The following is a 60,394-nucleotide window of genomic DNA, read 5'->3' on the forward strand; positions in this document are numbered from 1 at the left end:
CATCCCAATAGAATTCAGACACCTTGGGCTCATGTCGTCCCGCTGGCGGGGCCGGCATTTGGCCGTAATCAAAATCCTTTTATAGCATTTACATAGCAGCACATACAAATCAAGTAATGCCTCCTATTGGTCAGGTTTTTTCCACCCGGCCAACTGGCCACTTGTTGTGCAGTTAGAGTTAGTCATTGAGACTTGGGCCGCTGACAGCCGAGCCGATCTTAGCCGATCCAGTCGATCGTGGGAAAATGATCGATTTCATCAGGCCCGGAGAAGTGTCTCTCCCTCGACTGCAGCCATGGAGTACATGACATCGAACATGCCTGGCGAGCTGGCAAAACGCAATTGAAACGTGTTCATAAAGCAATTTTCGACTTTTTTCCACTCCTTACGGCACGAAGTGGGGTTTTTCTGGCCGCCGTTTGAGCTTTATGAAATGCATCTGACAGATTGTTGCCAATTTGGTAGTGGAGGCTTTTTGAATATTGATTTGATGACCGTGGAAAATGCCTTTTTTCTCTGCTTTTGATGGATCGTTAGCCGTAGATAAACACTAATAGTCATTTAATGATTGATTAGGTAAAGATGTTATGGAAAAACTGAGGGATTAGAAGGCAGATGCAGCTACTAAGTATGGAATTAATAGATATTTTATTAAATATTGTATTATTCTTGTTTTATCCTTGCGTTAGAATATATATAAATTATATTAAACAACTTTCACGTTTGTTGCAGTTAAATATGGAATATATTTCAAGACATCATCACTAAATTTAACATCAGTCTTTTATATGGATTATGAAGTAGATACAGCTATTTTCTTGAAAAGACAATAATTTAAATTAGATACCACCATTCTACAGATCATTTTGTAAAGAGTATTAATTTTGTTTTTAGGCCTTAATATGAAAAATTGAAAAATTAGCAACCTTCTCTATAAAACCAAAACTTGTACAAAATTTTCAGTAATCTAAGAAATAAAATGGTTTATAATAATAAATATTGAATTTTCACCACAAAAACGATTATGGAATTCCCATCAGTAAGTCATATCGAAATATGAAAAACAAACTTGCTCCACCCAAAAATTAATTTTATATAAGCACAGCCTTCTCAGCTCCTAAAAGTCAACCCGACCTTATTGGCAATGCTAATTTTTTGCAAACATTTTTTGATGAATTACTTTGCCACTTTTTAGTTGGGCAGGCCTTTAAAGGCATTTTCAGAGCTCCCTCACCTTGTAATGGAATTTGTGTCTAATTGCTTCGTTAATTTATTTCATACCACTTTAATTAATTCTCTTTATTAGATTAAGAAAAAATGAATGTCTATCTGAGAATATAATAATATTTTCTGTATAAATTCAGGAAACTCACTCAACCAAAAACGGATTAAGTGGATGGCGGGGAAGGCAGCAAAAAACGCCGGCCAAGAGGTGCAAAAACTTGACCAGGCCAACAACGATGGCTGGTGGGGAATTATTATGCAGCAGCAATTACTCGCCAATTGTCGTCGCAATGAGATTGTAGAGAACGGGAACAAAAGAAGAAAAAGCTGTTCGAAAAGGCGATAATCCAGTCGGGAACGATGGACGTGGACGGCGAGGATCGCCTCGGATCGGATCGCAATGATCAAACGCAATGCCTGGATCTGGGATCTTGGATCTTGGCCAGCTCAACGGTTTCTGGCCCGGCCGGTTATGACCAAATGCAGAGGATCAGCAGTCGCCCCCTGCGATTATTTTTATTATAATTGCGCGTTTATTGGCGTGAGGATATGTTGCCACTCGAATCCGTGGGGACACCACACAGTGCAGCCGCATCGACTGTGAGTGCTTCAAATTTCATAATCAAAAAATCAAACACCAATTTCAAATGTATATATATATTTCTCGATCTTTCACCATCGCAGACACTACTGCTAATGACGACGACACCTCGGACGGAACCACACTGGCCCCCTGATTCCATCCTATCTCTGGATACTGGACAATTCGAAAACATCCCACTAATTTTTCCATATATGTCCAAAGTGGTACACAAACGGCAAACGGCAAATCGGCTTTGATTTGTGTGGCAAACTTGGCGCTTGTTGTACAGCATTTTTGCGTCTCTTAAACGCAGCATTTTCCTCTGCATTTGTTGCTCTTTAGTTTATTGAGTTTATATGCCGTGGGGTTATAGACAAGTCAAAGTGTTATGCCGACAAGAATTGTCAAGAGGGTATTAAGAATGTATGTTGTAAATATATCACATCTTGCCAAAATCCTCTAGCTTAAACAGTCAATCCAATCAATGAGGTCAATACTTTTAATATTGTGTACGTTTTTTTTATAGGCAAAGTATTTAGATTTATAATTTATTGTAAAGCTTACAAGTTTAAAAAAAATAGTTTATTAAAGACATCAAATCGCTGAAAAGATACTAGCAAACAGCTGGGTTTCTCCTTTACATGTTTCAGTACTTTATTGCTTCTTAACTACTTCAAACTTCTTCAAAATTATAAAAGGCTGAACCAATTATAAGTTTTCAAATCCAAATTAAACACAAAGCCCCAAATTAAGTTACAATATTTATGTTATCTATATCAGACTTTCTATATTGTATCTTCTAATGGCTTATTTCCCACTTGTGATATCTATAATCTCGAGCAGAGCCTCACCTTCATTACCTCATCAATTATTTAAGGCAAATGCAATTTAATTAGGAAGTGCATTTATAATAGCTGAAGCCAAACTGTAAACTGCAATTATCCAACTGTTAAAGTAGATTTCAAATCAACTCATTGCCGTTGGCGCCAACAGATCCAACAAAGACGTTAAACTGTTGGAAATCTTCCTGAAATAATTAACTATTGAACTGAATAGCAATTGAAAATACAAAAAGTGTTTTACTGATGGAAATCTCGAGCAATTCCCAGACCTTACACCGTACACCTTATCACAACGAAGATATTTTTTATAGCGGAGGATACCCACTTGTTATGCTTGAGTTTACTTTAGCAATTATAGAAGGCGTGGTTAGGGGGTGGGCCTATGTTTAATGAAATATAATTGGTCAAACATTTATCAATAATCAAACTTTGTTATATTATATTTATCTACCGAGGGAACGCAATTTTTAAAAACAAAAAAATTAAAGTTGTACTTTAAAAAGGTATCTATAACTTAAGAGTTTCTGAACATGTCATCGGAAATCAAAATGTGCTAAGCTGAATCAGTGAAAATAGAATGCCCAGACTCATCTTTATTTAAAAAGGCAAAGAATCCCATATTAATATATTTATTAATTTATTTAATTAATGTATGCTCCATAAAGTTTTATTAATCCCAGATTATGGCCACACTAAAAATAACTTTTAAGGCTAGACATCTTTGCCTTCAGGCGCTATTTGCTTAAAAACAATTAAACAAAAGAAAAGCGTTAATAAAAAATTAAAATAACCAAGGGACTGCACGCCAATGGCTCATTTGTAATGCTCCAGAAGAATTCCGTGTGTCAGAAGAGAGGTGAAGTCGGCGTATGGTGGATACGTAATTACACGGCCTTTTGTTGTCTGCACTTTGCGTTTGCTGCGGGTGTTGTAACGCGACAATTAAAGTTATAAAACTTTCTGTTTCTCGGTTGCCCTTAGCATAATCGCACAATTTGTCAACGAGCCTGCCACAGACAACCTTTTTCATATCACATTTAATTGTTTTTCCCTGATTGTTCGCGCTTGGGTTTTTAATATAAATGCAAAGTTTGGGGTTAACCAGTGATGTTTAAATGCGTTAAAGAGAAAAATGTGCTTGGCATGCCGTGCTTACAAGTGTGAAGTGAAAAAAGGCTTGGGGGCTGCTCCATATGGATGAGATGCCATTAGGGAGGCACAGCTACCAAACTCTGTACTCGGCCAAAGGCGAGCCTATTGACTTAAGAGGCTAGGGAATATATTGGGTCATATTATTAACTTCGTTTGTTAAAATTTCGTTTACTTCCACCCACTATTAAAAATTTGTTATTACATTATGATAGTTATTATTTTATATTATTTGATTTATGTTTAATATCATCTGTGCATATTTTTTAATTATATTTTTTGATTTGGTGTATTGAATAAGTAAATATAAAATAATATTGTAAAGGTCTGAAAAATATGCTAAAAAGAATATTTTCTAAGAATTCACATGTTTGATATGTAATATAAAAACTACACTCAAAATTAAAAAAAACTTAACATTTAAATACTTATTTTAGTTATGTACACCAAGAATTTAAGACCCTAGAAATGTATGATGTGATCTACAATGTTAAATTTTATAACTATTATTAATTCTTTAGTTTTTACATTGAATAATATTGTGAAAAAGTTTAAAGGTTTAAAAGTTTAAGAATCATTAGATACGAAAATTTGTTTTTAAGCCATGCTATTGTTTGGCAACTAATGAATATTATTTAAAATAATTAATTTGTATGCATAAGACCAGTAGTAATTGCTATACTAAATATACCCAGTTAACTTCCCATTCCAACAAATATCAAAATCGCATCATCTGGAATATTTTATGCCTCTGTTTTACCAATTATAATCAGATTAAACAAGGCAAATGCATTTGGTATACAGCGAAAAAAAGAGAGAATCCCATAAACCAACCGAAATTATGGCAAATAAATATGGATGTAAGAGCGAGGAATGAGCGGGCTAAGAAGTTGATTTGCAACAACTTTCTATGACATTTAAATGGAATACATGAAATCGAGCAGTTTATGTTGAACAAAACTAACCATCGGGATTAGACCATAAAGCATGCTAGAGTGCTGGCGGTATCTGCCAGATATCTAGATACCCGCTCGCATCTAGACTGTGCGTGTCAGCGAGTGTGTAGTGTGTCTTTTTCGGATTCGCAGTCGGATTGGGATTGGCTTCATGGTGCAGTGGGCTTCTTGGGCCTGGACCATCAAACCAGAACGGCCGCCTATGAAGAATTCTGCCATAAATCATGGTCATAAAACTTAGCTGTAATCTGCGCAGAGAACAGCGAGTACTGCCAGTCTTGTTCTTCGCCTTTTTGCGGAAGCATTGCGGACTTTCAACTGAGCATAACTTTGATTGATAATGATGTGTCAATAATATGTGTTTGCAATTTTATGCTGTCTGAGTAATGTGAATGTAACATTGTGATGAAATGCCTCGGCTGAAGCAACATTAAAATGGTAATTTAAACATAGATTGGAGTTCCGGGAACCAAACCAACCATGATATGAGCCAGGGCTTAAGGACAGCCTATCATTTTGTAATGGTGGCTTATAGCGCAGACAATGGATGTGTATTAGACAAGTATTTAATCATTATACAAATTAGGATTTCTTGAATTTTTTAAAATTCTTTTTTAATTTACTTACATGATTTCAAAGATCACTGAAAAAACCTTCCATATCACTGTGATAAGAAAAAAAATTGTTTCAAGGAATATAAAAAAATCTTACAAATATTAAAACTTGAAAAAAATCGTTTTAGAATATAAAAACTTATTTCTTAGTGCACATTAATGAACACATTTACGAAATTATTTTTTCTTTACTCTTTCACAATTTAGGTGTTACAAATTTAAGTATAGTTATATACGAAAGTTTATAATATTGAAGACTTTTAAAGCAGGTACTGTAACAGTTATAGCTCTTAAAATTTAAGTCTTCTGATAACACTTATCATCCTGACGTTTATTTATTAGGCAGAAAAATTTTTTATGGAAAGGCCTTTTACTTTATCTGGCTCAAATAACTAATTTGAAAAGAATTTTATATATTTTACAGAGAATAACTGTTATGCTAAGACTTTTGAAAAAGAAGTAAAAAATAAAAGCAGTCCAATAATTTTATTAATTTGAAAGGTCTCTAGGAGATTTTAAATTGTGAGCTTACAAATTAAAGTCTTTTATAAATATCTCGCTAAGTAAACCAAGGAATTAAATCAAAATTTGTTTGTGTTTAATTTCTTTGAAGAAGATTGCTTTAAAGATTATAAATTCGATCGTAAATCTCTTAGTATAAGTTTCAGAGCACAAATGCGAATATGGTTATCCTCTTCTTCATCCAAACGTTCCATTTGTTGGTTGTTTGTTAACCTTTTAGTAAAGCTAGAATGCGACTGGCCTTGTATTTTGTATTGAAAATATAAATCACAAAGTAAAAGTCAGTAACTGCTTTTTATATTAAGTCTTTTGAAAATATCAGTCAGGACTTTTATAATAAAATTCTTTCGATAACTTTTGCTCTCTTACAAGTAAAATAAGTCCCAAAAATTGCTGTTATTCTGTGTGAGTTATATAACAGCCTTTGAACAGGTGTTACTTGTTGTAAATATATAAAGATCCCACGATAAAGGTTTTTTGCATGAATCAATTGAGTGCGTCAAAATAAACAATTCTGCGTTTTTATTTTCATAATATTTCATTTACAAGGACTTTTCGGTCCCTTGTTCAAAAGTATACGTGCGGAATAAATTTAAATCCTGGGAAGTAATTTAATATATTTAATATTTTTTCTACAATGAATTTAAAGTGCTAGAATGGCATGTCGTTGTTGATAGTTTTTAAGTTTATAATTTTTTGGAGTAGAGTATTCGGGAACCTTGGTATCAATTCCATAACTCCCGGCCACTGTGCAGCGGCAATATTTGAATGACCAAAAGAGCGCAATGCCTGGAATTTGCATTCAAATTCAGACCCGTTCACTGGGGAGGCCGGCGCCTTCAACAAAGTGGAAATACCGCTGAAATACAGAAATGCAAACGACAGGCTAATAAGCCCGAGCGGACAGTTTGGAATGCCTGGCCGGACTGATATGGTAAACAATTGGCCAAGATCAGCTCCAGTTGGCCGTTGGCCGGCATTATGCACCCAGGTCGCCGATTTCCGACTACCGACTCCCGACTCCCAACCGCCGATCGCCGTTGACAGCTTTCTTAAACGCCGGCAAATTGAGCGCCAGGTAAAATCCAGCCCGCGGAGGTGAATCAACTTAATTGCTGGCGGAATTGTGTCAGCAGATCGTGCGTTTGCGATATGCGATCTGCGATTTGTGCTGCAGAAGAAGCGGCGCCCGCCGTCAACAGCCAAAAACAATGCCCTTCAATGGAAACTCCTCTGGGCAAGTCCAAATTGAATGCTCGAAGGCATTCAATGGATCACCGGTTACCTGCGAACTGGCAGCATATTTGTTGAAAATAGTTTTATAGATTTATTGTTGATTAATTTACTTTATTAAACTTAACGAGAAAAATTAAGTATACGCAACAATAGCAGACAGCCAGCAATATACACAGACAATTTTCCCATATATCAAGTTATGGGCTATTAAATTTTAACTAAGTTTTAAAGGGCTGTTTTCTCGTGCTTAAGCTTACACAAAAAAAACGGATTATTAAAAAGAGGTTAAAGGATACCCGAATAAAATACGCAAATAATAGATATATTAAATTATATTCAGAAGGATTATATTTGTTTGCCTAAAAAGTTAGTTTGATTCATTACTGAAGTTCGAAAATTGTTTTTGATACTTATGAAAACACTTTTAAATTGATTTTATAGGTAGCAAGTTAATGGTTTTACGAACAATATATGTTCTCTTCTATGAGACTAACAAAAGTAGATCAAATCTTAAAATATAATAATAAAATGAAATACCTTTCTTTAAAAGTGTTTTAAAAAGGCAACAAATTGATTTTTAAACATTCATCGCTTTCATAATAATAATGGATTAATAATATGGATTCATTTATTTTGTTTTACAAATTCTTGTGTACCTTGATTATATGTAAATTTCGTATTTGATTTCTAAAATCCAATAATAATAAGTAGAAATTGTTGAATTGAATCAAAGAAACTAAAATATCTTTTATACTGAAAACCATGTTTGTACAGAAATAATCATGTACACTAATTAAACTCATTAGTGTATCAAGACAAAGAGTAATGTTCAAATAACTTAAAACAGAGATCGTTTTGTCTATTTATTCGCACAGAGATATTCTCTATGATCAAATGGCATTTAGTTAATAGCCGAAAGACGCCTAAAAATAGCCCTGCCAATAAGAGGCGTTGGCGAAACCAGTTTGCAAAACACAAATCCAATTGGATAGAGCCGGGGCCCCGAAATAAAGATAAATCCCCGCTCCCCCTCCTCTGACAATGTGACAGCTAAAGAGGCGATATATGCAGCCGAAATGAGAGTCTATGCGAATGTATCTCCCAATTGGACGGAGGAGCGCGGCTCCACCTCCAATTGGATTAAGCGGGCACACACACAACAAGGCGATAATCATAAATTTAAATAAAGCGAGGGAGCATGCGAGAGTGAGTGGGATGGCGAACAACAAAATTTGAATAACGCAAGAGTGTGTGCAGTAAATTAGTAAGTGGGATTAGTTGTCTCTTTTCCGCCCATGGGACAGCTTTTTGTGGAACCTAAGAGAGCGATCGCAGCTTTTTGCAGTGGTATGAGTGAGGAGAGTGGAAAGAGAGACACATTTTTGAGATACATTTCTAGAGAAGGAATAGCGAGAGAATTTTACAAGTGTAAGGAGTTTTCCATTGGGTTTTTAGTATAATGCAAAAAAATATAAATGTAGAGACCTAGCTTATCACCAGTTGAGAGAGCTTACTCTCTTATCTTCTCCCACAATTGCAATGTTGCAAGCAGGTGTATCTGTGTGCGCAGGTACCTGCATCAGATACAAAGATACATTCACACACAGATCCAGATCCGGCAGATACAAACACAGAGACACCTTTGCATTGCAATTGTTTGAGTGCACTGCCGTTTGTTTATTTGCCTTTTGTTTTTATGGATTTGGCAAAAACTTGTTGCAGCTCGCTGCCGTTAAAGTTGCCGATCTGTTGCGCATCTTTAAGATACTTTTTAGCGAGCTCGCCTCAGTTGAGTTCAGCGTTCAGTGGTTGTAGCTCAAGTGCGCGCGCTCCCGGACTTTTTGCAACTTTTGTCCTCCGCGAAATCCCATGCGATACGACACTATACCGATACGATCCTATCCGATCCGATTCGATTCGACGAACCCCTTCTGAAATATCCCCCCATTCTCATCACTCTCTTTTCGCGTCGCGATTTTTCACCACTCGATCTCTTTTGTGCCGCAGTTTTTGCGTTTTGACGACGGCATTTGTGCAAATCGAGCCGCGCTGCGAATGAGACGCAAATTCCGCTTGCGGAATTATCACAAGTTGTTGCTAAACTATTGGTTTATAGTTTTTAAAAAGTGCCTACCCCTGTGCAGATAAATTAAAGTGAATACTAATTACAACTCATTCACTTGAACGACATGAATTTTGTTATTTATAAAGATTAAAATTTGTTCGAATGACTTAAAAATAAAGGTAAACTTTTAAAATCATTTGAATTTGAAATGATCAAAAGTGTAGCCCTGACTGTATGCTTTGTGTATTGAACGTAATATATCTGAAGATGATAATAAATATTCTAAGCGGCAAGTTATTGAAAAATTATACAGATATTTCTAAATTAGTAAGTAATTGTTAAGAGGCGTCTTATCTTAATGTTTTTTAGTTAGCTAAGTTAGTTTGAGTCAAATATTTAACGAACATATTCCAGAATATTTAAAAAACAAAGATTTAAAATGTTACACCTATAAATTGTCCTTAGTTCAAAGTCATAAGCCCATGAAAATTATAAAAACAAACCAATCTCTGCAGAATGAATCAAAATGATTAGTTTTCTTTTGTAGATCAGCTATTTTTAAGGCGACCTTATCAGAAAATTTATAAGTTGCATAAGCAGTAATCCTATTAAATCATCTCTTCTGGTAGTATGGTACCATAAATAAAAGGATGTTTAATAAATCACAAAGCTTTTTTTCAAAGTAATATTTGGTTAATATAGGTGACTATTTTTTCCTAAAATATATTGAATATGGTTAATCAATTGTAAACCAATTGACATCCCAAAATGTTTGTGATAAGACTTCCCCAGGCCTCCTGGACCCTAATCATGAATCACTCAATTAATCAAAACAGTGTGGAATTTCACAATCCTAATCTATAATCTTTAACAACCTTTAATAAATGAAACATTCTTGAATTTATGTTGCTTCACATGTGTTTAAGGGGCTAACCCCTTCCCACAATGGTATACTGTGTTTGATTATCAAGAGAGTGGTTTTCTTTTGCCACTATTTAAGGCACAGATTGAGTCACAAGGTTATTGAAATCTACACCATTTGAGCAGGGGATACGTTGTTTAATTACGATTTTTTACTTAAGGCGCCTTGAGTTTTAGCCTGGAGGTAAACAGAACCTGCATTAAAGTTTACTCTACAAAACTTGAAGTGGGGCGCCCGAACCCCTTGTAACTGCAGTACCCTTTCGCAACATCGTTGGGGTGAACCGCCAAGCGATAAATAATATTGAAATTGAAATGAATACAGCAAACAAAGTGTAAGAAAAAGCGATCGATTTACGCTTTAAATATCGTACCGTGCCACCATTCGACTTGTTTAACGTATATATCTATATCAATACAGGTACGAGTATTATGTTGCCTTATTGATAAGGCGATCGCCTCGATATGTTTTATTAGCATAACACTTGTGGTGCGCCGCAGTTTTGAGTTCAAGTGCCTCTGGACAAGTTGGAACTGCATTTCCTTTTTGTTCGACTCTTTTATTTTTTCTTATTCAAATGCCGTTATCTGGACGGCGTATATAGATACGTCGTACAGATACCATTACCATTTGCTGTAACGATCGAGTGATTGATTATTTTTACAGTACAATAATAAATATTTGTCCAACGTTTGTGGCGTTGCCTGCTTAGCCTAATTAGATAAAAATGGAATGGAAAATGCAACCTGCCTCTTCCTTCTCGTTCTTGGCGTAGCATTATCTCGACTGCGTTTTCCCATTTACCATATTCGGAGCTCCTCCGACCGAACTGAACTGATTAAGCCCGACCAGACCAGGCCAAGAAGACCAAGACGAGTTGGGTCTTTTTGGAGTATCTATATCTATGTCGACCCGTGTCGACAATTGCGTCGAAGCTGTTGTTTAAAAAGAAAAATGAGTTCAATTTGTTTGCTCGGGGCTGATAAGACACCGCCGGCAGGTGAGGTTGAGCTACGGTGAGATAAAGTCACCAAAGAACCTGTGTCATGCCCAGCACTTCCACTTCAACCGACTTCAAAACTCAGCACTTTGCATATCACCGTCGACGTGAAAAAGAAATCAATTGAATGGGTAATACCCATTGGGTATCGATTTGAAGGGAGAACCCCCGATGGTGACAACTGTATGCTCTGAACTTAGGAAAATTTAATTTTTTTTTTAGAATCTTTATACACTTTATAAACACCAATTAGAGTCTTAAATGAATATAGTCGCTAGGAAAGGAGTCGCTAAAATATTTTATAATTTGATTATTACCTTTTAACATTTAGTCAACTTTCTCCGACATTTTCTATTTCTAACACAAATGTGTTCTTGCGTTAACGATCCATTTTCATTAATTGTCTTTAATTTTGCAAGTATAAAGTACCTGTTCCAAAAATAATTAAGTATGTCAGCGTTTTTTGAATGATTCAGGAAGTGCAGAAAGCAGTTATCAGTTGATTGAAATCTTATCAAGCCAACAATTTTCATATTCAATTTAAATATGAATCACTTTTCTTTTAAAAAAAAGAATATAAGAGTTGGCGACAAATAATCGAGTCAGTGTATGCGTGATAAGAATTATTGATTTCCTTGTGGTTGATAAGCCAACTTAATGAAAAGGGTCCTGAATCGCCTCCACTTCTATCCTCTCCACGCGGAAACGCGATACGTACGATCCAATAAAATATAATTTGCAAAATTAACAAATAAGTTGAAGGCTTGTGATTAGAGTTTATTAAATTCGCCTGATTTCGTTTATTGCGCTCTCCACTTCAGCTCACTTGAATTAAATTCTAAGAGGTGAGTGCCACGGTTCTAGGAATTCGTAATTCTTCCACCGTGGTAAACAAAAGTATCTCGAAGTATGGGCCGATGTTTAGTCCGTGCAAAGTTCATTGGAGGCCTGTTTCGTTAACACGATTCACATTTCACAATCTTGGACATCGGTTCGTACCGGTTTCGGACTTTTCGTTTTCGATGTTTTGAGTTAGGTAAGGTCCGGTGCGATAGAACTTGCCTCAAGTGCCAATTGGTTTTTAAGGGTGAACGATTCGATGGGGTTGAGGCCTATATACGCGATATTTAGGCCATTTTTAATGGTCAGATAAATATATTTTTTTAAGGATTTCGTTGGTATTATTATTTTTAATAAAAAAACATACCATTTAAAACTCGATTAGTAAAATTGACGAATATAAAAGTAATAGTCCCCAACCAAAATATTTTTAATTTTACCTATAAAATAGTAACACTAACGTATACGTAAACGTAAGGGTTTCTAAAATAAAAATGTAACTATAAATGAGGGTAGAATGGACCCAACCAATGGATTGTAGTCCAAACCATAAAACATAGTTTGTGTTATTCCTTATAGTAAATATATACATATACAATTTTAAAAATTAATAAGTTATTTCATAGTCAGGTCACGGCATTCTCGTAATTTACAACAAAAATAAAAAATAGGTCATTTTCAAATTGCTATTTTTAAAAGTAACTTCGATCTAGTGTGGAAGTATGTTGAACACCTTAGTGAATATGTGTTTTAAGTACAGTCTTGAATTCTGGCAAGGGACTCTAGGTGTACGAGACGCTAGACCAAGTTGGCAATTATGAACAAGACAATGGAGAAAATGTTTAAAGGCATTGTTGCATACTTTTGTGTGGAAGACAATACGTAAGGATAACCATTTTTGACAGTTAATTAACTATTAACTATTGCAATAACAAAATACACAAATTAAATACCAAAAAATCAAAAGAAATGCATATACAACCAATTCAAATAGTATAGTACAATGTCTTATAGTTACTAAACTATTTGTATTGGTCAATTTTACCAATACAATTTTTTAGTGTGCCCTTAAATGTTATGCTACTAGCATAAGTTCCTTAAGGAACTATTTAAGATAATCACTATTAGCTTCTGTGAGATACATTCTCTAATAGGTGTGCAGTAGATTGCCTTAAAAAATTCTTATATGACGTTCATTATCGTTATCTAGAAGCTTGCAAGGAACGTGACAATATAAGCCAAATATCGCAATTCCAAGAAGCATTTCCTCTTTTATAGATCTTGAGTTAGCTTAAGTTTTGTGCTTCCCCTTTGTTGACCTTTTTCACTTCCTCACTTAAAGTGCTTCTTATATAAGTCGATCAGTTAGTACCACGTGATTGCCATTAGATCGACGTCTGTTCTTGAGAACCCGCCTGCCAGTAAACGGAACCAATAACCATTGAAAATGACACAAGAACAAAACCAAAACTAATAATAAATAAAATTTGTCACAAGTTGAAAAAGCAGGAACAATGAATGGCATTCATTAGTCAATTACAGTAAGACCTGGCTAGTTAACAAACACAGACGGTTATCAAGATAGGGCCGGTTATACCCCGAAATGGAAATGAGTCAAAGGCAAGTGCCAAAAGGGGAAATGATGATGTCTAGATAGAAAGACAAATAATTTGTTTAGAATAACGAATTTGGGGCTTCGACGACAGGGCAATCAGTAAAGTGTTGCTAATTAATATTGAGCTGCAAGGGGGTTAATTTGTCTTAGTTGGTAAGTCACAAATTGTTTCATTTAGTATTTAATATTATGAATTTTTTTTGCTTTTGTTTTTTTGTGGAGCACAGCTAAGTCGACTTGAGCCGCAGGAAATCTCCCTTTGGCACTTAACGAATGGCGCCCCATTATTCATAAACTGGAAAAATTCAGACCCCCTTCGAAATTGTGAAGGGTGACAGAAATCGATGGGAGACCTCTTCTATTTGGTTATGCATTAAATGTAATTAATTTTGTAAATTCCGCTTAATATTTATGGACTAGCAACTAAACTTCTATTAGCATTTTAAGTCCACAGTTAAAAATATATTTCTATTAATTGTCAATTTTTAGTATGAATTTATCTACATATTTCTGACTACCCTAAGCCTTCCGCTGAAATTGATTAGCTGGGGACGCAAAAATAGGTATTCGCGTGAAATACTTCAGAAAAGGAGGTGGGGACTCACCCGTAATGAGTGCCAAGGCATTGTCACACTTGGGTAAAGGTCATATTCATACCCATTTCTAGGGGCAGACCTGTTCCACGCAGCTTATCATTGTACATACAACTATGGATCGTGTGTAATAAAAATATTTGCTTTGAAATTTAGACCTGCTTGCGAAGTTTCTAAAGCAATGTCGTAGTTTATATATAAGCTAAATCGATAATAAGAGGGGTTTATACTCTATTATAACTTTATTTATTTTGCTGTATAACGTTGCAGATTTGTTATAATATGACCTTTATTGGATTAAGCAGAGTGCAACTTTAGGTAACACAACGCTGTTTAATGGTAATAGACTGTCAACGATTAATGATATTTGAAAACACCGCCATGTTCAGCTGTTAAAATTAAAACATAAAAAGGTACTTTCTTATAAGAAAAAGACATAGTACTAATCAGAGTTTTGATTATCTGCCCCTTCACCTTAAAAATTCCAAATTCCTCAATAGTTTTCTTGTATAAATGCATTTTAAACCTTATAATTTGTGAATCAAACCTAAATAAATTATTAAAATTTATACACACAGTACATCTCATTAAGATTTCTCCTGATTAAACTGTTAACCGTCCCATTTAGCTCAAAAATAAGTTTCGTAATACGCTTATAAGGTTAAATGTTGGTACATATTTAACAATAGGTAGGAGAGAAATCGGCCGCGTCACTTTTCACATTTCCGCTGCACTCGGATCTAGATCGGGATCGTGATCGGGAACCGAAAACTCTTTCTTTTTCAATAAAAGAACATGACTTGGGCTTAACAAAGTGTTCCTTTCTGTACGCACATTTAAATGGCATTAGCAATTATGCGTGTTTAGGCCCTATACATGAATGAAAATTTGTTTCTGTCGGTGTTTATTGTCTGATTATTATTTTATTTTTATACGATTTCCCCCGCCCCACCAACTTGGCTACTGTTCCGTCTGTTCAACTCTGTCTGCTTCTGCGTTTGTGGCGTAAATGGTCAAAAGCATCAGATAGATGACTTGTAATTATGATGCCGAGATCGAAGTCAGTCCGAGTACATATTTTGAAGTTGGGCAGTTTAATGCGCCGAAAGCGCTGGGGAGCTTGTAAATATCAAAAGTTTCACTGAGGAATATTTTAGGTACACCAAGAAATAACCCAATAAACATGCATTTCCTATAATGTATAAATATTACGCTTTCCTTTTAGAAAAAATTATCCAAGGCGACGTTTTGGGCAAGATAATTCCTTGAGATAAGTTTTAGTTCATTTTTGTCAACTACATATGTACATAATACGTGACTGGTCATTGAAATTATCTAACAAACATTTAGAAGCACTTTAAAAAAGTATTAAATAATTTAATTTCAATATTGATGTTTGTGAATATGTTGTATTCTTTAAAATATGTCCCTGCCTGGTTTAATAGCAGTTCAATATGATTAAGGCTTACCTGTAATTGTTATTAATAAGAAGTACTAAAAAAACATTTAAATGACTTTAAGTAATTTGATTTGATTGGAAATATTTTGTATTCTTTAAAATTATGAAACTTCCTAGTTCAATAGCAACGAAATTATATAAACATAATGAATGAATACAAAATTAATAGAATAACCTAAACATTTAATTTAAAAGATGCTTTGATAATTTTTATCATAACATTAATTTTTAGGGTGAATAATAATTTCAGTGTAGAGCTTTAAACTATTTTCTCCGGCTGGCGATTATGAATATTCAGTTCGATTGCCTGCTACCGTTGACAGACTTTGTCAACTGTTTAGGGCACCTCCATCGCCTCCCATCTGCAGTTGGTTGATAAGCTAAACAAAAGTAAGAATGAATTGGCATTTTCGGACTTTAAGTTTCGGCCACGTCATGTCATTGCTCTTGTCGCCGGGTGAAATTTCAAGGCAATGAGCAGATTTAACCAAAATAACATAAACCGAAATTGAACTAATTAAAATGACAAAAAAGCGAGAAACCGAGAAAAGAAGAAGCTCGACAGGGGTTTTCAACCTGCAGATAAACAGGTTCACATGTCCATCATACTTTGCGTGCGGAGTGATGAGTTTGCATAAATATAAGTGAATTTTCTTTCCTGCTCGTCTTCTAAGCTGAAAATGCGATTTGAGCTCTTTGAATTTCTAATTGTTGCGGCTTTTGGCTTGCCTAGAATTTCCTATGGCCCGAAAGTAGTTTTCTAAATATATTTATTACCATGACAATTGCTTTGATATAATTTATGGCTCTCCCATGCTCGCCCCCACGACACACCCTTTATGGCTAATTAATCTTCTTTGGCTAATTACAGACCAGCCTTTGTCCACTTGACCAACTTGCGGCTATCGCCTCTAATCAAGGTTCTCGAGCTGTTTTTCGAGAACTCTGTTTGAACTGCTATCTACGCCCGGGAGTGATTACCTATGTGCTCTATGCTGTTGCTGCTGTTGGCACACATAGCCGTAAACACTGATTATGCCATTGTTGCTAGCAAACTACTATCAGCAGCAACTTCAGCAACGTCAGCAGCGGCGAGTTGCTAGCAACAACGGCATGTTACTTGAATACAAAAGCCATTGCAATACAAATCGGGCCAGCAACAATTGCAGCAGCAACAGCAACATCGGCATCAGCACCAGCAGCAGCAACAACATCAACCAGCGACAGCTGTCCGCAGCGGAAGCACTAACAATGTCAACGCCGACAACAACATCGAAATATAAAATCAATGGCGAGGCCACCGAAAGCGTTGCGGCATCCACATTGCTCTATCATCATCCGCATCACAGCCATCATCATCATCACCATCAGCAGTCGCAGCAGCAGCAGCAGCAACATCATCATCAGCAGCAGCAGTTGCTGCTGCAGCAGCAGCTCCTGCAGCAACGTGTTGCCGGCAGTTCGCCGCTGCAACATCTGAGCAATCTGTTTGGCCAGCATTTGCCTACGCACAGTCTGCAGCATTTGATTGCCGCCGAGTACTGGCAGCAGCAACAGCAGCAGCAACAACAACAGCCAGCAGCAACAATTAAAAGCGAGCCAACAACTCAATCAGTGGCAGCAACATCGGTCTTTGGCTTCACGCCGCAGCAACAAGTCAATTTTGCCGCCTCATTAGTCGCATTACAGCAAAATGATGCCCTGCCCGAGGCAACAATGGCAACAGCAATGCCGACACCAGCGACAACTGCATCAGCATCTGCAGCAGCAGCAACAGCAACGGGCCCTGCAGCAGCGACCACATCAGCAACATCGCAGGCGCCAACAGCAACAATTGACGACATCGATGATGATGATGACGACAGCAACGTCGGCAACCACATGCAAAATTCAGGCGGTAAGTTTGATGTTTTATGATTATTTTGGCAGCTGCAGTAACAAACGAGGGGAGATTGAGAAGCTCTGAAAACAAAATCAATTTTTTTTTTACTTAAAAAAAAGACTTACAATTAGTAAAGTTATAGTTGTTTTTGTATTTTCCAAATAATTGATTAGTTTTTTGATTGCTTTTTCAAGTAAGGCCCAAAAACTTTGTATGGAAAAATCCAGAATCAATTTTTTAGTTTGGGGAGCAATTCGATTTTTGACAATTTTTAATGACAATTTATAATTATAAATAACTAATACTACAAGTTAAGAATATAATATGGATTCTTTGTTATTGACACTTGTGATTATATGAACCATTCCTTTTATCATGACATTTTGTTCCATACTTTCCTTTTCCTATTGACTCTCAACCGTTTCGGCGGCGCATCCTTCGAGAACCCCTCGCTGTTTCGATAATGCAAGCTCATTTCCATTTCCTGCCACGATCACGCTTCGTTTTAAGTCTGATTCGTTTTCTGATCCACCTCTCAGCTCCGTTTTGGCAACGTGTGTGTCTTTTGATTTATTATGCGGCCTTCATTTCATTCATAAAATGAAATGATTATGCTGTATGCCATGGCTGCTCGCTCACACTTTCGTGTCATCTGAGCCCGGACTCATTTTCATATCATTAGCCTCATCAGCAGACACGTTTGCCGCACTGCACTTCCGCACCCACCTCCGCAGCAGTCGGATCGCTTTGGGCCAGGTCCCGAAGAACCGGAGAAGCGGAGTCCCGGCCTCCTAAACATCATCATCGGGCGCAACATTACCATCATCGCAGCGCCCTCTCATCAGCCAATCGTCGACTTCTGTTTCCCTTTTTCTGTTTTTTGTGTCTTTCAGTTTGCTTTCCACCAAATCGTCTGTTGTCTGCACGCAATATTCGTAGATATAAGAATATTTTTGTTGGTTTAGGCCACCGCCACTTGACGTGTTTGGTAGGAAACCGGAATGAATAAATAGTCCGTTGTCAAGATTTGAATATCTGCTCGCCTGATAAATGTCTCGGTCTGCGGAAATTTACATGGCCCCACTGCTCAGGAAACGAAATCGCATGTCGAGCAATTAAATTATACTTTTTGTAGGAATTATGTAAATCAGCCTAGAGCCTTTAGGGTAATGTGCTCTGATTAATTAAGAAATGAGACTGGGAAGTAGTCTGATGGAATTTTGATTTGCGTAGTCCACAAAAAAAATGAGTAAATAATAAAAATGATTTCCTTAAAGGAAAACGATGTATATTTTCATAGTGTTTCCATGCTTCTTATGAAACAATTCGAACTATTAATAATTTTCAAATGTATAAATATTACAATTTTGCAAAACCTCTATATGTTTTGTTATATATTCCTATCTACCCAAGCTTAATGGAAGTCTGACCGTATTAAATACACTTTTTTCCGGCTTCGCCTGCTTCTATTGAATATGAATATCATTAATAACCAGCCATAAAAGTGTTACAATCACGTCAGAGGTGTCAAAAGCGAATCCCCATCGCCGCTTCTGGGCCAACCCACCGCCTAGACATCTAACAAATTGCCAGCCTCTGTAAGCACGTGGATAATTGATGAGCGGGCCACAGTCAAGCCTCTGTCGAAAGACCGTACCTGTGCCACCATCTCGGTCACACCTCCTCCCGTTTGGCATTTTAGCATAATTTCAAGTGCCCTCGAAGTGATCTCAAAGTGCTTTGTGTCTATCCCATAATTATGCCATTTGTACAACAGTTTTCAGCCTTTGCCGAGACGAGACGGCAACATCAAACTAATTTGAATATAATTTCATAGAAAATTAACCACTTCGTTCTCCGGTGCCAGTTATTTATTGCTTAATCCTTGTGGTTTGTGCTTTGGAGAACTCGTGCCCCGGTTTGTCTTTTATGCAAATTCTTTTTTAATAACCCCGTCTGCCGGGAATTCTTCGCCAGCATCTTTTGTTCGCTCCACCTTGATTGCAGTCCGTCAGATACAGCTATTGTCTGGATCCCTCAGAGGCCCCTGACGCCTTTTTTCGGTTTCATTCATCGCTTTTGATGGCTTTTGATTATTATTGAAAGTGATAAATGAAGATGAGTTCGTGTCCGGGGCGAGTGCAGTAGCAATTTGAACTCATCAGGCTGCTGCCAGTTGACTGATAGCTCTGATTGCTACCTGAAAAGCTCACAAAAGAAGTGCCAGCTGTATATCATGTAACGCTAAAAAGCAGAAAGTGTTAAAAATATCTCATTTTTGTATATATTTGTATATCAAAATAGTAACTTGAAACGCTTGTCGAGTGCCCCGACTATCAGATACCTGTTACTAAAAAAATAATATTTTATTGTCCCGGCTGATACCACCGATGCCAGTGATCCGGCACCTAGCGGACGGTAGCGGTACCATTGACCTTGCCAAATACTGTTTAGCTTAATTAATCATAACATCTTAAATAACAATAATAAAATCAATTCAAGCTTACACTGAAACAAAATCTTAAAAAATGCGGTCGCCTGACAGACTATAGCGGACGGACGGACGGACAAGGCTTAGTAATCCTGGTCAAAAATATATATTCTTGATTAGTCCGAATATTGTAGCTTTTTTATTTGATTAAAATATCATATGTCATCGAATCGATATTATCAGGATTATAATCAAACATTTAAAATATTCACCATAGTTATTGGGACTTAAGCAACTAAGCCGAACAAGCTAGTTATTACTTGAACAAAAGCACTTATAAAACAAATGTCTTCTGACTTAAATTGATAAATGTAGACCCTATACTCTTGCATACGTTTAAACTACAAGTATCGCTATAAGCGATCACCCCGTAAAATGAACTGATGATTTATTAATTTTAATAAAAAACCCCACCGCCTATCAGAATCATCAATCAAATATAATTCTGGGAAGATTCCGCATTCAGAAAGCTTTTCATAAGCGGAGTAGACAATTTCTATAAGCTGGCCTGGCATTAAAGTTCAATTCGTTATCCCATTAGGCCATTAGGCTGCGGAACTATTACCGGCTAAATGCCCAGTTAGGCATTTGGAGTTGCAAATTGCCGGGAGAAACGTTCTGCGGCTGGTTGGCCAGATCATTGCCATATAACCAAATCCCTGGCCAGGGCGATCATCAGCCATTTGGCCAAGTACAGCAGCCATTAAGCCGGCCGATCCGGGCTCCCTCCTAACTACTTAACTTGACTGCGGGACCGAAACAGAAACCGAAACCGCGAGAGCTGACAACTGTCAGAATTTAATGGCGGCTTCAATTTTTATAACCAAAGCACGACTACCGTCAAAAAGCGGGGAGGGCAGGCACATCCACATCCACATCCATATCCACATCCACATCCACATCGACATCCATCCAGGCCGAGTTCGAGTTTTGAGTTCGAGCCAAGTTAAAACAGATTACGCCAGCCAATCTGACGAGGGCTGACTGCGCGGCCGCTGCAAATAAGAAATGCAAACGAGTTCGAGGCCCGAATGCAGATTTCAGAGGCACGATATCGGTTCAGAGGGGAGTTACTACTATCCGAGCTACGTAGTACGTACCGCTCTCGCGGTGAGTTGTATGTGTGCAGCATGCAATATCAGTTCCCACAGTCGCCGCGGCGGTTGCTCTTTGGCAACGCCTTCGAAAACTGATGACGTTGTAAGGCAGCCGCAGAGTTGAAGCCGCCGCAGCCTCCTCCGGCCCCTCCCCCTTCCGCCCGCGAACTCCTACTCCTTTGGCTGATGACTCGGAGACCTCGACATGCATATGAGCTTGATGGGCTCGAGATGGGTGCGTGAGTCACGGGCTAGGGTCTAAAAAAAATATTTTTAAAAGATTTGTAATTCTTGTATTAGAATTTTCGAAGTGGATTTTTCAGTTTTATCATTTCTATATGTTTTATTAAGGGTTTTAAGTAATTCTTTGCTAAGCCAGTGTGAAGAAAGTTTAGAACGATTCAGTGGGACCAAGTAACAGCATGTAGAGCAAAATGCGACCATGCAATCTGTGGAGTAAATACAATTTTCAATGATTTATTTATTATTTTTTGTTATTCAACGGTGATGTACAATTTTTTTAAGAATTCTTTGTTAACAAATGTATCTTTAGTATGTTGGTGTCCAATATATGTTATCTAGAGAGTTCCAATAATAACGCAGCTAAGATTAAATACTACATTGTAAGCAAAAACATTTCCAGCATTAAGCATCCATTCAGATTTCCATTACCCCATCGCCATTTCCTTAATTTCATTAAATTGACTTTTGCACCTGCTTAAACTCGGACCGATTGCAATATGCTTCAGTCACGCTCACATCGCAAAGCTCGGGGTTTTGGTCCACAACCATAACCATCACCATCATCATCCACGCTCGTCTTCGTCGTCGTCGCTTATCTGGCAAAATTTGATCAACGTTTTCGCAATTCGGGAGCTCCGCCCCGAAGGTATTTCCATAAATATTCCCTGGCCCCAGCTTCAGCATTTTGCCAGGCTGCTTTTGCTTCATTTTGGACTGCTCAGGCCTTGCTTTTTACTTTTATTAGTTGGCCAGTTGTCTGTGCTGTTTTGGTTATGGCTCTTGTTGTTGCTGCTGCTACAAATAAATTAAAATTATGCATGCTTAGGCATAGGGCCCTGGGAATTTGTTTTGTGGGAAAGCCTCTTTTGTCTTTGGCTTAACTTCGATTTTTGTTTTGCGTTTTTGGGGCTGCGTCTTTTTGGGCTGAACTTAAACAAATATGTTTCGATGGGTGTAGATAATAATTTTTTGCACTGAAATTTATGTGTGTGGGAGCCGATCGTTTTTGGGCAGGAGGTTGGTATGTCAATGGGTGGGTAAAAAATGTACAATTATGGTAAGTCAGCTTAAGATAAACAAGGTTTTCAATTGATAGGTTGTAATTATTTTACTTGGGAAGACCGAAGATGACATCTTTAAAAAGATTAGTAAGGGAACATTTTTCCGGAAAGGGGTTCTTGGGAATTCCATTTTATTCTAAATTCCACTGAACTTGTTTTGAAATATTAAGACAAAACCAAACAAAGCTAAAATCGTAATGATCAAATGAAAAAGTAAGTCTGTAATTGCTGCTCCTAAAGACGTTTCCTTTCCAATAACCTCCCTTGGGAAAGCCGTAAGCCCGGCACGAATTCACCCTCTTTGCATGGCATTTAAAAATTTTAATAAAATTGCATTCAATTCCGTTCGAATATGAAAGCCGTTCAGGCACGTTCGGGCAGTTAACTTAGTTTGATTGCTGGCCAACGGGCAGTCGCTGGAGGAACCGAACCGAAAAGAAGAGAATCGAGTGCCTCTTCAATGTGTTTACCATAAAAAATGGTAAATTTGTGCTACGTTCTGTTTGAATTGAGCAATGCAGTCTGGGAAGAGAAGCCTGCATCCTGGCGCCTTCTTCAGAACGCAAGCCGCTGAATTTCCAGCGAACTGAGCGCATCGTAACTCATACGCCTCGTGGGCTCGCGAGGCCGGCGATTTAATTTGCACCGCCGCAGACTTCGCCTCCAATTAGCCATAATAAAGTTGAGACGTGATATTTTATTTCGGTTTTGCGGCATTGAGGGAAATTTGCCTACGTTTTGGCGGTGAGGGTCGGTCTTCTCATAAAAATCCGTCGATGTTTCTTTCCGCAGAAAACCCAAAAAAGGCAGCTGGTCAAATTATATGCATAAATAATAATTTCAAGGAGCCTGGCGAGCAGCAGGCGCAGAGACAAAGGAACAAGAACTATAAATTTGTTTCATTTTTGAGTGTGGAACGTGAGCTTTCTGTTTTTTGGCCAGAAAGGATATGTTCGAGGGAGGACTGGAGGAACTCCCTGCTCACTCAATGTTCGAACTGCGAAACCCTATCATTAGCATTTCCGCTTTTTATTATTGCTCAGCATATGTATAAGCCATGGGGCCATGTGAGAGTACCAGATGATCATACTTAATCATAATTTAAAGTCTTCGGGTCTCCGAGGATCTGCGGATTCAAATTGCTCGAGAATCTCGCCTGGCTTGTCATATGAAAATTGCAGACCCATTAAAGGGAGTCGCGGATCCCGCGGGTCAGCGGATACGTTGTTCTCTGAAAATGTGCTCAAATTATCCCCGTCCCGGGAGAGAAAGGGTGAGAGAGTTTTGGGTCAAATTATTGTCGGGGCCACAGTGGTTGGGGCATGATAATTGAGCCCATTTACATTTTCCTGGCAACATGTTTATGGGGACTATAAAATAAAATTTAAAACATGGTGAGGACTAAATCTCCAATATTATTCTTATAGAAACACATGTGATTTTTTTATAATTCCATTTATTTCTTCTATATCATAGCTTCGTATTAATTCGTATTACTGTCTAATAGGGTAATTTTGAATAATAATCAAAAATCAACGCCAAAAGAACCTTAACAAAAGCGAAATCCGTTCTTAGACCCCCGAACCACTGTTCTTCCCTGTGGCAAAATTAATTGACTTTGCCCAAAGACCCCGACTACATTTCGTAGGCAAATTAGCTTTGTGGCCTGGACGGAGTTTCCTGGGAACACAATTAACCAAGTTCCTTTCGGCCGGGAGGCGTTAGACGGCAACCTCTTTTACAGTTAGCGGGCAAATTGAGTTTCGAACATGGCCAACGAAGACCAGGAACCCAAAGATTCGAAGCCCCGAAAGGACCTACCTGAGTTGTAGAGGGAAACACAAAACAATTTGCCAGCTACAGGAAAGATTGATGGTGGCCACAAGGAGCTGGGTCTTCGGTAGCGATTGCTTAGACAGTTCCCGGTATTAATTTTGAATTCATAATTCAGGAAATCTCATTCAGGGAGCCAAACACTCCCCTGTCGGCAAACTCTTTTCAAATCGCTCTCACTCCCCGACGACTGACCTTCAGAGTCTTTAGTATATATGGTCTTTAGCAGGCGCCGAAGAGGAGTCTTCAGGCCCCGTCTTGGCCCCACTCTGCACTATTCACTCTCCCCATGACGCCGACTTTTATGAGGCTCAGTTTAACGCCAGTCTCTTTCCTGGTGCAAAAGTTGTGCTCATCTGACGCTCTTGCGGTTATAAAATTGTGCCAACATTTTTATTACTTTTCAACACATTTTCAGGTTGACGTTCGAGTCAGTCGTCCTCGGCGGTGTTTTCGGTTTCTTTTCGGCTAAGTGTTTTGACCACACTTTGTATAGAGGGGAGCGCCAGTGCAGCTGTTTTCCAACTGTCTGAAAAATTTATCAATGGTTTTACGTGCGGGAAAAATATGATATTCTTTATTAGTATAGAATGTTGTAAAAGTTGTTCGCAAGCAAAATTCCCTTAATCATTATTTCAAGAAACCTTATCACCCTAAAGGCTAGACCAATCTGTCGCCAGCACTTAAATATTTCTGAGAAAACTACTGAATTAATCTATTTTAATAATCTATACCAAGAAATCCCTGACAAAAGTTATCAGCAAATTTTAGCTCAAACAAACAAAATTAATATTTAGAACATTTACCCATTGAAAAACTTATTAGTAATATAAAAGAAGACATTCCTAGCACTTCATAAATTATTATTTCAACACAATGACCGCTATTTCGAACCTACAAAAATATACCACATGTATGGATATTCAGGAGAGATATATAGGTATTATTAAACCGAATGGATTTATGACACTCAAAAGCGGGGAGCAATATCCATAAGAGCAACTTGCAAAGCAACGAAATCTGCACTGAAACAAATGGGAACTAAAAATATAAATTTAATTTTTTTTTAAGTTTTCAAAGGTATAATGTAAGCAAATGAGAGAGAGGTCACTTGTAGTTATTGATATTCTATTTATAGTACCACAAGATTTTTAAACCAATTAATTTTAATGAAATACGATTATGTATTTGACCTTATAATTTTAAAAATATCTTTCAGATGAGCTACACCTTAAATAAGAATTATCATGATATTACACACAATCATTTGAGGGGTACACCTTTTATTGTACACCTTATTTTTGTTGGTGCCTGGCAACAACGCAAGTGAATTGAATGGGATGAATGGGAAAATGAGGCGCAGCTAAAGGAGCGTACAATGTACAGCGAGAACGCAGGTTGGACCTGTGCCCGACTGCATCCCGATCTGCAAGTTGCCACAGTCACTATGCCCCTTATAGACCCCTTCTTCCCCAGCTGCCCCTCCCCAATCCTCAGAGCGAACCTGAACCGATCATCCATTGCCAAAGTCATGGGAACTTTTTGCTGCTTGCGCCTTTCGTACGTTTCATTTAATTTGCATGGATCGTGCGGACGTCGTACGTAAGACTGACGACTTGGAATTGCCGTAGTGCCTCCCCCAGCCACCTGGCCCCCCTCTGCCTCCGCCCATCCACCCGAGCCCCTCCCCCCCTTGTGCGGCTACTTTGTGAGTTGTTGCTGCTGTGCCTGCGAAAGAAGGACGCGAGTCATCATCATAATCAACTGCCATGGCGGCTGCTGCTGCAGCTCTGAAAGCCTATCATTATGATTATGACGAATATTACTTTTGTATATAACTTTTACGCTGAGCCAAAAGAGATCCTCTCTTTGTATATAAACAGGTGCAGGCAGAATAATAGCAACCAGGGGTATAATAGAAATTAAATTTTATAAATATAATAAAATACTAAGAAAGAAAAATAGCTTAGTTTTTGTTTATTTGGTAATAAGTTTTTATATTGCCTTATAGAATATTATTGGCTCATAAAATTTATATTTTTATAAATTACTTTATATTCATATAAGTGGAAAAACATAATATTTTAACTAACTTATATTTCTCCAATAAAAATATGATAGTATCTTTACAAATATTATAAAATATTATAACTTCTCTGGAGTACAAAATTCTAATGCTTATCTGATCATAAAAATTTGTGTTAAGTGAACGATTTTTATAACAGATTTTTGTGTGGAAGGTTTAGGCATTAGCATAGTTGTGTACCGGTTTTAAATAATTTTTAAAGACATTCAAAGCCCTAAGTGCTATTTTGTTGACCCCAGCTGTATGTACATGTGCACAGGCAACATGTTGCTGCAGTGCAGATTCTTTTTGCATGTTGCTGTGATTGGTTTTAATTCAAGCCGAAAGAGCCGGGCAGGTTCAGGCTATTCTGCTCTTTCGGTTTCGGCCAGATCGTCCAACAGAAGCGACCTCTTGGCCACAATGGAGGGCGTGCTGCAGCAGCCGTGGCAGCAACATCGGCCGATGCATATCTGAAATTAGTTTTGGTAAACCCTTGCGTTCGTTCCCTTTTCGATACTCGTATATAAGTTCTATACTCGTATATTGCCCCCGCCCCAGTGCGCTCGGCTAATTAGCTCCCTTGGCTGTTTGGCTCCTTGTGCGATCTCTGAACCGGCATCATAAACATTTACCAGTGACAAAAACAACTTCATAAAGTACTAATTGTTATTTAACACCTCGGCAGCCGCCGCTAGATGTCGCTGCAACTGTCGGCAATTGTCTGTCACGAGATCGCTTCATTGTGGATTTTGCTGGCTTGGCCGGTGAATCATTGTGGCCTGGTCGGCGGGCAAAACTTGTCCAATTCACGGCACTCGCTTTTGTTGTGGCTATAAAAAGTTATTAACTGTTTCGTTTTTTATTTTTGCACCTCAATTGCAACCGTAGACAAGCGGCAGACAGGCTCCGTAAAGAAGTCAAACAAGTTAAAAATAGTCTTGAATGGAAGAATTGGTTGTTTTGGCTGTCGGATAATGGAAACTTTCTTGAAGTGTTCGCAGTTGCAAATAAAAAATAATAAAATTAAATTCAATAAATGTATTGTGCTGGGTCTTCGAAGATTCATTTATATTTAGATGATTGTTCTGGGTCAAGTTGGTATTGCAATTGTTTCCAGGTGGTTGCTCTTTTGAGTCGTTAGTAATCATGGTAAATATCTGGGGTCATATAAGTATCAATTTTATGTGCTATATTCAAAGAAAATTAAAAGATTTTTTGCACAATTTGCACAGTAGTTTTTGCTATAAAAAAGTATTTCCTTCCCTTTATAATTCCAATCAGAGGTTTCTTCAAATACTGGTGCTCCAATCGGAGGAGAACCCACCCCTAGATTTAGTGTATCTTCTCACCGCTAGATGGCTTTCTGCAATGTGGGACAAAATCAGGACAAACTATTTACGCGTTTTGAAAATTCTGTGGTAGAAACCATTTTCATTGGAAAAGCCCAATCCAACTTCTGGATAACTGCACTTGACTTCAGTCCTCACCTCCTCCTATCCACCTTCATGCAATGTTCAAAAAGCAAAACTAATTACAATTGACAGGCAATTGTGTCAGTTCCCTGGCAGCAGCAACTACAACTCACTCAGTTGCTAAGCAAGTCAAGTCAAGTCACCAAGAGCAATTAGTTAAGCCAAAGAACCCAGAGCCGGGCTGAAAAGAAGGAGCAACGAGCGAATTGTGGACTATAATTAAACATTTGCTAATTACCCCAGGTAAAGTGCGGCCCCTAGTCGATAGGGGACGAAGGGGTGCCACCTTTAAGAGGCAATAAAAAATATGAGTGCAAGTCGCTGGCCAATATAGAATGACAATAAAATGGAAAACGGAAAAACCGCGAATCTAGGGGAGTATAAGTGCACTGGGAATAAGATTCAAATTTAAATATGCCACTCCAACAAAATATTTTTAACGTTTGACTTATTTCTATAATATTAGATAAGAGAATATTATTAAACTTTCAACAAAAATGTTTACAAATTACAAGACCATTTCTTGCAGTCTATTTGTAATTAAAAGAATGGAAAATATCAATGATTTTCATTTAATTCCTCACATCTTGTTATAAATTTGTTAGATTATCTCAGTTTCTAAATTCATTTAGTAACATATTTAAAATTAAATTTATATAATTTATATAATTTAATAGCCAAAATGTTTCCAGTGCATTTTGGCCTGCCCCAACTGGTGGCTGGTGGCTGGTGGCACCCCCCGGGGTCAGCTAATTGAACGCTTTTGGCCCGATTGCCGTTGAGAACTTCATTTCGCGATCACAGCTGGAGAGAGGGAAATATGGCATTGAATCGATAGATTTCAGCTGATTTATAGGGAAATTTGCATATGCCACAGTGCTGGAAACCGATTGCTTGCTCCACAATGATCACCCCCCGGTTCTATATCTCCCCGCCCATGGCAGCTCTGGAAAGATGCCAGCGAGGTTCGTTGCCTCAGTCTTTCGATTCGCAGACGTTCTGGCCTGTTTGAGCACTTAAGTGGATTGTCCCCGCAGTTCCCCGCCCCCATAACTCTCTTTATCTGGCAGTATTCCTCTATGAATATGCGTTAATTGAACTTTTGCCGAGACAAACTGTTATGCGCCTGCAGACAAATGCCGCATCGACATCGCCGCTTTTTCCAAGTCCAAGTCTCAATTGCAAAAGCTCAGTTCAGCTCGGCTCAGTTATGAAGGCAGCAGAAACAGCAACAAATATTTGCGTATCTTTTGTTGTTTTTTCGGTCTGTTGTGCAACTAATTAGTGCGCAATGCATTGCACCTGTTGCTATCTGAAATACACTGTTTTTATGGACGGGTATCTAACGTTTTACCAAAGAGTTTGTCACGAAATTTGGAAAAAACTTGGTTTTTTACAGTCTTGAGCTTAATTTTTAACATTAAATTGCATTGTAATAATATAATACATATATTTATATTATGTTGTTTATTAAAACAAGTAATTTATTGTTCCAAGAAACCTATAAACATGATTCCATTCCAACTATTTTTACTTACAACAAGTCTTAAGAAAACGTTAAAGGGCTTTTTGAAGATTTTGTTTTACAATATAAGTACTTGACCTATAAATTTTGAATAACTGCAAATATAAAATATAAACTGTTTGACATTTTTAATACCCATTAAGGGTATTTAATCTGCCGATGATCCCAGCTCACCTCTGGCACTCTTTTCGTGTTCTCTGCGATATTTTGCACCCAGGGAATGTATTTTGCATGCGATCGCCGCTTAGATGACGTCGCTGATAATTATTTGTTGTAGTTCTGGCGGCAAGCTCACTTGTTTTTGTAGCAATTTGCAGGGAAATATAATTTGTTGCCGTTGCTGCAGTACTTTTTTTTTGTATTCTACCTGCAATTAATTATATGTTAATCGCAATGCATGCTAATTACCCAGCCCCCTCCCTAGACAACTTGTTGGTAATTTAACCCTGACTGCGAATATGCGTGCGTTTTACAACGAAAAAGAAAATGCTGTTGCCGCTGTTCATTCAATTGAAAAATTACAACTTTGGCTTATTTGCGTACATTTCGTGTTTTGATTGTTGCTTCCATTAAAAAATATTTTCCACTCGTCAGCGTAGATTATCTAGGATAACTGTAGTTTAGTCGAGTGTTAGTAGCTAATCTTGGCAAGAATTAATCGTAGGCTTCTGGGTGGTAATTAAAATGGAGCTTGAAAACAGTTTTAGTATCAATATAACCAAAGAAAAAGCACTTATATGTTCAAAAATAAAAAACTATAAAAATGTTAAAAAAAGAATATTTTAATATTAATTTTTCAAATAATCCATATTATTATTTTTCATAACAATAAATACAACCAAGATGATATTGATAAAAGTGGCGATCTCACCGCTTTATCTTGGGGCATTTCTATATATATTTTTTTAGAATTTCAATGTCAATTTGTTTTAAATCGAGCTTAGAGACAGCCTGGGATTGTTTCGGGATCTCGAACTGTGAGACTGAGTCCAAGATGAATGTCAACTAAAAGCAGAGAAAAATGTTTTTTCTGTAGCATGTTTAACGCTGTCAGAAGATCACCGAGTTGTGCTGGGGCCTCAAAACGGACTTGTTTAGCGGCTTTTGTTTCAAGCTGAGCAAATTTTTTTGCCTTTACCCCTCTTTGCTCTTTTCGCAGCCGCTTTTGATTTTCTTAACTTTTGTTGCCGATTTTCGCATTATTATGAATGGATTGGATGGATGGATTGGCTGGATGGACGGATGGATTGGCTAACTGAGACGAGGAGAAGACAGCCGAAGAAATCATCATAACAAGACAAGAACAGAGCCGAGATTTCTGATCCTTGACTTTGATCTTTGGCTGCCACATTTCAGCAGCGGCAAAGTTGAAAGCATTTTTCAATGATTTTTCGCTTTGTTTTTGCCTCTTTGGTTTTTTTTACTCGGATTGACTGTGGCACGCATCCCCAGTAAAACTGTAAAGCTAATTAGGGGGTTCTGCTGCCACAGCCAGTTAAAAAATTTATGAAGTGCAACGAGTTTCTTTTTTTTTGCATAAAGATATGGAAATTTGTGGCAGAGGAAGAGGGAGAAAAAATTGCGTGTTGTATGGGGGAAAAAGTGCGAAAAACTAAGGCAACTAACAAAGCGAAATGGAAATATTTGAAATTTATTTAGATTGCTTGGAGCCAGAGGGGATTGTAATGAAATTCAAATAGCTTGCCGCGGCTCTTTCGATTTCAAAAAGTGTGCAAATAATAATGAGTTTGGTTTTTGCAAATTGAAAATTACAGAAACTCACATACGCAAAAGCACACTCACATAGGAGCCAAGTAAATTGCAATAATTGTACTAATTGTTATTGCAATTATTGCTGGCAATTACCATGACTAATGTGGGGCAAAATGTTTGTGCATATTACGGGTACAAAGACAGCCAGCTGAGTTACAGATAGTTGAATGCTCCAAGAGTGTGGATTAATGTCTTTCATCAAATGAAAATTAAATAAAAGCGTGATTCAAGAAAGTTCCATCATTAAAACCGAAGTTTATGTAGGATATTTGGGTTTAAGATCATCAAAAGAAGTAATAGATATTATTATAGTCATGACAGTTGATTTATTTAGACATTCTTTGACCATCAATTTGCAGATTTCCAAACCCAACATAGTAAGGACCTGTATGGCTGCCTGGACACCTGCACTCCCTTTCATCCTCGACAATTGGGCATCATTTAATTTATGTACTTGTGCACTTCCGTGTTTTCCATTTCCCAGTTGCAGCATTGACCGACTGCCCTAGACAATCGAATAAAATCATTGGCTCAATATCCGTTCGGGTAGAAAAATTGAATCCAAAAACATCAAAAAGATGGGTATCATCTTGGAGGAAGGGTGCCGGCAATTCCCTTCCTGGGTTTTTATTATGTACGAAATACAATTAAATTTCGTTTAATTTATGGAAGGCACAGCAAGTGCTGGGAGCTCACTGTTGAGGAAAATCCTTTGCAAAAAAATAACACAAGATCAGAAGAAAACTCCCCCAAGACAGGCGACTTGTTTACATTCCCACGTCCCAGAACACACCTTGCTGCATATTCAAAGAGCACAAATAATAATAATAATGAGTGCTCATCAATAGGATAATGCGAAATGAGTTTCGGATCCTTTCGGTTCTCGTACTCCTTAGAGCAATATCCGTTCAAGTGGAAGGCAATCCAGTGAAAGTTGTCCTTGCATCCTGACTACCTGGTTTTGCAATTTTCCCTGCATTTGCAGGTGAGATTGCCTCATTCGATGGTCCCACAAAATGTTCCCAGACTTCTTAGGGTTGTTTTCCAGCCCAATCTTATGCAAAATCACCTTAAGGCGAATTTGCATGGGAAAGTGTTTGTGCGGGTTCCTTAATGGAACATCTTTCAGGGCTATTATTCCGGGGATTTATTGTTGAGCAGGAAAGTGCAATTTCATGCAGACAGGTTGATACTTTCCATATAAATAAATGAATGAATGAGCATATGAGTAAATGCTCGAATATGCAGGTACTAGGTTTATTTGAGGGGTCAGTTCAACGGTCATAATTAAAACAAGAGCAAGATAAGTTGAAGCTAAGAATGAATATTTAGTTAAATAGTATATTTAGCAAAATGTTCTTTTAACTTTAAAAAAATTGGTTTTAATATTAAATAAAAACCAGAAAGGAAGCCAGCTTTGGCAGTCCGATTTTTGTATACCCTTGCAGGCTGTTCCCGTGGGAGCATTGCATGTACAGACCTTTCCGATTTTTAGAAAATTAAAAACTAATAACAGAAATTGTAAGATAAGGTTCCATTTCAGTTTACTGTATGTGCCGAAATATAACTTTCTTGTATTATTTTGACATTAATTACCCGATCGATCCTATAACGTCTCCTTCACCGCGTTGCAAACTTCTGACTAAAATCATTATACCCTCAGCAAGGTTATAACATATTATCTAACGGTTTAAGAGGCAGGCGTTTATTGGCTTACTAAACTAGAAGTCAGGTTAGTTAATTATAATTATTATTTTTTATTATTGCCAACTTTTGAAACTCAATTTTCTACTCACTCGAGTCACAGCCACTCCCCTCGCGGCCACCCCATAATTATTCACTTAACACATATCTCGACTAGGCATCTAAATTAATAACTTTTTGCTCTGAAAAAGAAGAATTGCAGGAAAATGGAAACGTAAATAATATTTTCTTGTTCATGTTGCAGGGCTCATTAATTTCGCTTGTTAACATTTTTAGCTAACAAATTTTCGACGGCATTTGCCGCATAGCCAGACGAAAACCATTTTCCAAGTCGAAAAACAGCTGTTGAGGCATTTGCATGGCTTTCACTTTTATGGTGTGTGTGTGCACATGGAAATGGAAAATGTGGAAATTTGTCGCAAATTACTTTCACTCCGAGTATCGTGTTACAAGGAAGTCAGCGGCGACAGCTCGAATTTGAATTGAGAACCCAGCGAAATCGAAATCCTTTCGCAGGACGTGTGACACCCCCAACCAAAAAAAGGGGAAAATGTGAAAATGTTTGCATGTCAAATTTAATTTCCAAACAAATAGAGGGAGAGCAGCTGCGACCCGCAGTGGCCACAAGCCTTTGGCACAAAAGTGAAAGGATCCCGGGCCAGGATATTCGATCGACGACGATATGCGTGTGCCGGGCCGCCTTTAATGATGATAAATGCGATGCCCTGCCATTGGAAGCTGCAAGTTCCGCCACATTTAGCGACGACGACAAAACATTCTCTGTTTTCAAAAATCATCGGCGACTCACTCGAACAATTTTAAAGCAGGGTTCTCGATCGCTAACCCTTACGGGGATCCGGGGATTGGGTTACACAACGGGCACAATAACAAACAAGGCGCGCATGCGCAGCACGCTTGGTTTAAGGACTCGAGCGAAAGGCGCATCCTTTCCCCGCACGCGCTGCTTTCGATTTTGTTCTGCGATGATCACATTGATATCTCTTCCGATACATAGCCTCCGTGCCCCATCCACTTTTTATTATTTCAAACAATTTTTTATTGGCCCTCGGGAGTTTCAAAACTTTGTTTTTTGCTTATCATTCATGTTCATGCAAAATAGGGTTGAAATTTCATGTACATATGGGTTTTGATTTTTTTTTCGCATTTTAGAGCCATGCCCACATTTAATGGTCGCCCCTTTTCCACCCCTTTGGTGCGTCATGAGCAGCTGCCATTGAAATTCCTTTTTACTTTGCGCGCTCAAAATTTGGTAAAAATGTGCTAAAAATCGGAAAGTAATTGCCTGAAAAATCTCAGGGTGACAAAAAACGAAAATCGAATCCGCTTAGGTGACATTTAACCTCTTGAATTTATTTCTGCCATTTTTGCACAATTTCGTAACGTATTTTTTTGAAACATAAATAAAAAGGATTTTATTACCACCAGCATCAAGTCGAGTGTTTTCTTGGGAAACATCGATTTTAAATTTTGCAAAAATGGGAAAACTACATAAAAACCCATTAAAAAATGGCAGAATATTGCGGGTTCTGTGAAAGCGTGGGAATGGGTGTAGTTTTGGCAATATATACTTTTTATAAGCGGAGAAAGTCCATTTTTTTCTTACAGAAAATACCGCATCTCTAGAAATAGTTGCAGTTATTATAACAATTAAAAACCCTCATATGAAAAACCATTAGTTTTCAATTAAGACCAAATGAATTATTTATTTCGCTGTCTCAAACATATCAACCTTAGCCTATAATTTCCACAGACAGCGATTGAAAATCCACTATAATTATGGTCTTGCCACACATTTTCACTTCATTTGCAGCGGTGCTAAGCAAAATTTAAATGCAATAGAAATAAAAATTAAATTAAATATATGTGTTTAATATGAGTTTACGCAATTTAAGACCATTTTTTGCGGCCCGCTGATGTTTGCTTTTATAATGCGCGTCTTGGGCCAAATAACTGCAATTACAAAACGCAAAAACGCGGCGGATCGGGTGCGGGAAAGAGAGGCAAGTCGGGCGTCTCGAGCGGTTGCACATGCAAAGTGTGGAAGGGAAAGAGACGGGGCGAGTGGGGCGCAAGTGCCTGGCACGAAATTTATGCAAACAAGCAGCGAAGTGTAGAAAGGCGTGTAAAAAGCGGGGGCGTCAAAAGCCAAGAGGAGAGGGACGGGGGCGAACGCACTGCGAATTATAAGCGCTAATTGTGCTCAGTGTATGCAAAAAAAACCCAAGTTGCGTGCCAAAAGCGCATTAAACAGAGCGCACCGTTATTTAAATGAGCGCCAAGCTCCGAAGAATTGCTGCCAGTGTATTTTATGCATGGCTCGACTGTCTACATGCATTGGGCGGGTTCAAGAAAAGAAAGAGAAACATTAATCATGTGTATGACAAAAGAGAGATCATAATTAAACAAAGAGAAATTTAATTAAACAAAAAGTATATGTCAATATTATGTTAGTATTATAATTTATGCTTCTACAGTTATTATGGATAAAGTATTAAACATGTCAGTGCAATGGTGGGACCTTGTGATCGATTTTTTATTGATATATGTTGAGTGAAGTGGTTTTTAAGATCGTTAGAATCGTATGCAAAGTCAATTGTTCTTCGTGTATTACTTGGTCAATACATTTATCTGTACCATGAAAAGTTTTCCCTGGTTAAGAGTATTGAATATACATGAGGTATATAAACATTTGTGACTTTCAGAAACGAGTCCAGTTCGGCAACCAGCTCCCCATAATGACATCTTTGTCGGGCTCCTGCATATAGTTCGAATTCGATCCCAATCTGCTGTCCCAAGGCATAGAATCAAGATCTCCAAAACTGTGGTTGATGTTACGAGACTTCAAAGGAGCACGCTTAAAAGAGCGCTTGAAAGGACGATACTTGAATGGCTGAGGCTTGACATCGGGAGTGGTCAGAACCAGATGTATTTTCAATCGACGTCCGTCCAAACGAACCCCGTGGAACTTCTTTAGGATTCTCATGGCATCATCGCTATTTTGAAATACCAATTCGGCGGTGCCCAATGAGTTACCAAAGCTGTCGTAGTGCACAGCCCCTTTCTTCATCGTTCCATTTTCATTGAACAGTTCCATAATATCCGCATCGTTTACGCCGTAGTCCAAATTGCAAACCATCAGGGAAGTGGGTCTTTTTCCTCCACTAGTCCCGTTGCCTCGAGAGAACTTGATCTTCTGAGTGGCTCCAGTCCTCTTGCGGAATTTACGAACCCTTCCAGATCCATTTACTGGAGATGTTTTCCCGATCAAACGTTTTCCCCCAGCACGACGATTTCCTTTGGGAGCACCACGTTTCTCTTTTGGTTTTTGGCGAATGCGATTTGACTTGATGATCTCGTCAAGGCTCATCATCATGCTGTCCATCATGGAGCTGTGGAAATTTTTGAATTCAACGATTATTCAAAAGAACAGAGTCAATAGCTACCAAAAATACGTTTAAGAACAGTTTTTTAAGAAAGATTTGCGAACTATATAAACGTCGTATGACAGAGAATACAACACCTTCTAAGATCTTTGGACGTTTAAAAAAAAGGCTACTTAGTTACTCTACTCATAATATTAATTACTTAGTTACTCTACTCATAATATTAATTAAGGAATTAATAAAACGGAGCATACGTAGAAATCCAAAAATGAAAAAAAAAGTATGTGAAAATCGTACCCATGTTTCCCACTGCGCTGTTTCGACTATCCCACCCATATTATAATACCTTGGATACTATATAAAAAGTCGCAAAAGAAGAAGCAATAAATTCACGTTTCGCATACACAAAAGAGCAAAAGTCGCAACAATAATCACTTTGCCCATTGTGCTGCCGTTTTGTTTCGCTTATTTTTGGTGCGTAGCCAAGTGATCACAAAGGGCTGGTGATCATCATTTCCCGATTCTCCAGATCCGCTATTGTCTAGAACCGGGTTCTTCTTCGGTCTTCTTGGCCAGTGTTACAGTTACACTTTGTGTGCCGAAAATCGCAGCGGGTGTGGTGCAGTTGCCAGGGGACAAAAGCCAAATTGCACTTGGTTAGGTGAGCTCGATCCATTGTCCTTTGCGCAATGTGCAGTTCCCACGACGATGGTGCGACTGCTCCTGTATTGCGGTATAGAATCCTTCTGGACCCCAGCAACACCTCCTTTGATTCCCGGCTACACCTGGCCTTCGGCGGAGGAAGGGAGATGGATGGACATCGATCTCGGGCAGGTCTCTCCGCCGATAGCTCCTCAATTAAAGTGCTGGCTGACAGAAATTTATGACCGTAGGAGGATCCTTTTCTCGGTGCTGCCACTTCCTCGTAATTGTGCAATTGAAATGCGCTGTCAAACGGTAAAAAATCTAATAATTTTTGGACTCTTTGTTGCCTTTCGTTTAATGCTGCAATTCGTTTGTAGTTGCAGTTATCCTTATTATATCCCTGTCGGCTTGTCCTCAGAAGTTTACCTTTTCCTAAGATATTCAGGTTGCGCAACAGGCAGAGATTTGTTTGCTGAAGCGAGAAATTGAAATCCTGAAATATCGCAGATCCTGAATACCTTGCGATAAAAAACTAAATGAAAGGGAGTTCTTGGAAACGCAAGAAAAAAGTATAATGACAAAGGACACTTTGGTTACTTCAGATTTATCTCTGTGGTAAGTCTGGTTTTAAAAGATTGCGTAGATTAAAGGTATTTGCCTCATGATTATGAACCTGAACCAAAAGTTAAGTCTGAAACCCTCAACGCTTTCTATATCTACAAAGCTTTATAGTATTACCAATCTTAATCTTATTTCTTAGGGTTATCTATCCCTTTTTAAAATATCACACATTCCTGAACATTTTGGACTTCCCCTTTTAATTTGTTTCCCCTCAGAAAACTTTCACACTTGAAACCCATCCATGTGACTCATTTTTTAGTGGCATTCCTGAGCACAGAAATTACCCAGCAACAGGAACAGGACTCAGTGAACACATGATGGCGATGTCCTGCCGTTATTTCAAGCATCAGTTACCCGGAGACATTTCAACGCCTTGCCATGAAAATATTTTTCATATTTCCCCGTTCTTTTTTGGGCCACATGCCGAGAGAGGGCTCTTCAACCAATGAAATGTGCCCGGTTGGTTGCTTTTTTAAGAGTCCCCCCTCCGGTGTATCCCCTCCCAACACTTCTCCACACCAAAAGCCAGGGAAATATGACGTTATCAGCATATTTCCAGGAGTGTGCGTATTGGGCCATCAACCCCGGGGGGAAATATTAAAATGAAGGCCCGACACTGCCCGCCCGTTTTTTATGTAAATCAACCCCTTTTTTATGGCCCACCAGAGAGGGAAGCTTATTCAAATGGGGTGAGTCATATAAAAGGGTTGCTGTGATTCCATAACGATAGGCTTATGTAAATCCCAAAGTCAACCCTTTCGAAGATAGCGATTTGCGCTTGTGATTGGTTCGCTGGCAGTGATTTGAATATATAGGCATACAAAATGGTGTACTTTTTAATGACATGACCCAAGTTGTCTTGGAGCTCGAGTTACAAAAGGGGTAAATAAATATAAATCATTTTAAATATTTTGTAATCAGCACAGTCACAGTAATAAATCGATAGAGAACAGAAATGACTTACCTTAATCCAAAAAATTAATCACGCTGAATTCTAGAAAATTTATGTCATGGCGATTTTTTTCATAAATTAGAAAAATTAACGACTAGAGTGTTTGGTATAGGAATGCATTTTTTTCTAAAATAGTCGATTAATGTATATTAAATTTTTTGGAGAATCAAATTTAAGTTTTGGGAAAGAAATCTTTGCCATCGATGAATGAACTCCTATAAAGAAATTTATAATTCAAGCAAAACCGTTTTTAATTGTTTTCCAAGTTTTTTAATAGAAGCACTACAATTAATCCGTTTATAATTGGGATAAACATAAATATAATAGTATACTTTTTATTAAATTATGTCTTAAATAAGGCTGTCTGACTTACTCAACCGGATAGCAAAATAAAATCTTAGAGAATATATTTTCCGCATTTTCCTTTGCAGTTGGCAACTTTAAATTCGAGCCAAGCCAACAACATGCCGGGGCTGCGAATGAAGCCGTCCTAACGAGTCCCGGGGAGAACAAAGATGGAACTTTGACTGCTGTTGACACAAATATGCGCGATGTCAGCGCAAATCACAGCAGCTCCTTCCTCTCGTCCTCCCCCGCCTCCTCGGCCCGCGTGTCCTGCCACTCCCCCTCCGCGTCGCCCCCTTCGGAACAGGACGAGGAGACGAGGATGCAGGACAAGAAGCTAACGCTCGAATTGAAGTTGCAATCGTGTGATGAATATGTTGAGCAGCCAAAGGATACAGGAGCCGAACGGCTGCATCCTGCTCAGATTGCCAGCAACAATGCTTCGTCGCCTCTGCAATTGAAAGTGGAGGAGCAGGAGGAGCGGGAGGAGCGGAAGGAGGAAAAGGATAAGGTCCTGGAACTGACCGGAGCAGCAGTTGCTCTCTATGGCCACTTGAACAATGCCAGCAAGGATGTGCGAGATTTAGAGCAGTGCCTGAAATTGCAGGACCCAAGTGGTGAGTAGAGAAGGAACTGATGCGATGGAAATTAAAGTTAAGAAGATTTTCTTTAAAAGAGGAGACTAGTTGTACAATGTACAATAATATAATAATACAAAATGAAACACTTCTTTGGGAAGAACTATGTTTTTAAACATTTAGGTCTCATACTTCACCTCTGAAAACATTAGATGGTATATCAAAATCTTTTTTAAAATGTATTTTCTTAATTATTTTTTAATAATATTTATCCTCAATCAATCAATTTTCAATCAGTAATCGCAATAGAAAAGGATACAAATCTTAATCTTATAAGTTATAAGTTATAACTTTTGATAGATAGTACATATATTCCTAAAAGCCATTAAATCTTTATAAAATCAAAAAATCCTAAACCTCGCTTTCTAAATAACGATATTTGAATTTCTCTGTTCCTTATGTTCTACCTTCCAATTACCCTAAAACAATATTTCATTAGGCAACTGTCCTCTGCTAAAATCACAGCTGAAGGCATGCAAAAAAATTTCCGTTTTTTTACCTTAAAACTCGTGGGAAACTTCCGCAAAATAAGTCCCAAAAATAATTCACGAGAGTATGTTTTTTGAGAAAAAGGCGCAAAACAAATCAAAAACCGTTAACAACCACAATCGGAGATCTAGGTATACTCAAAATAGTAAGGAAAGAAAGAACGCAATTAAGGAAACTCGCTATAAAACTCCCGAAAAAATGAAACGCAGAGAAAGTTCCCTAACTACCCCTAGACAAACAGAAGGAAACTCAAATTTTCATGCTAAAAATTGCATAAAAAGCGGAAAAAAATGCACTTGGGGTAGGTAAACGCCTCGTATATGCATATCTCAGGACTCGGTACTCACTACCTGAGGGTCCTGCCGATGTGTGTCCTTACTATTTGGGGTGTCAAATGCTAGCAAAGTACCGTAGCATGTTCTTTGCTATTCCATTGTTTAGCCTCGCTCTATCGTGTGTTTTTTAAGAAATATTTCCTTATCGAGGTAGGCAGACAACGCAATTGATTTCTGTTCTTTTCTACCCAAAAAAACAGACCGAAATTTTCTGTAAGGACATAAATAAGAATCAAAGAACGTCATTGAATGTCATCCTCGATATCGATGATTCGGTGCTTCATCATGTTACCCAAAACAAAGGCAAAGTCTGAATTGAAGTTGCCATCGGAGATATGTAAAAAACCTTAGGGGAATGCGATGCCAAGGATCATGAATATTTTTGGGCCAAGGACAGGCTGCTGCAGCTTTTCCTTTTCCCTCCTCATTTTCGGAAGTGCTACCCTCTTTGGTCCATCCCCAAGTTATTTGAGTTCGAATTTCCTATAATTTCAAGCAAAATTGTGAGCGGATTTTAGGAGATGGTAAGCTGCTGATTAGAATGAGGGACAAATTTAATTAAGGCACACACTCTCGCTGAACTGGGGGTGAGTTTTTCAACTGAAATTTATAGTTCCTGAAAGGGTGCAAAAATATAATCTGCAAGGGCAGATGACTTTCGTAAGTGTGTGCAGAAATGATGGTAAAAGTGAATTTTAATTCATGAAAATAAAATTGGGAAGTCTAAGAATACCGGAACATTCAAAAACATTTACTGAAAAATTTAAATATCTTTTATTCCTTGTATTGCTGATGACGAAAATTATATAATATGGGTGGATTTTTTTAAATTTTGGAAACACATACAATTTACTCTTTAAAATGTCAATTTCGCTGTAAACTATCTTCATAAAATCTTGTAACCCCAGAATATATATAAACCTTCTTGTTAGCCCAAGTTTAGTTTCCTTTTCCCATTATTCAATGCACTAAAATCTAAAAATCAGAAAACCCACAAGAACAAGCCCCAAAAAGGGAGATCTTACTAAACTACAAACACATGCCAACATGTTTGCTGGTCCAAAACACTTTACGACTTCATTAGACATTTCACTTTTCATTATTTTCTCAAACAATTTACCAAGTACCCTCCAAATGGGTACGGAAAAATCCCTTTCCATTTTCTTTTTAATATTTTCCGGCTGCCCCAATAAAAATGTTGTTTGCCAGGTTCAACTCTTCTGCACTTTTTGCCTTTTTATGATCTTTGCCTACATTGACTTAAGTAATTCTCGGCAACGAATTTTCTTTTACGATGGGCCGCAAGGACGCCTCGCAGTGTGAGGTGAGTGCGAAAGGGTGGGGGAGTGCGGGAATGCGGGAATGCCGGAAAGAGAGGGAGATAGCGGGCGAGCCGACAAATAGTTTTGATATTTTTTATGGACACGCACAGTAGGCCACATAGCATCAGTTCGAGTTCACGCAAATAAAAAAGTCAAACGGTCAGCAAGTCAACAGCAGCGAAGTAAAATGAGCGATCCCGACGACTTGATACCCTGCATAAAATAAAGCATCAATAAGAAGATAGAATTTTTCAAATGTACTCACTGTTAAGCCGACAATACTTTATAAACGTTGAGAAAAAGTTAAAATTTATTAAAACAAAAGAATAAATAGTTCCTCTTGAGAAACAATAACTCAGTTTTTAAACATCTAATTATTATTTTTTAATTTGGTAGGTACATTTAAATATTAACAATAGGTTTATATAAGGATTTCATTAAAGCAAAGGCCTTAACAATCATTTATATTTTAAGAAAAAAAAAAATAAAGTAAAATATTGGATGTACACCTTTATACCAACTCAGTTTTGCCCAAAATCACCTCAATACCCTGTAGGGCACCCCAGAAATCCTTTTTTTAACAGCTCTTTGCGAACGTGAGAGAACGGATGACCAGTAGTCGAAGTGGACCAATGCCTCTTGGGCTAATTAACATGTAGACTCAGGATGCTGGCCGACAAACCGACTTTCTGACTGCCCAACTGACTCGAATGACTCGGTATCCTAAGACACCGAACGTATCGAATGTTTTTTATGATTTACGTGGAAATCGAGCCAGTTTGCGTCGTAAAAAAAGACGGCTAGGAGCGCGAAATCCTTCGGACTGAAGGAAAACTATACCGAGTCGAACAGAACCCTAGGTGGCTATCATTGATGGAAGCGTTAAACGCTTGTCAGGACGCAGTCACTGCTTCCTCTGACTCGACCTCGACTTACCTGTCTGTAATTTTTGACTTTTTATGACTTTGTAACAATTTTTTATGATTCCTTTCCATAACAAAGCGATTTACGCATAAAAAATTGTATGCCTACCCCTGCATTGGTCAGGTAGTTGGGCTAGTTTTTTATATATGGAAAAGATTTTGTTACTCTCGCCTTGAAAATTTGACTTTTTCATTATAATTTGTTTGTCGTCGCACTTCTTAGGAATATAAAAAATATTGGGTTTTCAATATGCATAAAAAAGAAATTCAGAGAAGTTGACCCTTGTGTCAGATTTTTCAGGTCACGGTAATTTTTAAAAAGGCACTGCATTTATTATATTTTTATTGCAATTAATTTGTTTTATTTATTTAATTGATTAAACAAAATGAAACCAAATATTGTGTTTCGTGCTGTACGAAAAGTATTTAATCACACTGTTTAATTATTTGTTAGGTTAACGACTAACAACTAAATGATTTTAATTTGTATTTGTAAGGGTTAAAATTTAATTTATTCTGTAACTTTGTTTCATAACGATTCTTTCATATTTTTGACCATAAATGTCGTTTCATATCGAAGTAGAAAAACCAAAACAAATCTTAAAAAATAATAAAAACGGGAAAAGAGAAAATTTGGCAAGACCGAGAATCAAACGCAAAGAAAGCCAAGGGAAAAGAAAATGCTGCCAAGTGGGTGGCAAGCTCAAAAAAGGAGATGCCAACTTTCGGGGGAAAATGGGTGGGTGGATGGGGGTCTTTTTTTTTTGGGAGTAGGGGCTCCGCACATGTGTGCATACATGAATGGCAAATAAAATTGCGAAAGCGGAGAGGAAACGGGAGCCAGAACAAAGAGCGAAATCAGAAGACGACAATGCTGCAAATATAAAGTGAGTTTTTTGTGGAAAGGGGAGGGGGTTCTGCTGCAGTCGACGTCGACGCAGCTTTAAAATATTTTTACATAGCTCACAAGCACACACACACCAGCAGCATTTTTGACTCGCCAATCATAAAATAATATGCATACACACATACGGCTCCAAAGAGCGGGGGGCCGAATAAAAAATCCATTGCCATTTGAAAGCCAAATTTAAATTTTAAGCCACGCCTCAAACAAGCGCACGCATCTCACACACACATCTACTTCAGCGCGCACACACACACGCCCAACAATGGAGCCCACGAGCGAACCACAAACGAGGTAGCCCCCCACTCACACACGCTCACACTACATTTTAAAGCGCATAAAATGTGTGTGTTAGTTTACAATTCACTCGCATTCGAGAGAGCGCGAGAACTTCTCCTCTCCACTCCAATTGGATTCTGAATGTGTGTGGGTGTGGAACGCATTTCTAATGCCAGCGAGAGAGACAGAGAGAGAGAGGGAGAGAGCGAGTGCGATGAAGAGCTTTATTTGGGGCTCGCTCTCTCTATCTCTCTCTCCTCTGCCTGCGATTCTGCCTTTTGCCCCAAGTTCCAATTCAACTGCAGTCGACTCGCAAAAGTGGAACCAGTTAAACGTGTGGAGCGCTGTATCGCATTTTTTATCACGTATACGCCACCATTTCCCCAGTCGGTTTTTTACCCCCGTGTTTATATATGTGTGTGCGTGTGTGTGGGTTAAAAAAAGGACAAATCAACCCTTAGCGCTTTTTTAGGGGTGCAACAAACACAGCAGTTTCCAACTCAAAATCCCAAACGCCGGCAAAGAGAGTGCGATAGACAGGGAGAGGGAGAGGAAGAGCGCTCGCAGAGAGAGCGAGAAAGAGAGAGCACACGGAGACAGAGACCGAGCCATCATCATCATCATATCATCATCATCAGAACGGAACCCAAACATTCGGGCCTAGAGCGATTATCCGTTAGTTCGCAGAGCTATCCTGCCGCTGCGACCGCTTCTCTGTTGTCAGTTTCACACGAGACACGAACGCGTCCACACGAAAGCGGCGCTTCCAGAAAAACACAAAAACACACAACAAACAAATAGCCAAATAACAAACAATCAGACCTGAACCAGTGCTAAAGTGACATTAGAGTGCCTATTGAACATCGAACATATCGCATATAAACATTTGCATCTGCACCGCTGAGTTGTGAAAATGGTTATGTCGGAGCTACGTTGGCACACCGCTAGTCCCGAGGATAATAACAACTCCTTGAAGCGCGACTTGCTCAAATCCACACCGACCAGCGCCCGCGAGGCCGCCGTTCACATAATGCAGAATCGATGTAAGTTTATGTCGTCTAAAGAAAACCAATCCATAACCAAAGTTTTCTTATAATTTGTGTTCAGAATATCAATTAATCCAACATTTCATTTAACTCTTTTTGTGATACATAACGCTTTCAAAGCTTATAATCTTGTAATTCACTTTTTGGAGTTAATGGTTCGTGTTTAAATACATTTATAAACGTTTTCAAATGCCATATTTTATTAATAACGTTGATATATATTGTACACCCATCTAGACTTTTGAGTTGTCCCTTAAACTTTTATATACAATAAACTATTGTGTTTGTTCCCCAACAATTTGGCATTTAATAGCTTGAAAGCTTAGATTCTTAATATTTTATGTTAAGTTTCCAAGAATTTTAATTGTAATATGAATTTTGTTATGCCCGTTGTACTTCTAAATATATTCAATTACTTAATCTATTTAAGAGCTCTAACAAACACGTTTCTTCCAACAAGTAGACTGATATTGAGTTTTAAAAAAATTGTGACGAAACAGAAATTGGTCAAACCAAGATGAATATAATAATCATGTGATATGGCTTTAATTAAAAATGTAATCCTTGTCCTCGATAAGAACCTTCTTAAATTAAACCCCATGTGCGCCGATAAAACCCCAACTAATAACCACCCACTTCCGATTTCCCCAAGCCTGTGCAAAGTCCTCCATTCACCACTGCATTACTAAGCCAGACCTCGTGAAAATTACCATGACTGCCAAGTCAGGTGCTCTGCACATACTAAAATCCCAATACTCAGTGCCCAACACCTAGAACAAAGAAAACTGCAATCTGCTTATTGAAAACAAACACCGGCACAGGTGTCTCCGCCATAAATATTAACTCCCAGCGACCCACTTAAAGACGGGTCTCAAAAACCCCGGCGGTGCCAGGCTACAGAACTACAAAACTAGCGAATGAGTATTACAAAGCCGGACCATAAAAATATTTATTAAAGACGCATTTCTTGCACAACCAGCCCACAAATATGACCATGTAAATAGGCACGGCGATGGCAAGGGGTTCCGATACTGGTGGCGATGGGCACTCAATGGAACCGCTTGGCCGCTGTAAACAATACTTTTAATTTGTTACCTTATCAATTATCGTTTTCGAAGCGCTGCAAATGCGGGGCAATAAAAGAGCGCATTTCGATGACAAATATAGGAAAAAGAAAAGTCGTCGAATGTGGCTTACGGAATATGCGTAATAATTCCGATGAGCCATACTTGAGGTGCACCAAGTGGTACGGGCTCAAGGCGGGTACTTTGGAATGGGTTATGATTGATTATGTAAAACTGACGCATACAAGTCGCCAGATAGGCAGGTGACTATGGAACATTTTAATGAGATAGACTGGGGATTTTTTTACGCTAAACAAATTTCCACTACTTCGTTCAGGAGTACGTCGGTTCCCCCTTTTCGAGCACGTGACGCAAGTGGCTCCCCTAATCTAAAGAACTAACGATAGCTAATATATGTCTCATGATATTCCTATAGCAGTTTACTTACCTTGTACACTGCGATTTGCTTATCGCGACCGCTTATCGCCCAAACCAAAATCGAAGTAACGTTTTGCACACCTGCACAATCCTCAAAGATTCCAAGAAGTCCACCTCTCAAAGTAAACAAGTAACGTCATATTTGGGTGATTTTAATAAATTAATCGAGGCCCACAGAATATACTGGTTCGCCAATCAGTTTTAAATTAATATATATGGCCGATTACGGCCTCGGCAATTGACGACAATGTCCAACTTGAATAATAACATTATTTTTAGTCATTGTCCATGAGCTCATGCAGTCTTTTTCCTTTTTGTTTGTTGTTGCTCTACAATATCACCTTATCACCTATCTCCACTATAAAAGACGATCAAGAAAGAGGGCGTGTGTCAGCTGGCTCAACTTTTTATGGGTATTTCTTGGAACCATAGGGAAATAAATGAAGTATCGATTAAGATTTACAATTAGCAGGCGGAAATCGTTCGAAAATGCAGCGAATATTGTTTTGTAATGCAGGCTAAGTGATAAACAAATGCTGATGACTTTCAAAGGGAATCGGAACCTAAGACCCAGTTGAACTGTTTAAAAAAGATTACAAAGGCTAGTTGCATATTTAATTAGCATTTATTTTAATATTCTAAGACCACAATTGTTGGCTTATAAAGTTATCAGAAAGCCTTTAAAGTTTTATTTACAATGTATAAGATATGTAAACACTTTGTTAGACTTATAGCTAGAAAAATCCTAGGGGCACTGGTCCTTTGAACAAAAGGCTCTCCTTCATTATTTTCACTCCTTAACTAGCATTTATTTTAATATTCTTAGACCACTATTGTCTGGTTCTAAATTTATCAGAAGTTCTTTCAAGTTTTATTTACAATGTAGAAGATATATAAACATGTTGTACGACCTATAGCTGGAGAAATCCTAAGGACGCTGGTCCTTTGAACAAAAGGCTCTCCTTAATTGTTTGGCACTCTCTCGAATCCTCTAATCAAGCTTTCATTTCGCCGCACTTGAAGCTTTCTCTCTTTGTGATTTTGCTAGTTTTGTTTTGCTACGAATATGCAGGCAAGGACAGGAGGCCAAAGAGCACGCACATTATGTTTGCTTTCCCCTCATTCTATTATATTTTATTTTATTTATTTATGTTATTTTTTCGGCTACTTTTCGGGGGTTCCAGCAACCCAGGCCCGCCGAAGTGGAGGGGTCAAGAGTTCAAGACACGCAGCTTCCGCCGCCGCCAACGACGACGACGACGACTCAATCGATAGTCAGTCTCGGTCTGCGCACGTGATGACCATATAGCATACTTGGTCGGTTGGCGGACTGCCTGTGTGTTGGTTTAAGCCACCCCCAGCCAGCCAACTGTCGAGGTCATTGACTAATTGTGCGCGCCACACAGCCCAATGAATCCGACTCGTATCCCCCTTCGACCATCGCCATCGATATAAACATAAACCGCCACCCCCGCTGGCCGATTCTCTAAAATTTTATATATTTCCCAGCCGCCTCTTCGTGGGGGTGGCCTGTGTCCTGTGTCCTGTGGTTTTCGCAATTTCTCTGCCAAAAACTGTAAAATTCTCAAAAACCATTCAAATGCTGCTCATTTCACTCGTGCTGGACACGCGCGAGGGTGTTGAATTTCCCGGGCTCTCCACCTCCGAGTTACATAATTTATGTGGCATTTTAACGCCGGGTTTTTGTAAAATGTTCCTTTACCTAACCCGAACCGATATACATTCTGAATCGGCACATATGCCACATACACCACTTGAACTGGCAGCAGTTGTGCCGCTTAATTAGCGGGCCAAGGCGTGGCCAAAAGAGGCGACAGAAGTGTGCCAGAAGTGAGGGAAGACCGTGGTGGCGAAAGGGAAGAAATCCATTTCAGATAAACTGATTCACTGGGAACAGGATCCCAGGTAGAGAAATCGAAAGGAGGTCTCTAGATCTTTGATCTGATCTAGAAAAGAACCAAACAGAAATTTTAGGGGGCTTTATTAATGAAATCAAAAGTTAGTAATTTAAAATGTTAGAATAGATTACAATAGGGTCGGATACAGAATTTGGATGTATATACATATACTATTTAACCCAAATCTATATGCCCTATATGCCCCCGTGGATTCTCGCATGGTTTTCAATAATAAAATATAATAGCAGTATAACCAATACCATACATAATCAGAAAGATATAATCAACATCATCTATTGAGCAGAATATTATTTAGTAATTCAATACTACAGAATTTCAATCTGCTAATAGAAACCTGGAATTGACTTTTCCCCAAGTGTCATACAATAGCCAAATATAAGTGCACTCAAATTCTAATGCATTCTAGAGAGGTCACCGCTGCACTCGTAAATTAGCCAGCGAGACCAAACAAAATTCAATTTCTCCAGACATAAAAATGCAGCCAGCACAACAAATGCTGTCCGTTCGCAACTCGGAAATTCAAATCGTACGCGGACCAGGTGTTCCTTGAACTCCACTTCAGCTCCATTTCGACTGCCCCTCGAGGAAGGTCCATAAAAATATCCTTTTATAGGCAACGGTGTCGATGTCTGGACCGGCCATTTGGTCAGTCCTGGCTAGAATGTATATCGATATCGATTTTGTGTATCGTAAACTTGGGTGCTTGCTTCTAGGAAAATGTTGTATTTTCCGTTTTATGCTCGCGACGTGTGTTATTTTACTTTCAGCTTTAAGTGGTCTCAATTTAGCCAGTCTAAAATTCTTGTTTTCCCTTTTCTTTCCAGATATCAGTCGCCTGTCGCGTTCGCCGTCGCCACTTCAATCGAATGGTAAGTGTGTTTTTGTATTATCCCCATTTCAGAGCATCAGCTGTTGTCCGAAAACGATTTACGAGATTTGTCCACTTCATAGGGATATAGTATATGCATATGTAGATACTTCTGGTGTGGAACATCTGCTTGGGGCAGCAACATCAGGCGTTCTCGGTTTCACTAAATCACTCGCATGTTTTCGGTTCGACAAAAAGACAATAAACCGGAGGGAATATCAAAATATCAACCCTTGCCTGCGACAGCCACGCGCTAGGCGCTGGATATATAGGGTGTATATATCTGGTTCGGGTTAGGGTTGGTCTGTTTTCCTAGGGAGGATATCCCCTCGCACAATGGCCTGTCAAAACTTTTGTCACAACCCCTTCGGCTGTGATTTAACGGAGAATGGAAAGGGGCGATGGGCGTCTTTAAGTTGATTTTGATGTCTTATTAAATGGGTGTTTCGACTTAACAGCTTCTTAAGTAGTTTCTGAGGTGACAATTGGGTCTGTCAATTCCCCCTAATTGTTCCCTAAAGCGAGGAGCGAGGGAAACCATTGTGGATGGCGGTCCTTGGGTGCACTATAAATTTTTGATAGATTCATAAAACCTTCGATTATTATTCATAACTCGTTCCTCGGAGAAGGCTGCGTTCAATTTGCAATTCACACTTTTCAAATTTCATGGACTTCGTTAGTCACGGTCCGAACAAAAACCAACTTCAACCTTTTCTGGCCCCCTTTTTATTTTTTTTTACCACATTATTGACAGCATTTTGCTTGATTTGAATCCGAATGTGTGTGAGGGAGGCTGTCTGCTCGAATGTGGCTGTGTGTGCGGGACTGGACACAGTTGCTGTGATTTCTTTCACGAACATGAACATATATATTTACATATATTTTATGCAAAAATTATTCCGTTATGCCGGCCGCCGTATGTGGGAGCGCTTTTGGGGTAGCTCAATGTGCAGTCAAACTGACCATTTGGCTTTTTTTTATTGGTTGTGCTAAATGGAACAGGAGCGTGCTCAAAGGGGGTTTTGAATAATCAAGTTTGAGTTTATACCTATCTATACCTATCTATTTTCCAATCTTCTTGATCCTTCAAATATAATTCCTATTTTTCCAAAAATCTCTCTCGAAAGTACTATCCAATATCTATTTAAATGTATCTTCTGGTTAAATATAAGATGGCTACATAGAAAGGTTTCCCATGTTAGCAACCTAGATTTCATAGAACCCCTTCAAAAAGGAATCCTTCTCCGCCTATGCCGATAGCCATTCACACAACACATACAAATCGAATTTGCACATCATCTGAATACCAAATGGGCGCACGTAGCCCGTCCGAGGAGCAGAGAAAAAAATCGTTCCTGGCCAGGGTTCGGTCGCATATGTAAAAAGGATGACCATGTGGTCGGTGGGTCGCCCACTTGGGCGAATAAGTCATCAAATTCACGTACATCCAGCCACCAACGGGTCGGAGAAAGGGGATTGGAAGGGGGATTGGGGATTCGGGCATGGGGCACCAGGCATCAGGAGGCGAGCACAAGTCATAAAGTAGCCCAGGCAAACATATGCAAAAATTGCCTGCAGTGGACAGGATGTGGAAATTGGTTGGGGGAATGGGAATAGGAATGGGTTTGGGTTTGGGAATGTGAGGATGTGAGGATGTGGGGATGCGAGATTCGGGCTGTACAGACCAGGGGCCACTTCAAAGGGTTTAGCTCCTTTGATTGCCATTTATGAGGGAGGAAGTCAGGGCTTCTAGTTTGCAGTTTTAGCTCAAAAATGAACTCGTCTTGTATTTAAATATTATTGCAAATCAATTGGCCTCTGCCCAAACCCTCCCCTTCCCCTTTGCTGGGTAAATAAAATGCATACAAATAGCAAATTTATACAAATCGCTTGGCCAGGCATTTGAAATGCTAAAATGCCACTTAAAAGCAGCTAAAAGCGTCAGCCGAAATGAAAAGAAAACATGAGAATTCCATTTGATGTCAAGGTGGAACTATGTAAACTATGGACCGGGCTCGAAGGGGGTGAAAGGAGCTGAAGACGTTTTCGCATAATAAAACCACTGCGATGGGTGGGTGGTCACGTGAAAGGCTTTCACTCGAAACCGAAAGCCAACGGACTATGAAATTGAACGAAAATTATACAAAACGCTCGTGTGGCCTATGCTAAATTTATGCAAAAGGACATTCGAATGGGAAATGGTCAGGAGGCTTGGGGTCCTCATTTTGCATAGCATGAGAGGATGGGAAAATACATTTTCCATGGTATTTTGCCAGTTGGTTACGCCTCTTTCTTGATGGGAAAAGAGTTGTGGGTTTTCCGGGAGTATATTTCATCTATATGATATAGGGTTTTCCATCTATTTCACTTTCCTAACCCATAAACTCCTCTCTATTTTACAGCTTCCGATTGCGATGACAATAACTCGAGTGTCGGCACCTCGAGCGATCGCTGTCGATCTCCCCTGAGTCCCGCCTTGTCCTTGACCCACCAGCAGGCCAAACGCCAGCTGATGTCGCTGCAGCCCCACCCGGCGCACCACCACCACAATCCGCACCACTTGAACCACCTGAACCACCACCAGTTCAAGCAGGAGGAGGACTACGAGGACGCCAATGGCGGGGCCCTGAACTTGACCAGCGACAACAGTCGCCACAGCACTCAGTCGCCGGCGAACTCGGTGAAGTCGGCCAATGCCTCGCCTGCTCCGGTGATCTCCGTGCCCTCGCCAGTGGCGCCCATGATCTCCCCTGTTCTGGGGCCCTCGGGTGGGTCCAGCACACCCAACTCCATGGCAGCAGCAGCCGCAGCAGCCGCCGCCGTGGCCTCCTCGATGGGAAGTGGCATCTCGCCCCTGCTGGCCCTGCCGGGAATGTCCTCGCCACAGGCTCAGCTGGCTGCAGCCGGCCTGGGAATGAACAATCCTCTGCTGACCGGCTCCCTGTCGCCGCAGGACTTTGCCCAGTTCCAGCAGTTGCTGCAGCAGCGTCAGGTGGCCTTGACGCAGCAGTTCAACAGCTACATGGAGCTGCTGAGGAGTGGCTCCCTGGGACTGGCCCAGGATGACCCGGCACTGACCGCCCAGGTGGCAGCTGCCCAGTTCCTAATGCAGAGCCAACTGCAGGCCCTGGCCCAGGCCACCCAGCAGTTGCAGGCCCTGCAGAAGCAGCAGCAGAGGCAGCAGGAGGAGCCACTGCAGCTGAACCACAAGATGACTGCGCAGCAGCAGCCGCGCAGCTCCACACCGCACTCCACAAGGAGCCCCATTGCGATCCGCAGTCCGGCCAGCTCACCCCAGCAGCTGCACCACCAGCACCACCACCACCACCATCCCCTGCAGATCACTCCGCCCAGCTCGGCGGCCAGTCTGAAGCTGAGCGGCATGCTGACCCCCAGTACGCCCACCAGCGGCACCCAGATGACCCCGGGCACCACCACCCCGCAGCCCAAGACGGTGGCCAGTGCCGCGGCCGCCCGGGCAGCGGGTGAGCCCTCGCCGGAGGAGACCACCGACCTGGAGGAGCTGGAGCAGTTCGCCAAGACCTTCAAGCAGCGGCGGATCAAGCTGGGCTTCACCCAGGGCGACGTGGGCCTGGCCATGGGCAAGCTCTACGGCAACGACTTCTCGCAGACCACCATTTCGCGGTTCGAGGCCTTGAACCTGAGCTTCAAGAACATGTGCAAGCTGAAGCCGCTGCTCCAGAAGTGGCTGGACGACGCCGATCGCACCATTCAGGCCACCGGAGGCGTCTTCGATCCTGCGGCCCTGCAGGCCACCGTGAGCACCCCCGAGATCATCGGACGCCGCCGCAAGAAGCGCACCTCCATCGAGACCACCATTCGCGGGGCCCTGGAGAAGGCCTTCCTGGCCAACCAGAAACCCACTTCCGAGGAGATCACCCAGCTGGCCGACCGCCTGGGAATGGAGAAGGAGGTGGTGCGCGTGTGGTTCTGCAACCGCCGGCAGAAGGAGAAGCGCATCAACCCCTCGCTGGACAGTCCCACGGGCGCCGATGACGACGAGTCCTCCTATATGATGCACTAAGGGGTCAGGTCAAGGGTCACGGATCGGGAGCGGAATTGGGCCAAAGGGAGGTCACATTCGGGGACAAAGACAGTGCAATGTGCGGGAGAAATCTAAGGAAGCTTAGCAACAGCAGGTGTGTATTTGTCATTAAATAATAATATTCATTTTATATTTTAAGCAATATAAAACCCTTCAGGTTAATTTTCACTTTAAATTAATAAAAGTAAAACAGTATCTAGACAAAAAATGGTTCAAGGAACAAGTTCACACTTTAAAGTTGGCTTGAGTTTTAAGCTAGTTATTTTATATTTATTATTATAACCTTACTTATGAAATCTCTTCCCTTGCTTATTATCTTGCAGGTTCAAAGTCGCAAACGCAAACACATCAAATACTAGCATAATTCTGTACTACGGATAGGTATCGGCTCCTACACAAAATGGGGTTTGCTTATGTTAACTATTAATGCTATTTATTTTAATGGAACTCTGTTGAAAGGTCTATTCAAAATATTGCTGTCCAAGTGAACTCCTTAACATTTCCCAACGAAGTTCGCTTGATCACCAACATTTTAAGATCATAAGGAATTGGTATTTCTTGCTCCGAGGAGCAAATAAATTCCATTTCCTTATGCGTTTATGTGACGTTTGTGTATTACTAATATTTAAGTACAGTCTCTGCACAATTTTTAAAGTCATCATAATGAATTCCTAGCGAATTATTATAAAGTTAAACACTATCCACATCAAAACAGTAGACTAGTTTTTAAGCATATTTATTTTTCGCGTGAATACTGTGATAATCAATTTGAATGATTTTAATTTTAATTAAAACAAAAAGAAAACAAAGGAAAACAATATAAACATAAATTAGCTGTACTTTGTATGTTATGGGCAAGTAAACTAACACAAAAAACATTAATTTAAATCCAACGTATTTATGTGTAAAAACCAATTGAATTTATGAAAATGAAACAAGAAAACATTTACAATTGTAAAGCATGACAAACACTAGAATTTTTAAATGTATAACTAAAAAGCAAAAAGAAAAACTCACAATGAAATAAAAATAATTATCATACAAAACAATAACATAAATCTTTTATTAGCGGAATCCACTTTTCTAAGTTTCAGGCTGCGTATTTCTTTTCCGTTGCACAAAAAACAGAAATATCTCAAAGATATCAATCACAAGGGAAGGAATTTGTTTCTGAAATTAGCTCAGCGGCGCATATGAAAGGGCATCGCTAAGAATCGCAAATGTCTGAGACGGGCAAAAGGCGATCTGAAATTTTAATAAATAACAACATGCAAAACTGAAATTAATTCATGGAATTCAACTGAGGGAACGCGTGCAGAGCTAATAAGAACCAGACACCCGCAGTACGGCAACTGGACCGATTCGATCTCATGACCAAGATATCAACATGCAGATGAGCCACACGAAACGAGCTTCCTTGGGGTTCCGAGGGGGCTAACCCGGGTCACTTCAAGTACCCACACTATCAATGGGAAGCCGACAAAACAAAATGAATTCACTGCGATTTGGAGGAACGACGATTGCTGTCATTGTCGCTCCAGCTTTGAGCAATTAAAAATTGTTTACTATCTCTGTGAGTTGGCAAGTCGAAAGTACAGGCGAAATCCGACAAAAGAAATAGAATAGGATGCAACACGTTCTAAAAGGCGAATAACAATTAGGGAAGTCATAAATTAAAAAATATATTTTGAAAGAGAATAAATATAATTTAAATTATACCCTTGGTATTACAGTGGTATTTCCTAAGTTCAAATTGTCACTATGAAAATTAAACGTTCTTACATATATCATAAAAGATTTTTCTTCTTCTTTTTCCAAAAACTTGATTTTTACGAATAAGTAAGGTAAGAAATTATATAAAATCGGTTGTCCTAAAATACATCGTCCCTCAAAAACGTTTTATGGGTAAAATGGACCAACTGTAAACTGTAAAAATAGGGATGTAAATTTTATTGTTGATTTGGTTACTATTTAATAGTAAAACAACCATAAAATGGTACTTGATTGTTGGGAGAGTAACTATTATGTTGGTAAAATTGAATATTAGATGATTTTTACACTGGTCAGTTTACCTAAAGGTTTTTTCTGTGTAGTTTGATGTGAAATAATCTGATTCTATGCAAGACATCAATGCAAACAGAGATTAGACATAAATAATTTATAAAAGTATTAAAGCCCAATGTTTGGTATCATAAAAAATATTATATCTGACCAAAGTAACATTACTATATAATTGATGGTTAGGGATAATAAAACAAATTTGTTTGAGAACTTTTTGTTGATGCTCTCCATCGTTAGAAGCACTTTTCTCGCATGCGAGGGCCCACTGTATTCATTAGCAGGGCAGAAGCTCGACATATACGCAAATGATGTTGAAAGCAGATGCAGATGCCCTCCCATCGACCTCCCTGGTACTTTCGTACCGCCGCTCTTCCGCAGACACTTGTTTGCATGGAAAGCGCATAATCATCGCGTGTCATGTGGAAATTTATACTATTTATGGTCTGTTTGTTTGTAGTCAGATGGAATCAAACGGAATGGATAGCGTTGGGCTTGGTCTTTGGTGTTGGTGCTGGGCCTTGAACAGGGTGGGATGGGGTTGGGATGTACGCGATGTTTTAGCCCTGGGCACTTAAGCCTGGCTTTTGTCTGCTTTGCCCTTAATTTTAATAAATTCATGGAAAATTGCTGGTAATTACGATACAAGCGACGACCATTTCACAGGAATTCCGCGGCTCAGCCCAGCCATTTTCTCCCAAATGAAACTTCTTGAGGAGCGTTAATTTGCATATAGGAAATTGGAGCTCGTAAACCCCATTAGCGCGAACAGCTAACATTGTAGATGAACTGCGATAAATCTTTTCGGCCCCTCGAGGGTATCTAAAACTGGGCCTGAGTTCGAGACCCCCAATTGGCATTTCCCAGGCAACTTTCTAAGCTGCGCGAAATTTTGAATATTCATTCGGGACCTAAGTCTGGGGCCTAAGTTCTACATGCTTAAATCAACGGAATTATACAAATTAAAGCACATTTAATTACCGGCTCGAGATGTTGCGGAAATATGGCTTTAAGGTGATGGGTCGTATAGAAACCACTCCGCCATTACTCCATTTAAATCTCCGATATGACGGCTTAACACCTGCTGCTCTTCTTGCGGGACTGTCTTCTTGTCATGCAGTGGCATCAAAGACATCAAAACTAACCTGAATGGGGCATAAATTTCATCAGACTCTTTTTTATTTGCTCTCCAACTTTCTAGTCGCGAGCTGCGACTACAAAAAAATAAAGAGGAAAATTTGCAATGCATTGCATTTTAGTTGGAATTGCTTAATTTATCAGTTCAGCACACAGTTGGCATTTCCAGCCCGGAAAATGGGAAAAGGGGGGGGCCGGCGAGGCACGGAGCCCATGAATATGCATTGTGGAACTTGCCTCTGCCACATACTTTTAGTTAGACATTTTATTTCATTGCTGCATACATAGACACACTCTGTTTTATTTTTTTAAAGAAGGCCAATGCTTGGAATTGTGAGTGGTAGGTGGGGAATGCCATTAAACGAGCTAAAAACTAATATGATTCATTCAGGGTTCGATATATGCAGAAAGCTACGGGGGACCAAACTCAGATCTGGTTGGTTATTGAACTAATTTAACGACTTAGTACTCATATATTTAGCTAGTACTAACAATAGTTTATATATGCCGTGCAATAAAGTTTCTTGAATATAAATGCTTTTAGTTTTTTTTATTATTTTTATGAGAACATTTTTTGTTTCCCAGCTGTTTTTTACAGTCTACATATTGGGATTTAATAAGCAGATGTCTTATACAAAAGTCTAAGTTTAAAATTGAGCTGTGGCATGGTACAAATTATTATTTAAGTGTAGTGCTGAATAAATAAGAATTAAACAGCATTCCATTTTATGTCTGAGTCATAACCGCATTGCCACATCCATCCCACCCTGGTTAAATCAATAGCCCACACAATAGTATTGACCTTAAAATCATACAAAGAACTTGGAATTATTACATTTGCGTGTACTTAATGAATGCAAGTGCAGACCACAATCGAATGCCGAAAACCCAGAACCCAATAACCGCGAGCAGGTGTTCTCCAATAGCAAATTATGCAACTTTAATTCGCCTTCGACAAAAAATGAAACAAAGAAGCCTTATTAGCATTCGGCCACTGCAAAAGGGAGCCAATTTGTAAATTATATGAAAAGGTCGAGCATGCAAGTTAACCACTTCCCGTTCCTGCTGGTCATTAATTAAAAATTAGTTTTATAAATATTTTGCTCGCCTTTTTGCGCGATTCGGCTTCTGGTATTTTTTTTTTTGCTTGTAATGTATTTTCTTTGTTTGTTCCTTTGGAAATTAAATTGTTTTATAACGAAGTGTCTGTGGGTTGCGAAGCGCAAAAGTGGCGCCGTCCCCTTCCTTCCTTTCCGGGGGCAAATGGTTAACTTCCCGGCACTTTGCATGCGATCATGCAATTGCACCGGTCGGAGTGGGCGGTCAAGTGGGCGGGAGGGGGGAGGGGCCCACAGCCCATCACGGTCCATATTATTTTTGAATTTAATTTACGGCCCGAGACTCATTAAAGCTCGTGGCCACAGAGTGTCTCTGCTGCCCAGCTTGTGACTGGCCAGGGAACCGGGATCCGATACAGAAATGGAGATCCACCTCCCCACTCCCCATTCGACTCTCTTGGCTGGGTATGTTAATATCGGCTGGAAGAGAAGAGGATCATGTTGCCGCAACACCTCCTCCATTACAGGTTGCAGAAATATAATGCAGCTCGGTGTTCATGCCTCTACGAGGTAATTTTTCATATATGAACAGTGGGTCGAAGGGTGAAGAAATCGTAATTCATTTTGTAATTCTTAGTACCGCGAATATAAGAGACATTTTTAATACAGAATTCAAAACAATATTATGAATATATTTTGATTCAATCACTCTTTTGAATATATAATATTTGTTTGCAAAGGAAATATAAATATATTTAAATATAAATATATATATAAATAATTTTAAAAAATTTTAATTTTTTAAAACAACAAATTTAAAAGTGCCGATCCTTATCCTTCCCTATATCGAGTGGCGGATACAGAATTTAGTTGATCGGGGGACATATTTACATGAATTTTTTAACTCGAGTGGGTCCTCATGGATCCGCGTATGCCTATATCTGTACCACTGTGCAGCTACAAATTGGTCCGGTGCATTATGCCAAGAACGATCAAAATCTTATTAAATAACAATGTAATAGCCAATTCCCTGGGCCCCAGCGGATCGCGTTAATAGGAAACATCATCAAAGCGCACAAATATACATTTTATGATTGCGATAATCAACAGAGACACACAAAGAAAGGAACGTTTGGCCATGGTCAGTGGGTTGGTGGAAAATTATAATACATATAACTAATTAGTAAATATCATTTTCTGGCCAGATTCTCGTACGTTTCATATAGACAACGGCCATGCAAAGACATAAAATCAGGCTAAAATCTACAATCTACAATCTTACGGCGATGAAGAGCGCAAAGAGAGATCCCGCACGCAATCCGCACGGACAGCATTTTTATTTCTCATTAAATGCACATTAAACCCGATGTTAATTGTATTTTCTTGTACCGCGGGGCACCATGCAAATCGCCTTTGGTGGGTGTTTTGCCTGTCAACCGAGTCCGATCAGGGGATTCTCTCACAGAACCCCACTTGATTACTTATTTAGAGCGGGGGGATCGTTCTCATCTCGTGTCGGTCGACATGAAGCCAATTAAAGCAGCAACTGCACTTGCAACTGCAAGTGTCATAAAATTTAATTTATTTAAATTAAGACAATGGCAAAAAATTTGCGTTTTTAATTGTCAAGTGCGGCCGGCGTTCGAAGCGCTTTTGAATTTTCCAACGGCTGAGGAAGTAACGCTTTTATTTGGGGATCTTCTGCTTTTCTATTTCCTGTAGCTTACAATCGTGAGATCAAATTCAATGGATACAACTTGTGATCAATAAATTACAGCAACTTTGACAACTCATAAAAGATATACAAAAAAAAACATACAAATCAAAAATTAAAATTTAAGGAGATGAATTAAAAATTTAACCTTGAGTTAAAACATAACCAAGAACTATACATTTCTACGTGAATAACGTACTAACACAAACTCTTATAAATATCTTTGGTGATATAAGTAATGTATATAATTAATTCTTAAGAACAATAGTTAAATCTTGTTATTAAGGTATATCTTTACCACCACGGAAAATGGCTACGACCTCACAATGAAATCATCAGATGGAGTATCCCTTTTGGCCCTTCAAAATTGCAGGCGTTCGAGCAGCTACCACAATCTGAAGATTTTGTTTAACCATTCTCACCGGACAATACTCGAAATTGAACAAAGGCCGTTCGAAATGCGCTGGCTGAATGCAATAAAAATTAAATAAAGTCATCAAGTCTATTTACAATTTTTCGAAATTGTTTCATTCAGCACGAGACAAAAAGCCATTGTCAAATGGAGCGTGCAAGAAGAGCGAGCAAATCAAAGAACAGCAGCCATTGAAGGGGAGACTGTTGAGTAATTTAGTTGAACTGCTGTAGGATCGGTCCAACGGATGAACTATGACCTGCCCTGCAGTGCCTGGGTCGCCCACAAAACTCTTCCAGGTGCAAATACTGATGGCAGTGTGTATCTATGTATTCTATGCCAGTGATTTATGATGCGTTTTGTCTCGCATTCTGGGGAAAAATTCCGTTCAAACCAACTGCCCAACTTTGTGTAGGCGTCCAACTAACACTCGATGTCTGGACCCGATCATCCGAACTCTGTGGTCATCTTTCTATCCGCCGATGTCCAGATATCATCCCCCATTTCGCGGGCACAATGCATCCTGTTTGACCAACGCACTTTTGGCACGCTTCCCAGCCCCTATACCATTGCCATGCTATAATAACCCTACCCAGAAGTCCTTTTGTTACCTACTCGGAGTCGGACCCGTACTCCCACTCCCTAAATGCCGATCCCGACTAAACGCTCCGTTTAGGCTGCCCTTAATTTCTCGAGTGGCGTGGCATTAACCTTGACTCGGCCGATCCTTATCGCGATTGCCTTTATTGTTTATTGTGTAACATCCACCGAAAGTGCTTTGTCATTCCCGCGAGAGATCCACAAGGGAGCGAAGGAGGGAACCGCTTGCGAGGGTGTTTCTGGCCCCTCGATTACGTATTTCTCCTGGTTATACTACTATAGGTATCCCTTCGCTTTGTTCGTTACAATTTATTATGACATTTGGCGCGTGTTGAAAGGTTTTAATGCGGGGGGATCTGGAGTGTGA

General features: G+C 39.2%; 2 protein-coding genes across 3 annotated transcripts; one reads left to right on the top strand and one right to left on the bottom strand.

Moving 5' to 3' along the window:
* The first annotated feature begins 8,918 nt into the window (after positions 1-8,918).
* nub (nubbin) lies at positions 8,919-54,085 on the top strand. 2 transcript variants are annotated; one of them, XM_017080369.4, is made up of 6 exons: positions 8,919-9,370; positions 16,492-17,517; positions 38,823-39,353; positions 48,939-48,983; positions 51,385-53,142; positions 53,372-54,085. In XM_017080369.4, the coding sequence occupies exons 2-5, from the start codon at positions 16,656-16,658 to the stop codon at positions 53,025-53,027; spliced, it is 3,081 nt and encodes a 1,026-aa protein (XP_016935858.3). In that variant the 5' UTR covers positions 8,919-9,370; positions 16,492-16,655; the 3' UTR covers positions 53,028-53,142; positions 53,372-54,085. The 2 variants fall into 2 exon arrangements, with proteins under 2 accessions (XP_016935858.3, XP_016935859.2); XM_017080370.4 differs by lacking the exons at positions 8,919-9,370; positions 16,492-17,517; positions 38,823-39,353 and adding an exon at positions 43,925-44,669 and having other exon boundaries at positions 53,372-54,082.
* On the bottom strand, positions 35,291-36,354 carry Ref2 (RNA and export factor binding protein 2). Its single transcript, XM_017080372.4, has 2 exons — positions 36,234-36,354; positions 35,291-36,179 (listed from the first exon to the last, which is right to left on the bottom strand). The coding sequence occupies exon 2, from the start codon at positions 36,173-36,175 to the stop codon at positions 35,489-35,491; it is 687 nt and encodes a 228-aa protein (XP_016935861.3). The 5' UTR covers positions 36,176-36,179; positions 36,234-36,354; the 3' UTR covers positions 35,291-35,488.
* Positions 54,086-60,394: the final 6,309 nt, after the last annotated feature.

The sequence above is a fragment of the Drosophila suzukii genome, chromosome 2L (genome assembly GCF_043229965.1).
Source record: "Drosophila suzukii chromosome 2L, CBGP_Dsuzu_IsoJpt1.0, whole genome shotgun sequence".
Lineage (NCBI taxonomy): Eukaryota > Metazoa > Arthropoda > Insecta > Diptera > Drosophilidae > Drosophila > Drosophila suzukii.

What these genes read in the sequence shown, in the direction of transcription:
- nub (XM_017080369.4), top strand. Translation starts at nt 16,656, where the DNA reads ATGCCATTGTTGCTAGCAAACTACTATCAGCAGCAACTTCAGCAACGT. An exon ending in GAAATTGCAGGACCCAAGTG is followed by an intron (nt 39,354 to 48,938) that starts GTGAGTAGAGAA and finishes TTTTCTTTCCAG; the next exon opens with ATATCAGTCGCCTGTCGCGT. An exon ending in GTCGCCACTTCAATCGAATG is followed by an intron (nt 48,984 to 51,384) that starts GTAAGTGTGTTT and finishes TCTATTTTACAG; the next exon opens with CTTCCGATTGCGATGACAAT.
- Ref2 (XM_017080372.4), bottom strand. Translation starts at nt 36,175, where the DNA reads ATGATGGACAGCATGATGATGAGCCTTGACGAGATCATCAAGTCAAAT.